The following is a 72089-nucleotide window of genomic DNA, read 5'->3' as shown; positions in this document are numbered from 1 at the left end:
CAGTGAGGATGCATTTTATTGCCTCTTCCCTGTCTGCTTCATTTTATTGCCTCCTCCCTGTCTGCTTCGTTTGATTGCCTCCCCCGTCTGCTTCGTTTTATTGCCTCTTCCCTGTCTGCTTCATTATTTTGCCTCCTCCCTGTCTGCTTCATTACTTTGCCTCCTCCCTGTCTGCTTCATTACTTTGCCTCCTCCCAGTCTGCTTCATTTTATTGCCTCCTCCCTGTCTGCTTCATTTTATTGCCTCCTCCCAGTCTGCTTCATTTTATTGCCTCCTCCTTGTCTGCTTCCTTTTATTGCCTCCTCCCTGTCTGCTTCCTTTTAATACCTCTTCCTGTCTGCTTCCTTTTATTGCCTCCTCCCCGTCTGCTTCCTTTTTATTGCCTCCTTCCTGTCTGCTTCTTTTTATTGCCTCCTCCCTGTCTGCTTCCTTTTTATTGCCTCCTCCCAGTCTGCTTCATTTTATTGCCTCCTCCCTGTCTGCTTCTTTTTATTGCCTCCTCCCTGTCTGCTTCTTTTTATTGCCTCCTCCCTGTCTGCTTCATTTTTTTGCCTCCTCCCTGTCTGCTTCTTTTTATTGCCTCCTCCCTGTCTGCTTCATTTTATTGCCTCCTCCCTGTCTGCTTCATTTTATTGCCTCCTCCCTGTCTGCTTCGTTTTATTGCCTCCTCCCTGTCTGCTTTCTTTTATTGCCTCCTCCCCGTCTGCTTTCTTTTATTGCCTCCTCCCTGTCTGCTTTCTTTTATTGACTCCTCCCTGTCTGCTTAATTTTTTTGCCTCCTCCCCGTCTGCTTCATTTTATTGCCTCCTCCCCGTCTGCTTCGTTTTATTGCCTCCTCCCCGTCTGCTTCGTTTTATTGCCTCCTCCCCGTCTGCTTCGTTTTTTTGCCTCCTCCCTGTCTGCTTTGTTTTATTGCCTCCTCCCTGTCTTCTTTAACCCCTTGTATAGAAGGGGGTTTTGATCTCAGTGAAGCCCTATAGTCGGGTTTTGCCACCGTCCCTATGAAATTTGTATTTAGGTTTTGGTGCCTCAAACCAGGTATTTGGGACTTTATGGGCAAGAGTAAAAGGAGTAGTATTATATAAAACAATTTATTTTAAATGTTACAGTATAATACAAAGTTTGCGGTGAATGGGTGAAGGCCCATTGTGTCAAAATTGCGAAAGTATTGGAAAATAAGTGACAGGTAAAAAATGGGTGACTTTTAACAGGACATTTAACTCTGTTGTTCCATATGTCTTGGAACTTGATTCAGAGGAATGGTCCAATGGGTTATCCTACGCGTTTCGGCCTTATAAGGCCTCTTTCAAGGATATGTCATCATTTCTATAAATGACAAATAATAAAAATAAGATCCCTTGCACAAACTCAAATTAGATTTATGCAATGTGTTCCATATTTGTATGTTACATACATCTTTTTTGTCCGTTCCATGCATAGGTGCCTTCCCCAGACTTCTAGTTTGCATCAGGAACTTGTGCTGCTTCTAGAATAATGTAATATGGTATGAGCAAGGGACTGCATACCAAGGGACTTCATGCTGTCCAGAAAGCACTAGGCCAACAAAGCCAACATGACCAAAAATTTAATGACTTTATTGTGAATATGCTGGACTTCATTTTGAACCATAATGTGTTCACTTTCTGTGGTAACTACTATCTCCAAACCTGCGGCGTAGCCATGGGCACTAGTTGCGCCCCCTCATATGCAAACATATACCTAGGTATGTGGGAGCAAGAGTTTTTATCAAAAGAAGAAAACAGCAAATACTCAAACAACATCATGATATGGCAGAGGTATATAGATGACATACTAATCATCTGGAACGGCCCAGAGTATATGATCTATGACCTGCTGAAAGAGATGAATCAAAACCAATACAATATGTTTTTTACGATGAACTACAGCAAAAGTCACATTTCTTTTCTGGACACCTGGATCCACAAAAATCCCACTGGAAAAATTTCAACCACACTATATAGAAAAGAGACGGCAGGCAACACAATATTACATGCTTCCAGCTTCCATCCCCTACCTCTAAAAAATTCCATACCATACAGCCAATTCTTAAGGCTTAAGAGAAACTGTACAAACCCAAAGGATTTTCAACTGAAAGCGGACGCCCTAACTGACAGACTCTTACAAAGAGGCTACACGAAGACGTCACTGAGGAAAGCCTTTAATAGGGCAAATAAAAAAGAGAAAGAACTCCTCTTTAAAGACAACAAGAAACAAGAGTGCAAGGAACCCACCACCAGGATAATTATGAAATTCACTAAGGAGCCTCAACAAATCAGAAGGATTCTAAATAAACATTGGCCTATCCTGAAAGAGGATCCCAGTATTTCTGGCCTATTACCAGAATACCCTCCAATTACATTCAGGAAAGCTGGATCCCTTAAACAAACTTTGGTCCACAGTGAACATAAAGATGGGTCCAGAAAAGATCCATGTAAAACAAAAGGGACCTTCCCTTGTGGGAGTTGCGCCCAGTGCTCAACTCCTCTACCAAACCACGAATATTACCTTACCTAACGGAGAAAGTTTTAAGCCAAGACACTTTTGTAACTGCAAGACAAAAGGAATAGTTTATATCATGTTATGTGAATGCGGATCATTCATAATACTGTACCTCTTATATTTAAATTCTAAAGATGGCCAACCCCTTTAAAATAAAGCATTCTCACGTAGGGGGTATCTCAGCTGTTAGGTAGGCAGGCTGAATGAGCTCCCTCTAGTGATTCATCTAAAATTCTCTCTTTAACCACTTCTGGACCGGAAGGATTTGCCCCCTTAATGATCAGGCCATATTTTGCGATTTGGCACTGCGTTACTTTAACGGACAATTGCGCGGCCGTGCGACGCTGTACCCAAATAAAATTGATGTCCTTTTTTTCCCACAAATAGAACTTTCCTTTGGTGGTATTTGATCACCTGTGCGGTTTTTATTTTTTTTGCGCTATAAACAAATAAAGAGCGTCAATTTCTGAAAAAAAAAAAAAAAAAACACGATATTTTTCACATTCTGCTATATAACATTCTCAAAACAAAAAAAAAAATGTAACAATCAACATTTTTTAACATTTTAATGGTTAATTCTAGAAAAATATGTAAGGAGCATGTAAGACAGGTGAATGGCATATCACAAATGAGTTACTAAACATTCTAAATATACCCCAAAATATATACATTATACTAATGTGAAGCTGACCTGTCCCCCAAACTGCATAAAATACATTTATTAGTGAAGCGCAGGGAGGAATCCTTGGGACAGGCTGCTTATAGAGCCTCTACCTCTCTCCAAATTGAGATGAACTTCCTTCCAATACTATTAGGACCATCCCCAACTTTCAGCTGTCAAGTGGCAGAATCTCAGAGAAGAGTATCTGCCATTTGACAGGTAAATGACAGGGGGTGGGGCTTAACCTTGACTTGCGAGAGGTCAAAGCTCGGTAAGCAGCCTGGTCTTTGGCTGCAGAGCTTAACCCCTTCCCACCCAGCCCCAGCGCCCCTTTAATAGGGTTTGTACACCCAGGATGCAGGAAGGATCAGCAATCATGTGACCACTGCGATTGGTTGTCAAAGTGGTCACATGATCATGAGCTAGTCCCATCAGCACTGGTAGTTAATGGGGACTGAGAGTTGTCGCTTGGCACCCACTGATGCATATGTGCATCATGTGGGCATTACAGCCCACCCTTTTGCCCCTGCACATATGTGTTACGTAGTCTGCAACAGGTTAATGCAAATATAAGGACAATAGGTACCGGTATTTACACACAAAGGTACCTGCATGTTACCAGTAATATTAGTTGATGTATACTGAACAAAATTATAAACGCAACACTTGTTTTTTCCCCTATTTTTCATTAACTGATCTAAAAGAGCTAAGAAAACCGGGATTCATCCATGAAGAGAACACCTCTCCAAAGTGCCAGACGCCGCATGCAGGGCCTACCTGGATAACAGGAAATTTCCCAGAAGGCCGACAAGTCTCCCTGCCCTGGGGCTGGCTGAACATCAGTGGTACCTTTAAAAAAAAATGGCTGCGGCTGACCCCTTCGCAGCCCTGCATCTCCTCATGAGATGCAGTGCTGAGGGTATGGTTCAGGAGATTCTCCTGTACCATGCCCGCAGCACTGCATCTCCTGTACCATGCCCACAGTCCTGCATCTCATGCCCCATGCCCACTGTCTCTGCATCCCCTGCACCATGCCCGCAGCCCCTGCATCTTTTGCACCATGCCCGCAGCCCCTGCATCTTTTGCACCATGCCCACAGCCCCTGCATCTCCTGCCCCATGCCCGCAGCCTCTGTATCTCCTGCACCATGCCCTCAGCCCTTGCATCTCCTGCACCATGCCCTCAGCCCTTGCATCTCCTGCACCATGCCTGCAGCCTCTGCATCTCCTGCACCATGCCCGCAGCACTGCATCTCCTGCACCATGTCCGCCGCCCCTGCATCTCCTGTGCCATGCCCACAGTCCCTGCATCTACTGCACCATGCCCGCAGCCCCTGCATCTCCTACATTATGTCAGCAGCCTCTGCATCTCTTGTACTGTGCCCGCAGCCTCTCCCTCTCCTGTACCATGCCCACAGCCTCTGCATCTCCTATACCATGCCCTCAGCCTCTGAATCTTCTGCACAATGTCCACAGCCTCTGCATCTCTTGTACCATGCCTGCAGCCCCTGCATCTCCTGCACCATGTCTGCAGCCTCTCCCTCTCCTGTACCATGCCTGCAGCCCCTGCATCTCCTGCACCATGTCTGCAGCCTCTCCCTCTCCTGTACCATGCCCACAGCCTCTGCATCTCCTGTACCATGCCCACAGCCTTTGCATCTCCTGTACCATGCCCTCAGCCTCTGCATCTTCTGCACAATGTCCACAGCCCCTGCATCTCTTGTACCATGCCTGCAGCCTCTCCCTCTCCTGTACCATGCCTGCAGCCCCTGCATCTCCTGCACCATGTTTGCAGCCTCTGCATCTCCTGTACCATGACCGCAGCCTCTGACATCTCCTGTACCATGCCCACACAGAATATGACCACCTCCTGTACCACGTCTGCACTTTTACCACTTTTAACCAGAAATGGGGCTGGTATAAAATTATTTCAAGGACTGAATTTTATTCCCAGCCCGGCCCTGATCAAATGTGAGCATTTGCCCACTCAAAACATTTATGACGATGAACTGCAGTCAGGTGGAGACCCCGTTGAGGACGACGAGCATGCACATGAGCTTTCCTGAGACAGTTTCTGACAATTTGTGCAGAAATTCTTTGGTTATGCAAACTGATTGTTGCAGCAGCTGTCCGGGTGGCTGGTCTCAGACGATCTTGGAGGTGAAGATGCTGGATGTGGAGGTCCTGGGCTGGTGTGGTTACACGTGGTCTGTGGTTGTGAGGCCGGTTGGATGTACTGCCAAATTCTCTGAAAGCCTCACACCCCCGGTACACCAGGCTGACTGCCTGTGACCACCACCAACTGCTGAAGAAAAGGAGGCAGCCACCACCCTTCTTCTGGGACCCGACTACCCGCCCAAAGACCTCTACCTCATGTGCCCATGGCTTTTTATACCCTGTCCCATAATGCACCAAGACCAACTGTCTGTGCCAACCCACTGGGAAAGTACCAAAAGCCTGTGTACCATTGGTCAGGTTTCCTCCAGCATCCAACGTTCCTGCCCATTGGATCAGCTGGGGACACTCCCTGAGACCAAATGAATACACACACTGGGCACACTGAGTAGACCTGACTAGAAATCCTGCTCCCTGATAAGCAGAGTGCACATAGGATTTGCCTGCTGCTTTTCTGATAGACAGAGCCAAAACTACACTCTCTGACTAGCACCTAACTAGGAGGGTGCTACAGGTGTATGATAAAAATTAGTGATCGACCGATATCGTTTTTTTAATGCCGATACCGATATTTTGGTCATCGGTTATCGGTAATTTTAAATTTTTTTCCAGGTTATCCTTGTGGAGGGAACTGGGGGGTCTAAAAGACCCCCAAACCCCTCCTCGGGACTGAAAAGCATTCAAAACGCCAAGTTTGGCTGTTTGAATGCTGTCAGTTTTTTTAATGTGGCGCTAAGTACCCAGAAGTGATGTTATGACATCACTTCTGGGATTTTTACATGGAGACCCGATCAGAGTCAAATGCAGCTTTGATCAGATCTCCTCTTCGGCGGCCATGCAGGCTTGGTTACCTGGGTCTCCTGGTGGGACGGGAGACCTGGGCGAGCCACGGAAGGTGGCGGGAGGGGGACGCCGGTACCGGGTGATACCTCTAGCTGCAGGCATCACTCGGGTACAGCATTTTCCCAAAATATCAGCAATATCGGTAACCTCAGGGGCCGATTCCGATATATCGGGGAAAGTGCATATCAGCCCCCGATATATCGGTGGTACCGATAATCGGTCTATCCCTATTAAAAATACAACCAATCTGCCTGTATTACTGCCCCTTTGCCACTATTTGAAAGGGCCATAAACAATATTATTCTTATATAAATATTATAGGGCCCATTCACATCAGTCTGGTCCATTGCGATGTATTGCAGTTAAAGCGGTAATAAACCCAAAACCAAAAATGTAATTTATTACAGCTTACTAATAATTGGTTGTGGTGGCTGCATTCGTTTACTTTTCTTTTGGCCTCTATTTTAACCACTTTGCCACTGAGTACCGTAGTACTACTGTGGCAAAGTGGCTTGTTATCGTCTGACGACGTAGACCTACGTCGTCATACATTTCCCCTTGTGGGCGGCGCTCGCGCGCCGCCGGAGGCTCGCTCCCGCTGTATTCAGTCACAGCGGGAGTCGGGCCAGGGGAGGAGCAGCGGTGATCGCCTCTGCTCTTCCCCGATCGTCGGTGATCTAGTGTGGAGATCCGCCCGCCTGTGTAAACACAAGCGGGCGGATCTCCCAAGTGACAGGGAGTGACAGATCGGAGTGTTCAGCATTGCTGAACACTGCGATCTGTCCCTGGCTCACACAGTCACCTCCCCCCCCACACGTCAGTAAGCACCAGGCATACATTAACCCCTCCCTCTCCAATAAAATTAACCCCTTCCCTGCCAGTGTCATTTTTACAGTAACAGTGCATATATATAGCACTGATTACTGCAGTAATGTCACTGGTCACCCCAAAAGTGTCAAAAATGTCAGTCAAGGGTCCGATCTGTCCGCCGCAATGTCGCAGTCCCGCAAAAACAAAATGGCAGCTCGCCGCCATTACGCGTTAAAAAAAAACAACAAAAATGACAAAAATCTTTCCCTTCGTTAGTAAACGCAATAACTTTTGCGCAAACCAATCAAAATACGCTTATTGTGAATTTTTTTACCAAACATAGGTAGCAGAAAACAAATTGGCCAAAAATTTAAAAAAATTTAGATTTTTACATTTTTTGGGGGGAATTTCATATAAAAAAATGTGAAAAATATTGTTGTTTTTTCAAAATTTACGCTCTTTTTTTGTTTATAGCGCAAAAAGTCAAAATCGTACAGGTGATCAAATACCACCAAAATAAAGCTCTGTTTGTGGGAAAAAAAGGACGTAAATTTCGTTTGGGTATGGCATCGCACGACCGCGCAATTGTCAGTTAAAGTCGCACAGCGCCGAATCGCAAAAAGTGGCCCAGACGTAAGACAGCAAAATGCTCTAGTGGTAAAGTGGTTAACCTGGTGACCTGGCCAATAACACATCTCCTGTATTAGTGGGACATAACTCTGGATTAAGGAGGATGCGAGGCACAGCAAACAGCAGCATTGTCATTCTAGGGGGGATGTTAAATAAATTAGAAGATTTAAATACACTAACAAAATGAAGCCAAACTCCAGCGCATACTTTATTTTTTTTTATTTTTTTTTCAGCGCATACTTTATAACCAGTTACATACAAAAGGTTTTTTTCCTTTTTGGGATAAAGGTTTTTCATGAATAACTAAAAGCTGATGATTTTAATCACCTCTGCCAGTGTTAAGTGGTTTGTCTCATCCATGTAAACTGATACATTCGGCTGGAGAGCTTGTGCTGTGAAACAACAGACTTGCTGGCTGGATCACCAGATGAAAAAAGAAGAAGAAAAAAAGGAAACAAATGCAGCCATCACACCTTAGAATTGGTAAGCTGCAATATAATAAATGTTTGCTTTTTGGTTTAATACCGCTTTAATCCGGGTTGCGTTAAAATAGTCCAATTATCAACAGACCAAAAATCTCGCCAGCAGCATTTTTAGCAACACGGTGCACCACAGTGCAATGCAATGCAGGTCCATCAGAAGGAGGCCTTTAATGGTGGTAACACACACATTACAGCAGCATATTGGCTGTCATTTGATCTGTATAAAATAACAATAAACAAAAGTTTTTTTTCCAATAAAAATTTGATTTATTTAACTCCTTATTTACTCTTAGTTAACCTGGGTTAATCATTCATCCCAGTAGACTGAGGACATGTAGTGGCACGGAAGAATTACTGCAAGGGACAGCACCAGTGAGGAGGTATCGTAGCCAAAAATGCTGCTTTTTCTTTAAAGAGGATCTTCCCCCTAAAAAGAAAAAATGAAAAGTCAGCAGCTACAAATCTTGTAGCTGCTGACTTTTAATAAAAGGACACTTACCTGTCCAGGGATGCAGCGATGTCCTCATCCAGGCATGTTCTTTGCTGGTCTTCGGGTCATGGCGCCACCATGTGGCTCCTTGTGGCTTTACAACTGGGTTTCCACTGCGTATAAGCGAGTTGTGGTGCGTCCTGTTAATGTCCGCACACTCTCCGACCATCTCCTGTACCATGTCCGCACACTCTCTGACCATCTCCTGTACCATGTCCACACACTCTCTGACCATGTTCTGTAGCATGTCCGCACACTCTCTGACCATCTCCTGTACCATGTCCGCACACTCTCTGACCATGTTCTGTACCATGCCCGCACACTCTCTGACCATCTCCTGTACCATGTCCGCACACTCTCTGACCATCTCCTGTACCATGTCCACACACTCTCTGACCATCTTCTGTACCATGTCTGCACACTCTCTGACCATCTCCTGTGCCATGTTCGCACACTCTCTGACCATCTTACAGTTGTGTTCAAAATGATTCAACCCCCACTGAAATTGATTGTTTTAGCCAGTTTGACATTGATTTTGATCATTCAGTCATCCTGCTTACAATTAAATCAAAGAGGCACGTGTAGGTCAGACAAATATAACATAACATGTATAATGAAATAACCACAATTTTCTGTGCTCACATCATTATCAGTTTTATTCAACCCCCAAGTGACATTCAATCTTAGTACTTAGTACAACATCCTTTTACAGTTATAACAGCTTTTAAACGTGAAGCTTAGCTTGACACAAGTGTCTTGCAGCGATCTACGGGTATCTTCGCCCATTCGTCATGGGCAAAAGCCTCCAGTTCAGTCACATTCTTAGGCTTGTGCACTGCAACTGCTTTCTTTAAGTCCCACCAGAGGTTCTCAATCGGATTTAAGTCTGGTGACTGTGATGGCCACTCCAAAATGTTCCAGCCTTTAATCTGCAACCATGCTCTAGTGGACTTGGAGGTATGCTTGGGATCATTGTCTTGTTGAAAGGTCCAACGTCTCCCAAGCCTCAGGTTTGTGATGGACTGCATCACATTGTCATCCAATATCTCCTGGTACTGAAGAGAATTCATGGTACTTTGCACACGCTGAAGCTTCCCTGTACCTGCAGAAGCAAAACAGCCCCAAAGCATGATTGACCCCCCGCCATGCTTCACAGTAGGCAAGGTGTTCTTTTCTTCATAGGCCTTGTTCTTCCTCCTCCAAACATAGCGTTGATCCATGGGCCCAAACAGTTCTAATTTTGTTTCATCAGTCCACAGAACACTATCCCAAAACTTCTCTGGTTTGTTCACATGACTTTTGGCATACTGCAGTCGACTCTTCTTATTCATTGGAGACAGCAAGGGGGTGCGCCTGGGAGTTCTGGCATGGAGGCCTTCATTACGCAGTGTGCGCCGTATTGTCTGAGCAGAAACTTCAGTACCCACATCTGACAAATCTTTTCTCAGTTCCTCAGCAGTCACACGGGGACTTTTCTCCACTCTATGCTTCAGGTAGCGCACAGCAGTCAAAGTCAGCATCTTCTTTCTGCCACGACCAGGTAGCGTTTCAACAGTGCCCTTTGCCTTGAATTTGTGAATGATGCTTCCTATGGTGTCTCTTGGTATGTTTAACAACTTTGCAATCTTCTTATAGCCATTTCCCTCCCTGTGAAGAGTAACCACCTCTTCTCTTGTCTTCCTGGACCATTCTCTTGACTTCACCATGTTTGTAACCACACCAGTAAATGTCTAGAAGGAGCTGAGTATCACAGTCATTTTAAAGCTGCCTAGTTGGTGCTTATTAGGCTTTATTGCTGCTCCCTGACATCCACAGGTGTTTTCAATACCTGATTGAAAACACTTCAATGAACCTCTGTTCTTCAGAGTGGTAGTCTTTAAGGGGTTGAATAATTTTGTCAATGAAGAATTCACAAAAGAAACATTTACTACTGTATTACAAAACCAATTGATGTCATTTTAGTTGCATATGGTTCTTTAAGAAGTCCTTGTAGGATTTCATTCTGAATACAATTACAAATGTACACTCAATTCCCTAAAACCCTTTACAGCATTGGGGGTTGAATAATTTTAAACACAACTGTATGTACCATGTCCGCACACTCTCTGACCATCTCCTGTGCCATGTCCGCACACTCTCTGACCATCTCCTGTGCCATGTCCACACACTCTCTGACCATCTCCTGTGCCATGTCCGCACACTCTCTGACCATCTCCTGTGCCATGTCCACACACTCTCTGACCATCTCCTGTGCCATGTCCACACACTCTCTGACCATCTTCTGTACCATGTCCGCACACTCTCTGACCATCTCCTGTGCCATGTCCGCACACTCTCTGACCATCTCCTGTGCCATGTCCACACACTCTCTGACCATGTTCTGTACCATGTCCGCACACTCTCTGACCATCTCCTGTGCCATGTCCGCACACTCTCTGACCATCTCCTGTGCCATGTCCACACACTCTCTGACCATCTCCTGTGCCATGTCCGCACACTCTCTGACCATCTCCTGTGCCATGTCCACACACTCTCTGACCATCTCCTGTGCCATGTCCACACACTCTCTGACCATCTTCTGTACCATGTCCGCACACTCTCTGACCATCTCCTGTGCCATGTCCGCACACTCTCTGACCATCTCCTGTGCCATGTCCACACACTCTCTGACCATCTCCTGTGCCATGTCCGCACACTCTCTGACCATCTCCTGTGCCATGTCCACACACTCTCTGACCATCTTCTGTACCATGTCCGCACACTCTCTGACCATCTCCTGTGCCATGTCCGCACACTCTCTGACCATCTCCTGTGCCATGTACACACACTCTCTGACCATCTCCTGTGCCATGTCCGCACACTCTCTGACCATCTCCTGTGCCATGTCCGCACACTCTCTGACCATCTCCTGTACCATGTCCTCTCAGTCTCTGACCATCTCCTGTACCATGTCCTCTCAGTCTCTGACCATCTTCTGTATCGGTTTGATGTGATCTGCCTGCATGGATGGTGTTTGGAATATCTTTATCTGCTGATTGTTAAACTTTCTGGCATACACATACTACTATAGTGGTGTAGGACCAGGGCCTGCTGTCCCTCCCTCCTCCTTTCCTTCCTTCTCCCTCTATCTTTCTCTCTCTCTTCTCTCCCCATCCCTCTTATACCTCAGACTCTATTTAACCACACACCCTTTAAGCCATGCCTACTATTTTAGCATATTTTAAACCACGCCCATTTTCCAATCTCCTCTCCATCTGGACCACACCTACAAATGAATACCCCACCCCTAATTAAAAGAAGACTCCGCCTACATGCAAACAAAAATTTGAGACTGTTGGCAACTATGTACCATCTGAATGTCGCAGCTGAATTTGAGACTCATCAGACCAGGCAATGATATTCCAATCTTCTATTGTCCAGTTTTGGTGATCCTGTGCGAATTTTAGCCTCAGTTTCCTGTTCTAATCTGACAGGAGTGGCACCCGGTGTGGTCTTCTGCTGCTGTAGCCCATCTGCTTCAGTGCTGGTTCACACTATTGCGATGACAAACATCGCATGTGATTTGGAGCGCACTGCTCCTTAAATTACATGCGATGTCTGTGCGGTGGGAATCGCACCTCAATCGCAGTGAACTCGTACAGGACCCTTTTTTTGGTCCGCAGCAGAATCGATCGCATGGTGGTTCACACTAGTGCAATCCGATTCTGTGCGAACTGTCAGATCGCACTGCGATATGCGATCTGATCTGGGGGTGTCGTCAACTTTGAATTGACACCCCCAGCCATTCACATATGGCAGTGTGAACTGCCTGTGCTGCGAATGCGATGCGGGAACACGCAATAGATTCGCAGTGTTCCCGCATCGCAATAGTGTGAACCGGGACTTAAGGTTCGATGTGTGTTCACAGATGGTATTCTGCATACCTTGGTAGTAACGAGTGGTTATTGGAGTTACTGTTGCCTTTCTATCATCTGCCCATTCTCCTCTGACCTCTGACATCAACAACGCATTTTCATCAACACAACTGCCGCTTACTGGATATTTTCTCTTTTTCGGACCATTCTCTGTAAACCTGAAAGATGGTTGTGTGTGAAAATCCCAGTAGATCAGCAGTTTTTGAAATACTCAGACCAGCCCGTCTGGCACCAACAACCATGCCACATTCAAAGTCACTTACTGTAAATCCTCTTTCTTTCCCATTCTGATGCTCGGTTTGAACTTCAGCAAGTCGTCTTCACCACATCTAGATGACTAATGCCTCGTACACACGTACCGATCGTCGGCCGAACGATCGGCCGTCTTTTGTCCAGGGCTGTCGTGTCTGTTGAAAACTGCAAAAGACTGCACACGAATTTTGTCGGCCAACAACAGCCGACTGCAGAAGTGATGTCATGTGATGGTTAACTTTCCTTGTCTTTTTTCTTCTCTGAGCATGCCCAGTCTTGCTAATCTGCTGTCTGCCGGCCAAAATCTGTACTGACTGGCGAACAATCGGCCGTTCTGGTGACGGCCAACAAAAATTTTAATGCCTGCAGGACAGATTCTGTTCGGCCGAAAATGCGCTGTCGGCTGTCGGAAGCATCATACTAACAAGCCTACAATCGGTCGTCGGCCGAATATTTACGGCCGACAATCGGTACGTGTGTACGGGGCTTCAATGCATTGAATTTCTGCCATGTGATTGGCTAATTGGAAATTTGTGTTACCAAGCAATAGAACAGGTGTACCTAATAAAGTGGCCGGTGAGTGTATGGCCCCTTTCACACGGGCGTTCCGTATGTCCGTATATCTTCCCATCCGTTTGCGGGTGATATACGGACATAATGCATGTCAATGGGATTGCAGATGTCAGCGGATGACCATCCGATTTGCATCCTTTCAGTTCTGTTCCGTTTTTTGGAACGGAACAGAACCCTATTTTTTCTTGCGTTTCAAAAAATGGAAAGGACGGCAAATCGGATGTCAGCGGTGTCATCCGCTGACATCCACAATCCCATTGACATGCATTATGTCCGTATGTCATTGAGATTACATAGGCCCCTTTCACACGGGGCGGACCGTATTGCGATCCGCTCCGGCACTTTTTTTTTTTCACAGACACGGATGACACTTGTGTCATCCGCTCCGTATGTCCGCATATCAACCACAAGTGTCATCCGTGTCTGTGAAAAAAAAAAAGTGCCGGAGCGGATCGCAATACGGTCCGCCCCGTGTGAAAGGGGCCTATGTAATCTCAATGACTCGTGTGCTCATAATCAAAGTCCAACATACTGTATACAGAGTTCCATTGGTCCAAGCACGGTCAGTGTAATCATTCAGACAATAAACCAAGCCTGGAATTCTTCTTAAAGCTGCAAAGGCAGCGGACAGAAGAGTACATGTGCCAAAGCTGCCATGCTTTACATTCTCAGCCAATATAACGTCTCCTCACTGTCTGTCAAATGCCTTCTGAAAGATCGCTCTTCAGAGGGTAACACTGTAAACGAGATGAGCTAGGCTTGTAACTGAGCTAGGGTTGTCACCTCATTCCTTTAACCTCTCTATGACCGCCTGCCACAGATGTACTCTTGTGCAAATCACCGTAACTGTATGACGGTCACGAGCAGGAGGCTGGGGACAGAGCGCACGCCGCCGCCGCACTCCCGCAGGTGGCTCCGATTGCCGCCCGACACCCGCGATCGTTCCCCGCTGAGAGAGAAGGACAGGCAGCTGTTGTAAACACAGTCAGTGTGTGAAACGCGTCTACCTTGTCACGATTGTCATATTTGGGTGTCCAGTCAATAAACCTGGATTTTGACTCAACCTGGAGTGCTGCCAATTCTTTTTCTTTTATTATGTTGTAAACACAGCTGACCATTCTTCTCCCTGGAATGATCACAGAGCCCATGTGATCCTTCTATATAGGAACACAGGTCTCTATGATCATTTCACAAGCCACGCCCCCCCCACAGTTAGAATCACTCCCCTAAGCTCACATTAAACTCCTTGATCACCCACAGGGTTAACCCCTTCCCTGTCAGTGTCATTATTACAGTAACAGCGCATATTTTTAGCACTGATTACTGTAGTAATGTCACTGGTCCCCCCAAAATGTCAAAAATGTCAGTTAGGGGTCCAATCTGTCCGCCGCAATGTCGCAGTCCCGCAAAAAATCGGTGATCACCATTAGTAGTAAAAAAAAAAAAAAACAATAAAAATTACATAAATCGTTCACGTAGTTTGTAGACACGATAACTTTTGCGCAAACCAATCAAAATACGCTTATTGCGTTTTTTTTTTTTTTTTTTACCAAAAATATGTAGCAGAAAACAAATTGGCCTAAGATGTTAAAAAAATTAGATTTTTTTTTAAATTTTGGGGAGAAAAAAAAAACAATAAAAAAAAAAAAGACATAAATCTTTCCCGTAGTTAGTAGACGCGATAACTTTTGCGCAAACCAATCAAAATACGCTTATTGCGGTTTTTTTTTTCAAAAATATGTAGCAGAAAACAAATTGGCCTAAGATGTTAAAAAATTTAGATTTTTTTTTAAATTTTGGGGAAAAAAAAAAAAAAAACAATAAAAAAAAAAAAGACATAAATCTTTCCCGTAGTTAGTAGACGCGATAACTTTTGCGCAAACCAATCAAAATACGCTTATTGCAATTTTTTTTTTTTTTTTACCAAAAATATGTAGCAGAAAACAAATTGGCCTAAAATGTTAAAAAATTTAGATTTTTTTTTAAATTTTGGGGAAAAAAAAAAAAACAATAAAAAAAAAAGACATAAATCTTTCCCGTAGTTAGTAGACGCGATAACTTTTGTGCAAACCAATCAAAATGCGCTTATTGCGATTTTTTTTTTTTTTTAACAAAAATATGTCGCAGAAAACAAATTGGCCTAAGATGTTAAAAATATGTAATTTTTTTAATTTTGGGAAAAAAAAAAAACAATAAAAAAAAGACATAAATCTTTCCCGTAGTTAGTAGATGCGATAACTTTTGCGCAAACCAATCAAAATGCGCTTATTGCGATTTTTTTTTTTTTTTAACAAAAATATGTAGCAGAAAACAAATTGGCCTAAGATGTTAAAAATATGTAATTTTTTTAATTTTGGGGGAAAAAAAAAACAATAAAAAAAAGACATAAATCTTTTTTAACAAAAATATGTCGCAGAAAACAAATTGGCCTAAGATGTTAAAAATATGTAATTTTTTTAATTTTGGGGAAAAAAAAAACAATAAAAAAAAGACATAAATCTTTCCCGTAGTTAGTAGACGCGATAACTTTTGCGCAAACCAATCAAAATACGCTTATTGCGATTTTTTTTTTTTTTTTACCAAAAATATGTAGCAGAAAACAAATTGGCCTAAGATGTTAAAAATATGTAATTTTTTTAATTTTGGGGAAAAAAAAAACAATAAAAAAAAGACATAAATCTTTCCCGTAGTTAGTAGACGCGATAACTTTTGCGCAAACCAATCAAAATACGCTTATTGCGATTTTTTTTTTTTTTTACCAAAAATATGTAGCAGAAAACAAATTGGCCTAAAATGTTAAAAAATTTAGATTTTTTTTTTAAATTTTGGGGAAAAAAAAAAAAAAAAACAATAAAAAAAAGACATAAATCTTTCCCGTAGTTAGTAGACGCGATAACTTTTGCGCAAACCAATCAAAATACGCTTATTGCGATTTTTTTTTTTTTTTTACCAAAAATATGTAGCAGAAAACAAATTGGCCTAAAATGTTTAAAAATTTAGATTTTTTTTAAATTTTGGGGAAAAAAAAAAAAAAACAATAAAAAAAAAAGACATAAATCTTTCCCGTAGTTAGTAGACGCAATAACTTTTGTGCAAACCAATCAAAATATGCTTATTGCGTTTTTTTTTTCACCAAAAATATGTAGCAGAAAACAAATTTTAAGATTTTTTTGGGGAATGTTATACTGTATAGCAGAATATGAAAATTATTTCTTTTTTTCCAAATTGTGGCTCTTTTTTTGTTTATAGTGCAAAAAAAAAAACAAAAACAAAAAAAAACGCACAGGTGATCAAATACCACCAAAAGAAAGCTCTTTTTGTGGGGGAAAAAAGATGTAAATGTTCTGTGGGTACAGCGTCGCACGACCGCGCAATTGTCCTTTAAAGTAACGCAGTGCCGAATTGCAAATATGGCCTGCTGATTAAGGGGGGAAATCTTCCAGTCCAGAAGTGGTTAATGAATGAGCCCTAACTCCAAACTTCTAAAAATGTTCACCCATATGACCCTACAAAGGTTTCTGCCAGAAAGGTTATGCTGTGACTTGTAGTTCCACAGTACCAGACACAGACAGTGATAGCACAGTCACACCCTGGTCTCCTCTGTACACTAAGAATCCAATACAGCACTGGTCATGTGACAACCACGTGACAGATTCCTGCTGACACGTCCTCTCAGGAGAAGCCATTTTTAATGCTGGCGAATTGAATGTTATCTCACCAACCAGCTAGTGTCATGTTATAGAAACCACAGTCAGAGGAGCCCTGCTGCTCATATTTAGACAATGAACGATTAATTCAATAGATAACAACCAATTAATACACAACGGAAGGGGACATTGAAACTTTTTTCCCTAAACAAAGATGGCCGCCATTGTGTAAGTGCTATAGGCAGTATTACATATCACAGCTGTTTTGTAACCTGTATGCACGCGTGTTGGAGTACAAGGTTTAGAAGGTGCGGACAGTGTATCACAGGGGATCATGGAGAAAGGACAGATTACTACAGGTGACGTATGGAGCCTCTTTATTGTCCTGGATGATTGTCATTATTCATTCCTATGTAATGAGAGAGATCACAGAACAACCAATCAGAATATGCTTTATTGACTGGGCTGTAGTAAAGTGAGGTCTGGTTGCTAGGGGCAACCGCATGGCCTGCTTTAAAACCCAGTAACACCAGCCGGGTCTGCTGTGGTGCTTATATTGCAGATGGGCTTACATGCATTGTATTCGTATCCATGTCTCAGCAGGGCTTTCTGATTCCTACTGTATTGTATTTGTACTGTCTACCCTCAAGTTGTACAGAGCTGCGTAAACTGTCGGCACTATATAATAATCATAATAATCATAATAATAATGATAATGCGAAGTGAAGCGGCTACTTAACGCACCGATAACACATGCAGCATTTATGTCAGCGCAATGCAATGTCCGGTAGTATATTACAGTTTGTTGCAGTGTGCTGGGAAAGCTCAGGTGTGTCATTCCAAGGCAATGCACCAACGCATTTCACAGTACCGTGCGCAGCTAAACGTGTGTTAGGCCTCTGGCACTTAGAGAAGCTAAACCTAGGAATGCCAGTCATTTGGGAAGCATTAAAGTGGTTGTAACCTAAAAATCCCTTTCACTGGCAGCCCCTCACCTTTATCTGGCAATAACTCACCGTCTGTTTGTTTAACCACTTAAGCCCCGGAGGATTTTCCTGCTAAACGACCAGGGGGTATTTTGCGATTCGGCACTGCGTGACTTTAACAGACAATTGCGCGGTCGTGCGATGCTGTATCTAAACAAATTTGGCGTCCTTTTTTTCCCACAAACAGAGCTTTCTTTTGGTGGTATTTGATCACCCGTGCGATTTTTACTTTTTGCGCTATAAACAAAAAAAGAGCATACATTTTGCAAAAATTACAATATTTTTCACATTTTTTTATATGAAATTCCCCCCCAAAAAAATGTAAAAATCAAAATTTTTAAAAATTTTCGGCCAGTTTGTTTTATGCTACCTATGTTTGGTAAAAAAAATCGCAAAAAGCGTATTTTGATTGGTTTGCGCAAAAGTTATCGCGTTTACTAACAAAGGGAAAGATTTCTTTCTTAACGTGTAATGGCCGCGATCTGCGATTTTTTTTTTTTTTTTTTTTGCGGTACTGCGACATTGGGGCGGACAGATCGGACCCTTGACTGACATTTTTGACACTTTTGGGGTTACCAGTGACATTTCTACAGTAATCAGTGCTATATATATGCACTGTTACTGTAAAAATACACTGGTAGTGAAGGGGTTAACTTTATTTGGGAGGGAGGGGCTGTGTGTATCCCTAGGGGCGTGCTTTCTACTGTGATTGGCTGTGGCTTGAGCTGTAAGGACACTGATCAACGGATCTACATAGTAGAACCGAGTGATCAGTGTCTTTACAGCGAGGAGAATGACAGGTGGCTTGTTTACACAAGCTGCCTGACATTCTCCCTCTCCCCCGCCGATCGCCGAGTGACCGGCGGACATCAGGTCCGCTGGTCACACGCGCGGGGGGAGCGTGACCGCGCCTCCGCGGGCGCGCGCTCGCTCCCCAGAGCCTCACAGGCGAGCGACGTAGACCTACGTCACTCTGCCTGTGAGGGGCCGACTGCCGCAGTAAATATACTGTGAGCAGTCGGCAAGCGGTTAACCACTTTAAAACTGGAAGGATTTGCCCCCTTAATGACCAGGCCATTTTTTGTGTGATTCGGCACTGTGTTACTTAAACGGAAAATTGCTCAATTGTCCAACGCTATACCCAAACAAAATTTGCATCCTTTTTTTTCCCCCCACAAATAGAGCTTTCTTTTGGAGGTATTTGATCACCTCTGTGATTTTTACTTTTTGCGCTATAAACAAAAAAAGCGCAACAATTTTTTTAAAAAACAAACAATATTTTTCACATTCTGCTATATGACCTTCCCAAAAAGAAAAAAAATTAAAAATCTATTTTTTTTTTAACATTTAAAGCCAATTTGTTTACTGCTACATATTTTTGGTAAAAATAAAACACAGTAAGCTTATTTTGAGTTTGTGCTTCAACGCAGTGTTGAAGTGTGAAAACTGCAAAATTAAGGCCCCATTCACACTAGTGCGACTTGTCCCGCGATTTTGGACCGCAAAATCGCATGACAAGTCGTTTTCCATTATTTTCAATGAGCCCCATTCATATCAGTGCGTTTTGAAGTCGCACCGACTTCAAAGTAGTTCCTGCACTACTTTGCCACGATTTTAATGCATTTTGAGGCATATAGCCTTGCCCATGCTTTCAAAATCGCGGCAAAAATCGCGCCGCGAAATCGCGGCAAAATTGCGTTGCAATAGTGTGAAAGGGGCCAAAGGTAGAAAAACTGGGATTTTTTCATTTTGATACATAAGGCTGAACTCCGCTCACATTAGAGCTGCACGATTCTGGCCAAAATGAGAATCACGACTTTTTAGCTTGGAATAAAGATCACGATTCTCTGTAACAAAAAAAAATTGGGATAACTTTACTGTTACGTTTTTTTTTTTTTTTATTATTCATTAAAGTCTATTAATTGCGTTTGAAAGACTGCTGCGCAAATACAGTGTGACATAAAATATTACAACAATCGCCATTTTATTCTGTGGGTCTCTGCTAAAAAAATATATAAAATGTTTGGGGGTTCTAAGTACTTTTCTAGCAAAAAAAAAAAACTAATTTTAACTTGCAAGCAACAAGTGTCAGAAAAAGGTCTAGTCTTTAAGAGGTTAAACTTCCTTTCTCCCTGGCAGAGGGAAGGAAAAGATACAATGTAATCATTTTGTTTATAGTTACTGGGAGACTTAGCGCCGGTTCACATTGCAGCAACGCTACTTCGCACCGCGCCGCGACCTCGGAGCGGCCGCCAAGGACTTCATAACATTGAAGTCTATGGCGGTCGCCTCCGGGTCGCCCCAAAGAAGCTCCGGACCCTTTTTCTAGGTCGGAGCGACTTGTGTCGCTCCTATTAGAACGGGTCCGCAGCTTCCCTATGGGGCAGCGGGTGTCAGTGGAGACACCTCCGCTGCCATCCGCATCCGATCCTGTGCTTGAAATCTGGACGGATGGAAACCCTATTTTTCCATCCGTTCAGTAATCGGATCGGATCTGATGAGAGTGGACAAGCGGTCCGCTCTCATGCGATCCCCCATAGAGGGTAGTGGGGGCCGAGACACCTCCCTCTCCGCTCTGCAAGCGGAGACGGAGCTGTCATCCGCCCCCGGCTCAGCAGCCCCCTAAATGCTGAGCGATTGTTGCCGCGATTTCCGCCTGCCGAATCGCGGTAACATCGCGCAAAAAAAAATCGCGGGACGCATTACGCCCAAAAAAGTACAAGAGCTTCTTTGGAGCTTATTGCGTCCCGCGATTTTTTTTGCGCGATGTTACCGCCATTCGGCAGGCGGAAATCGCGGCAACTTCGCTCAGCGTTTGGGGGGCTATTGCAGATCACGGGCAACGCACAGGCGTCCCGCTATTTGCAATAATCTTCGGATCGCGGGCGGAATCGCGGCGATTCTGCCCGCGATCCAAACGCTGACATGTGAATGCAGCCTTAATGCTGATAGGCGTTTGCTGGAGACTTTTTTTTTTTTTTTTTTTTCCACAGCTGTTCTCTCTGCTTCCTCACAGCTATGCAAAGAATCGAGCATATGTCAGGTTTAGATCGTCAGGGGGGGGTGAATTGAGATATCGATTTTCATACGATTAATCGTGCAGCTCTAGCTCACATTAATGATTGCAGGGGAGAATTTAAGGTATTAGGCTGTACTTCCACTTTAAGGAGTCTGGTTCTCACCTGCTTAAAGCCGCTGGTGTATACATGACCAGAGGTGGTGGGTGCTGGTGACTTCCAATGCCTCCTGGAGAACTCAGACACTGAGCAATTGTTGATATCACTTCTGGGTGCTCCAAAGGATCACTACGCCCGCTCCACTCCCGCTTGGAGTGTTAGCGAGTTCTCCAGGAAGCGCTGGGAGCCACCAGTGTCCCTGGACCTCTGGCCACGTATACACCAGCGGTCTTGCGCTCGCAGACCAGGTTTCTTGCAATCCAAGGTTTTACGGTACCATGTTACTAAAGCACCTCTGCCAGCACCTCAACCAGATCTCTCATTATGACAGCAGACAGGGGGAATCTTATAAATACACCCGCTGTCACAATTCAAATACAGCGTGGCCATGCTAGGCTCCACCCACATAGCCACGTCATTCATTCAGAGATCTGTGAATGAATGAACTACAAGTACCATCAACCATTGTGGCAGACGTCTTGTAGTTTGCTAGTAAGCACTCTCGTACTTCATTGTATCCTGTACTTCAGTAACTGCCTGTCCATACAGGAGGTACGGGCAGACCGTGTACTTAGTCTGCAGGAGCCTGACATTGCGCCCACAATCTGCTGAAAACGGAAGCTCCACTTTTTCTCTTCCACCCCCCTCCTCTTAACACTTTAGGAGTTTTTTCATCCTGCACCTTCGTTTATTGAAAACAAACTAACTTTACCCCACTAACCATAAAAAAAACAAATCCAGCAAATGTTCTGAAAACAACATTTTTGAACAAACATTCTACAGGTGTATGGCCAGCTTAAAGAGGAAGTAAACCCTCCTCTGCAAGTTGTACCTATAGGTAAGCCTTATCATAGGCTTACCTATAGGTACTGTAAATATCTCCTAAACATGTACCATTTAGGAGATATTTACCTTGCATGCAGCCAGTGACGTCACTGGCGCATGCGCTCTGAAGGAACGGCCGCTAGTGCCGTTCCTTTAGAGCTCAGTGCCGTGACCGTTGGCGCCTGCGCGGGAGTGACGTGATCGCGGGTCCGGCCAATCAGATGGCCGGATGCCGCGATCCCGGAAGACGGGCTACTGAACATGTCGCCCGTCATACAGGTAAGCGGGCGGGGGCTCGTTCTAAGGTAAGTATTTCATAATGAGCTAGTATGCTATAGAACTAGCTCATTATGTGTTTCTCTTTCAGGTTGGGGAAAAAAAAAAAAAAAAGTTTAATGAGTTTACAACCTCCTTTAAGGAAGTGTGCCTTGGGGGGCTAGGAATCATGGGATATTTAGTTCCAAAGCAACATGCTATAACAATTACAATTGTGACATTATCTGCAGGCCTCTGCCTCAGCCAATCAGAGGAAGCTTTGTATTGCAAAGCTTCCCGTGAATGACTGATCAGCGCTCAGCCTGAATGTGTATTGTTCTGGGAGCGAAACGGGAAGTTCAAGTCCCACTGCCGGAACACAGCGCTGTATACAGGATGTAGCCACATACAGTTAATATAGAATGCCCAGCAAGCCCACCTGTTTGTGCAGTAAGCAGTTTGTTTGGGCCAGCTTAGACCAAACAAACTATTTAAAGGAACATGAATCATTTCAAAGTGAAGCTAAAGTTCCTATATTTACTTCCCCTCCAGCAATGTGAGCTCCCCCGCTGGCGCTTCCATCTTTGCCCAGATTTGACACCTTCAGTCATGTTGATTGGCCAGCCTGGGAAGAGGTAACTCCTGATGAAATGCAAGGGAGCCGATTCATCCTAGCACCACGGCAATGCCAAGAATATATATTGAGCTATGCATTGGTTCCCTGTAACTCGCACTTATTTGCACTTTTTTTTTTTTTTTTTTTTAACGCTATCACTTATTACTGTACACTTATATGATCTTTTATGTTTCAGTGACCTTGGTAGAAAGCAGATCGAACCCTTCGGGGCTCCAGCTGGTCAGCAGCTATCAAACTAATCGTATAGGAGACCCTTCCAACCTCGTGGAATTGGCCCAGCAGGTGCAAAAGGTCAGAATGCATCTTGGTTTTTTGAGTGACTGTATCAGAATAGATTCCAGGATGTCAATGGGTGTCATCAACTCCTAATCAGCGATTGTAGATGGTAGTGCAACCACTACTAGAGGATAAAATCCGTCATGAACAAAGAATTGAGCTCTGCTAAGAACAAGGGGGTCTATTTATAAAGTTAAAGTGATATTTAGTGCCGGTTCACACTTGTGCGATGCGGGAAGGCTGGAAATTTGCAGCCTGTTCCCGCGTCGCAAACGCACATCTGGCAGTTCACACTGCCATATGCGATACGCAGGGGGTGTCAATGAAATGTTAACGACCCCCCCAGTTTGATCGCATTTAGCAGTGCGATCTTTACAGTTCGCACAGAATCGGATGGCAGAAGTGTGAACCACCATGCGATCCGATCCTGATGCGGCTGAAAAAAAGGGTCATGTGCGACTTTTGTGCGGGTGCGGTGCGAATTTAGCCATACAAAGTGTATGGTTGAATTCGCACTGCACATCCGATCGCATGTAATGAAGGAGCAGTGCGCTCCAATATTACATGAGATCGCCGCACACGCTATAGTGTGAACCGGCACTAAAGGGAGATTTTTTTTTTATTATTAAATAACAAACCTGTTAGACTTACCTGCTCTATGCAGGGATTCTGCACAGAGCAGCCCTGATCCTCCTCTTTTTGGGTCCCCTCCTGGCCCCTTCTTTCTGCCGAGTGCCCCATAACAAGCTCCCAAGCCGCTGCTCTGTGTGTCCATTTATACACAGAGCGCTGCTAGCCTCTCCTCTCTCCTCATTGGCTGTGATTGACAGTAGCGGTAGTCAATGGCTCCCACTGCTGTCTCAGCCAATGAGGGGGAAGAGAACTGTGGGAGCTGCTGCTCTCGTTCAAATCGCTGGATTGAGATCGGGCTCAGGTAAGTATAAGTGGGGGCTGATGTTGTTGCCTTGTTGCATGAACGTAAAAAACCTTGAGCCTTTACAACAACTTTAATCATTTATTTTGCCTCAATCGTCAATATTTTATGGTTCCTCCCTTTATTTTCTGCAGTTTCTAAAAAGCAGATTAAAATGCCTTGTAAAAAAGATGAAGAGGAAGATCTCAAAGCTGAGGTTTTTGTACAATACAACCTGTACATATTAAATTGTAAAACCTATTGGAATGTGTGTTGGTGAATTTCAACTCAAAAAAACTATTTTAAAAAAAGACAAATTCTAGGTGCACAAAAAACATGTGCAAAGGCTTTTTTTTTTTTTTTTTTTTTTAAAGAAAGCAGTCACAGCCTGAGTAAAAAAGCCTGTCCCCTGCCAGCATGCTCTGTGTGAAAGCAGTTTTCTCTCTTCAGAGTTCAGAGTCCAAACTCTCCAATCAGTGGGGAACAGGAGCTTTGCAGATTGCAGAGCTGTATGTGTGGCAGGCCTTTGTGATAAGGCTGTAGCGGTCTTGTAGGGCAGTGGTCCTCAACTCCGGTCCTCAGGGCCCACTAACAGGCCAGATTTTAAGTATTACCTTGGGGAGATGCAGACTAGAGTACTGCAGTCACTGAGCATCAAATTATATCACCTGGTATGTATTTCAGTTATCTTACAAACCTGGCCTGTTAGTGGGCCCTGTAGGCCAGGGTTGAGGACCACTGTTGTAGGGGATACAAACAGTAAGTGCCGATTCGCACTATGCAGTGCAGGAACCGCATGCAATATTGAACAGGAATCGTACTACTGCATTCCTGTTGACATCACATGCAATTCCTCAGCAGTGCGATTTAAGCCATTCTGTATAGCTTAAATCGCACTCAATCCGCACCAAAAATGTGCAGGATTTTTTTTTTGGCCACACTGGAATCGGATTGCATGGGTGTTTAGCACTGCAATTTGCAAACAGATTTCAGGGTGTCATTAACATACACACCCGCAGCGGTTCGCATGAACGGAGTGCGATTAGGATGCGGTGCGGAATCCACTGCAAATTCGCAGCACACAAGTGTGAACAGGCACTAAGACTTTGCACACCTTTTTGTTGCATAGAATGCATTAAGAATAGAATGCATTAAGATAAAAACAAAAAACCTTCTGCCTTTACAATCCCTTTAAGCCTCTACCACTATCCTACCCACCAAGGCCAATATTTGGAAGTAAGCCTAGTAACGTGCCTGTACAACTTTTTATTGTCATAGAAAACCAGATTGAGGTTGGATGCCTCATAAACATGAGCAGCTGGTTAGAAGATGGAACCGTTTATTAGTTGTTAGAATGACAGGAGTATAATTATGTTTGCTATTAGCAGCTGTACATACTGTTTAGAATATAGGCTGGTACTCCGAATCTTAGGGTAAGAGTTTAGATTACATGCAAATGAGCTTCTAATACAGTGCTTTGTACAGGAATTGTTCCACCCATGGCTGAGCCCTTCTGGAGAGGCCATAGCAACAGTAGGCAGCTGTCACCCAAAGACTGGGTGCTTCATCCCCAATGGTGAAATGTGAATTGAACCACACACCTTTAGGCTAAGTTCACATGTGGGCGTAGTGGATCGCGGGCAGAATCACCGCGATTCTGCCTGCGATCCGGAAATCATTGCAAATCGCGGGACGCCTGTGCAATGCCCGTGATTTGTAATGCCACCCCAAACGCTGTGTGATGTTGCCGCGATTTCCACCTGCCAAATCGCGGTAACATTGCGCAAACAGAATTGCGGGACGCATGGCGCACAAAAGAAGCTCCTGTACCTTTTTGGGCGTCGTGTCCCGCGATTCTGTTTTCGCGAAGTTACCGCGATTCGGAAGGCGGAAATTGCGGCAACATCGCACATCGCTTGGGGTGCTATTGCAAATCACGGGCATCGCACAGGCGTCCCGCGATTTGCAATGATTCCGGATCGCGGGAAGAATCGCTGAAATTCTGCCCGCGATCCGCTACGCCCACATGTGAACGTAGCCTTAGACCAGTGAGCACTTGGAAGGAATAACAACTGTCTGCAGATGATCCTGATCCAATGAGAGAAAAGTAGAAACTATCCGACATTTTCTACAAGGTCCTTCAGCAGCTACAGTTATAATCACTGCACATGATGTATTGTGATTGAAGTTTATTGATGCTAAAGTCATTATTTGTCACCTCTAGGCTGATGATTTCATAAGAGCAAATGCCTGCAACAAGCTGACTGTGATAGCGGAGCAGATCCGGGTGTTACAGGAACAAGCAAGGAGGGTAAGTACTGGAAGTGTACTGTAGAAGTTTGTGTTTTCCCTGAACTTAACCACTTTACCACCGGAGGATTTTCCTGCTTTACGTCCAGTCCACTTTTTGCAACTTGGCACTGTGCGACTTTAACTGACAATTGCGCGGTCATGCAACCCTGTACCCAAACAAAATTTATGTCCTTTTTTTTTTCCCCACAAACAGAGCTTTCTTTTGGTGGTATTTGATCACCTCTGCGCCTTTCATTTTTTGCAATATTAATAAAAAAAAGGGCGACAATTTTGAAAAAATAATATTTTTCTACTTTGACAGTTACAAAAAATATCCAATATATTAAATTTTTGTCATATATTTAGGCCAAAATGTATTTAGCTACATGTCTTTGACAAAAAAATTCTCAATGAGCGTATTTTTAACCGCTTTAAGACCGGAAGGTTTTACCCCATTCCTGACCAGGCCATATTTTGTGATTCGGCACTGCGTTACTTTAACGGACAATTGCGCGGTCGTGCAACGCTGTACCCAAATTATGTCCTTCCCCCCCCCCCCCCCCACAAATAGAGCTTTCTTTTGGTGGTATTTGATCATCTGTGCGATTTTTACTTTTTGCGCTATAAACAAGAGCGACAATTTTGAAAAAATAACAATATTTTTTATATGAAATGAAAAAATTTTTTTTTAACATTTTAGGCTAATTTGTTTTCTTCTACATATTTTTGGTAAAAAAAAAAATCGCAATAAGCGTATTTTAATTGGTTTGCGCAAAAGTTATTGCGTTTACTAACAAAGGGAAATTGATGTCATTTTTTTTAATTTATTTTTTAACGCGTAATGGCGGCGATCTGCGTTTTTTTTTTTTTTTTTGACATTGGGTCCGCCGATCACACGCACTGACTTCCCTGTGAACAAGCCGCGGCAGGCGCGCGCCTCCACGGTCCACGGGTGCATGCTCGCCCGCTATTGGCTCACAAGGAAGTGACAGGCAAGTGACGTATATATACGTCACTTTGCCTGGCCGGGGCTGACCGCCGCAGTATATAGTCGTGCGGCGGTTGGCAACCGGTTAAAAAAAAAAAAAAAGCTTTACGGTTTAGTTTTTATTTTTATTTTTTTATTTAATTGAAGTTATTTTTTCCCAAAAAATTGTGTTTGAAAGACCGCTGCGCGAATACAGTGTGACCTAAAATATTGCAATAACTGCCATTTTGTTCTCTAGGGTCTCTGCTAAAAAAATATATATAATGTTTGGGGGTTCGAAGTAATTTTCTAGCAATTTTCTAAAATACGAATTTTAACTTTTAAGCAACAAGTGTCAGAAAAAGCTTCGTCTTTAAAGCGGAGTTCAACCCAAAAGTGTAACTTCCGCTTTAAGAGCGCCCGACCCCTGACATACTGGGGCGGGTACCTAGTTTTGACAGGTACCCATCCCACTTCCACTCGGGCTGCCTAGGGGGCTCGAGCGGAAATTTTCCTCTCCCCCTCCCTCCCTGAAATCTTCTGGGACACGTCGCAGGTCCCAGAAGATTGCCTGGCCACTAAGGAAGTGCAGCGCGTCTCGCACATGCGCAGTGTGCACCCGGCTGTGAAGCCGCAAGCTGTCACAGCTGGGTACTCACACTTGTGAGAAGAGGGAGAGAACAGAGGCTCCCGCCAGTAGAATCCCTGGATCGTGGTACAGGTGAGTGAGTGTTTATTAAAAGTCAGCAGCTACACTTTTGTAGCTACTGACTTTTAATAAACACAAAACGGCTGGAACTCTGCTTTAGTTGGTTAAACTGACCTCATTTGCAGACCGAAGTTCATCCTTTCAATCTAAAAGAACCTAATGATACAATGTTTCTATTTATCTCTGCACTGAGCAATGTTGATAAACACTGGGTGCAATTTTTTTTTTTTTTTTTTATTTATTTATTTTTTTTGAGAGGAGCTCTGAGCAGACAACGGCTCTGCACTGAATCGTGGAAATGCCGATGTTCTATCAGAAAACCCTAACCCATCAGATTTCACTACCTACGTAATTTCCGTTGCAGGTTCGTCATGCACCATCTGTAGCCGTGTCACACGTCCTACTGCGCATGCGCCGAATAGGTAGGGCATTTTGATAACATCGTAAGGGATGAGGCAATGCGCACCAACGGATAGGGCAGCAGCATTTCTTATAACAAAATACATCCGATCTCCATTGCACACACTGCGCCGAGCCGACAATGGGACCATCCTATTCCCTACCCACACGCGCGCGCCCACTGTCTCATTGTCGGGTCGGCGCAGTGTGGGGCATGGAGATCAGATTGTCGGGTCAGTGCAGTGTGGGCCATGGAGATCGGATGGATGTTTGTTATAAGAGATCCCGCTGCCCAACCCGTTGGTGCGCATGCGCACTAGGACTTTTGCCTGACCCCTTACAATGTTCTCAAAATTCCCTACCTATTCTGCGCATGCCCAATAGGACGTGTGACACGGCTACAAGCTGCTGCATGACTAATCCACAGCTGATCTCAACCGGAAATGACGTGGGTAGGGAAATCTGATAGAACACCGGATTAAGATCATAAGGGGGGTTGAATTGAGATGGCAATTTTTTAACGATTAATCGTGCAGCTCTAGGGGCACTTTTGCATGCCACAGGCAGTGCGGTCTGGCCTGCGTCCCACCCCTGCTCCCTTGTCACAGAATCTGATTGACAGATCACCCCTTAAAAATAAAAAATAAATATATCACAATCCTATACCCACAGTTGTTCCAGAGGAAGCCAAAAAACCCAGCAAAGCATTAACTAACTAATTTGCTTCAGCAGGGGCAAAAAATTCCTTCCTGAACCCCTAAGAGGCAATCGGATATTCCCTAGATCATCTATACCTATAAATGTTAGTATCCAGTTATGTTATGTACATGGAAAGAATCAAGGCCTTTTTGGAAGGCCGGAATCACACTAGCCGCGGCTCCATTTAGAGTGAGTCATGCAAATTGGTTGCAGGGAAACCTGCATCCAATTCGCATAAGTGTGAACCCAGCCTAAAGCAAGCTATTGTGCTGGACAGAACCAGCTCTGGAGGGAGTCTATTCCACATTTTCACAGCTCTTAGGCCTCATGTGAACTGGAAATTGTAAACGGATGTTTAGGAGCAGTTGGGCGTTTTTTTCAGAAACCCTCTGTTATCTTATCTGTCCATGTACACCGGGTAGTTTACAGTCATTTAGAGGCAGTTGAGTTCAGTGACGTTTTTTGGAAAGTAATTATTTGTGTTCAGGATGTTCAGAATGTGTGTTTACTGGCGTTTCAAACGGAAAACGCGACCAAACGTGGTCACCTGCGTTTAGCGCTTGCGTTTTTACTGTTTAAACCACTTGCCTACTAGGCCTATTTTTGACATTTGGTGTTTATAAGCTAAAATCAGTTGTTTTTGCTAGAAAACTACTTAGAACTCCCAAACATTATATATTTTTTTTTAGCAGAGACCCTAGAGAATAAAATGGAGATTATTGTAATATTTTTTATCACACCGTATTTGCGCAGCGGTCTTCCAAACGCAATTTTTTTGGAAAAAAAATCACTTTTTTGAATTAAAAAAATAAGAATCCACTAAAGTTAGCCCAATTTTTTTCCATAATGTGAAAGATAATGTTACGCCGAGTAAATAGATACCCAACATGTCATGCTTCAAAATTGCGCACGCTCACGGAATGGCGACAAACTTTGGTACTTAAAAATCCCCATAGGCGACACTTTAAAAATTTCTACAGGTTGCCATCTTAGAGTTACAGAGGAGGTCTAGGGCTCAAATTATTGCTCTCGCTCTAACGATCGCAGCAATACCTCACATGTGTGGTTTGAACACCGTTTACATATGTGGGCGGGGTTTCCGTGTGCGTTCGCTTCTGCGCGCGAGCTAACGGGGACAGGACGCTTTAATTTTTTTAATTTTTTTTACTATTTATTTTATTTATTATTTTTTATTTTTACACCGTTTAAAAAAAAAAAAAAAAAACTGATCATTTTTATTCCTATTACAAGGAATGTAAACATTCCTTGTAATAGAAATAGGCACGACAGGACCTCTTTTTTGTGAGATCTGGGGTCAAAAAGTCCTCAGATCTCACAAGTACACTAATAAAGTTGGAAAGGAAAAAAAAAAAAATGACAAAAAAAAAAAAAGGGACCTTTAAGTCGGTTGCTCGGTAACGACGTTTGCCATCGCTCTGGTCCTCCAAGACAATAGAGTCGAGTGAGGGCAAGCTTGCCCTCACTCGACATCCTGTCTGTGAGGATCCGGGACCCGATCGTTTTCCCCGCTGCCGGCGGGTCCGGTAAGCCAGGAAAAGGACTGGGACGCGGCGGGAGGGGGGGGGGCACCTATTCCGCCATCCCGGAGGGTGATCTCGCGGCGAATCCGCCCCTGGGACCACCCTTATCGAAAAGCCCATCGCCTGCAGTTTAAAAAAATACCAGGGTTATGGCAGCTATCTGCTGCCATAACACCGGTATTTAGATTTAAACTCAGGACGTATATACAGTAAAACCTTGGATTGCGAGCATAATTCGTTCCGGAAGCATGCTTGTAATCCAAAGCACTCTTATATCAAAGCGAATTTCCCCATAAGAAATAATGGAAACTCAGATGATTCGTTCCACAAGTCCTTCAGTTTATAGTCTATATACAAAGATTATAGCAATGTGATAGGTTGTGTAACCATAAAATGTCCATCCACAATATGCAGCCTTCCCAAGGGGATTAGAAGCAAAATCTAGCAGAGCTACAGAATATAAGAGAGAAAAGAGGAGCCTCTAAGTGTAGCAATATGGTTACATTTAATGAAGGTTCAACATTTAGCAACTCACATGGTTGATGATTAAAATAGGCACATCTAAGTATGCAGGCATCCGGGGTAAAGCTGTCCACATAGACCATCTTCTGAACCACCGGCTCTCACCACTGTCAGTCTGCAATCGTGACCGGGAAGAATAGCCTGCAGTGGAGCGATCTGAAAGTGAGGCTTTGAATCACTCGTGGAGTGCGTGGAAGGGTGTGATGAAGATGGCTGTGCAGAGGACGGTCTATGTGGACAGCTTTACCCCAGATGCCTGCATACTTAGATGTGCCTGTTTTAATCATCAACCATGTGAGTTGCTAAATATTGAACCTTCATTAAATGTAACCATATTGCTACATTTTAGAGGCTCCTCTCTTCTTTTTTATACATGACACTACTTGTATATCAAGACATTGCTTGTATATCAAGTCAAAATTTATTTAAAAAATTTGCTTGTCTTGCAAAGCGCTCTCAAACCAAGTTACTCTCAAACCAAGGTTTTACTGTATACTATTGGGAGGTGGTTAAAGGGGAATGATTTTTTGACCTCTAAAAAAGGATCTGACACAACGGACGTTTTAAACGTCATTTAAATTCCAGCGTTCAATGGACTTTTTAAAACGTCCCGTGTACATTAAAAGCTCCTTTCACACGGGCGTTCAGTTTTTTTTGCCCGATCAGTTCCTTTTTTTTTTTTTTGAAACTGACAAGGATGACACTTGTGTCATCCGGTCCGTATGTCCGTTTTTCATCCCATCCGTTTGCGGATGAAAAACGGACATAATGTATGTCTATGTAAATACGGATGTCAGCGGATGACACCACTGACATCCGTTTTTGCGTCCGTTCCGTTTTTTGAACGGAAGAAAAAATAGGGTTCTCTTCCATTCCAAAAAACTGAACTGAACTGACAAAAAACGGATGTCAACTGATGATCATCAGCTGACATCCGTATTTACATAGAGATACATTATGTCCGTTTTTCATCCGCAAACGGATGGGATAAAAAACGGACATACGGAACGCCCGTGTGAAAGGACGGCTGCGGGACTTTTTTTTTTTTTCCACGGAGCGGATGACATTTCTGTCATCCGCTCCGTGTGCCCGCATATCATCCCATCCGCTTGCGGATGATATGCGGACATAATGTAAGTATATGGCACTGCGGATGTCAGCGGATGATACCGCTGACATCCGATTTTCCTTCCTTTCCGTTTTTTACACGGATGAAAAAATAGGGTTCTGTTCCATTCGAAAAAACAGAACAGAACTGAAAGGAGGAAAATCGGGTGTCAGCGGATGGTATTCCGCTGACATCCGCAATGCCATTGACTTACATTATGTCCGCAAATCATCCGCAAACGGATGGGATGATTTGCGGACACACGGAGCGGCCGTGTGAAAGGACCCTTACAGTGAAGAAAGCTTTACGTAATTTGAAGATTACATTTCTTTTCCTCTAGACTTAAAGAGTGCCCCCTGACACTGTGTGTTGGGGCTGTTCTGGAAAAAGCTGCCAGTGCAGACCCAACACATCTAGTGTGAATAAACCCTAAAGTAGAACAAAAGTCCAAAACGTTTTTTTTTTTTTTTTTTTTTTTTTAACATTTTAAATAAAGCAGGGGATGGTTTTACCTCCTGACAGTTTTTTTTGCCATCTGTGTTCCATTGAGGAGATTTCCCTTTACTTCATTTAGCCACACTTGTCTCCAAATTGAGGGAAATCCCTTTAGACAGTTGTCACCAGAATTAGTGTCATAAATCTATATAAATTCCAGGAGATTTTTGCCTTGTATATCCTATGAACTGAACACAGGAAGTATTTTAGAATCAATCTTCTCAATTAAATGTCTCCATTGTACGCAGGTATTGGAAGATGCCAAGAGAGATGCAGATTTACACCACGCAGCGTGCAATGTGGTAAAGAAACCTGGAAATATCTATTACTTGTATAAACGAGAAAGTGGGCAGAGGTACTTTTCTATTCTCTCTCCAAAGGTAAGACCAAGGGGCTTTAACCTTTTACTCATTCAAAATCCACTCCTAGACCATGAAGAATGCTCAGATCACTCTCTGGCATTGAGTGTACAAACACTAGGCTTGGCTGAGTGTCTTGTTTTCTTCTGTTTGAAGGGGGGGGGGGTGAATAAGGCTGACAGGTGTTGTTGTGTGGCTTCTCAGCTTCCCAGTGGAATTAGGGTTTCCTGAAAGAGGCCTAATTTGTCCAGATCAGGAGCTTGTCACCTCATGATTATGGGTGCCCGAAACTACGTTCCCACAGCCGTCCTCTGCTCCAACCCATGTTTGTTCCCTACCTTCACAATGTTTCTTTAAAAAAAAAAAAAAAAATGGAAGAAAGAGCATCCATAGCCAATCACTTAAAGGGTAACTCCACTTTCAAGGGAAAAAAAATCAGAAAATAAAGAAAAAACAATATAGTGTATACAATTGCGAAACAAATCCTATTGTAATTGAATGTTATTAAAAATTCTTTCCTTTTCAATCTGCAGCTGTTGTATTTTCTGAAAATGCAATGCAATATGGCTACCTGGAGTAGTTCTGTACACAGAATGTATACTGACCACACCCCCAGAAATATCATTTCCTGCTTGTGTGATTGGCTCAACAATTTTCCCAGAAGTCTGCATTAAAGAGGTTGTAAACCCTTTCTTAGAACTTGTACCTATAGGTAAGCCTTTAATGAGGCTTCCTGATAGGTACTGTAAATATCTCCTAAACTTGCACCGTTTAGGAGATATTTACTTTTAATGCAGCCAATGAGGTCATCGGCGCATGCGCTCTGAAGGAATGGCCATTCTTGCCTTTTCTTCAGAGCCCTGTGCAGTAAACGGCAGCTCCCGCGTGCTTGCGCGGGAGTGATGTCATCCGCCTTCGGACAATCAGATGGCCGGAGGGCGCGAACCAGGAAGCAGGACGGCCGAACACGTTGGCTGTCCTGTCGCTGAGCAGGCGGCACTGTGGGGGGGCTTCATTCTAAGCCAATTACGTCATCGGCGCATGCGCTCTGAAGGTGTGGCCACCCGTGCCGTTCCTTCAGAGACCTGTGCCATGAACGGTGGCTCCCGCGCGCATGCACGGGAGTGATGTCATCGCGCCTTCGGCCAATCAGATGGCCGGAGGGCGCGAAGCAGGATGGCCGAACATGTTGGCCGTCCTGTCGCTGAGCGGGCGGCACTGTGGGGGGATTCGTTTTAAGGTAAGTATTTCATAATAAGCTAGTATGCAATGCATGCTAGCTCATTATGCCCTGGTCTTACAGGGGTTTTTTTTTTTTTTTTTTTTCATTTTTGGGGGGGGGGGGTTTTAGACAGATTTCTGGCATCCCCCCTGCAACAAAAATGTCATTTTTGGTGAGATACTCTCAATAGGAACACGTCTAAAGGGGTTTCTTCCAGCAGATTTTTCATTAGAGCCCTGCAGCTGCTGCAGCTGATAGATAATTATGAAACCACTCCAATTTGACCCACTCAGCACAGAGGAACAAACAGTGATTTATTCAGAATAATAAAAGGTAGGAATCTGCAACAAAGTTTGTTAAAATCCCTGCAATGTACAGAGATCACCCAGAGGGGAATGTTATTTTCTCTTACGTCCTCCGACAGTCGCCGCCTCTTCATATTCGTCACATATGGGGTATTAGACTTTGCTCCGAAGGAGTAGCTAGGCAACAGAATATGTTAACATTAAAGCTTTTAACATATCCCACCCTCAAGGGGTGGTCCCCTCAGTCAATACCCTCCTACTTCCTGCAACCATATCTCAGTTTCAATGTCTAGCTTGTCAGGAGTGGCTGGCTCTCTCTGTGCTGGGGCTTTGTGCCCCAGACTCTTTCTTCTTTTTTGATTTTTTGTTTGAGTTTTCTCTCTACCTTTACTTAGCTGTTCTTTTTGTCAGCATTAGTTAGTTCTTCGGATGAAGAGGATCATGCGGGCGGGGTCTCGGGCTGATCCCCCTGGTCGCAGGTCGTGGGTCAGTGGCTTCCCAGCCTGCCATCGAGCGTTCAGCCAGGTAACGCTCCTGGCACAGTGAACGACCCATCCCTGTTCGGTGCAGGGATGATTGGTGAGGTGGCTACCTCACTGGACGCTGTGCGGTTTCTTAACCCCCATTCTGTGCGTCTTGTATGCGACTCTCCCTGCCTCATGTGCAGCGGCTTGTTCGCCTGTGCGGGTCCCCCACGCCATTGTGAGGTAAGTGTATCTATGTGGGGACCTGTCTGTCTGGGGGGGTGTCAGTCTGGGACTGTGTAACCTGCCTCTGTTCACACTGTTTGTCTCCCTGTCACTCGGCTGCATGCTGTGGGCTGCAAGGGGGGGGGAGCTGTGTGACACTGTGTGTGTCAGCCTTGTCAGTGTGAGAAGCTGTGTGCTGTGGGGCATGTTTTGTGGCATGTTTGGGCACTATACAGCGATCGCTGCGGCGATCTGACATGTTTTTATATACATGGATGACATGTGTGCATTACTGTACTGTGGAGCGGCGGTTTCGGCGCCAAACGGCACCATTTTGCCTGCACTCGCTCCGGCCGCATGTTCTACATGCATGGCGGCCATTTTCTTGTAGCCTCCCATAGGCTTTCATAGAGCGCCCTGGCAGCATCACTTCCTCTTCTCCAGGAACACCGATCGAGGCAGCAGCAGCAGCGGCGAGGGTCTCCTCAGGTTATATCCTTCTTATCCATTGCCTGTGTCAGTTTTATTGTCCCTGTGGGGGTCTCATTGTGCTTGTGTGTGGTGCGGTGGGCTGCGCTCGCCGCGCTTGTTAAAGGGGCAGTTAACCCTTTATTATCCGGCATTTGTAATAGGGGCAATGGATTCTCAGGAGGGCAAATTTCCTAGGTCCTTCCGCCTTGGTGGAAAGCCAGGGGACCGCTGTTTCCCCCCCGGGGGGGATTTAGCCACTATTGTGGCTGGCCTTGCTGCTCAGGTGCAGATGCTGGTGGCTGATTCTGAGGGTGAAGGTGATGGGGCTGTTATGGCGGGGGCCTCCTTATCGGGGTCCCGCTCCTCCCTGGATCTAGTGGGGTCCGAGGTGGAGGCTGAAGTTGAAGGGGTTGATAATTCTCCCCCTGGCTCGCCTGAAGAGCTTGCAATCATGGATGATTTGATTGCTTCCATAAAACTAACGCTGCGTTTGCAGGATGAAGTGTGTCCCCCCGCTGCCTTGGCGGATTATGGGACGCAGAGAAAACGCAGGACGCCGCAGGTTTTTCCCTGCAATGATGATTTTCAGCGCGCTGTTAAGGAACAATGGCGCAATCTGCGCAAACCTTTTGCTGTACCAAGTAGGTTCAAGCTGCGTTATCCTTTCTCGCCTTCCACTGATGAAAGGTGGGGTGTGCCACCCCCAGTGGATCACGCAATTGCGGTTTTAAACAAATCCACTGCGATTCCTGCAGAGGATTCCCCTGTGTTCCGTGATGCCACGGATAGGAGATTGGAGTCTCTTGCCCGTCATACTTATTCTGTTACGGGTTCTATGCTTAAGGCTCTGTTTGCCTCTCTCATGGCGGCCCAGGCGGTCGCAAGTTGGACGCAGATGCTTAGGCGCGTCCTAGTGGCCGATTCGGCCTCGCCGGCGACCCTGGATATGGTGGATCAAATCCACCAGGGTGTCATGTATCTGTGTGATGCGGACTTGGACCTAGTCCCGTTGGCTGCACGTGTGCACAGCGTGGCGGTGTTGTCTCGCCGCCTGGTTTGGTTGCAATGTTGGTCGGTGGACCAGTCTTCACGTAAGACCTTAGCCAATCTACCTTGTGATGGGTCTCGCCTTTTTGGGGAGTCCTTGGATGTGTTGATTAAGGGGATCACCGGAGGTAAGAGCACTCTCTTGCCCCATTTCCCCAAGGCTAAGGGGACTTCTGGGAAGAAGCATGCTAATTTTCGGCCCCCTCAGGGGTCCTTTCGTGCCTTTCGGTCGCACTACAAGGGCAAACCGTTCAAAGGTCAAGGCTCTCAGAAGAAGCCCTGGTCTGAAAAACAGAAGTCCGGTCAATCCGGATCCGCAACCCATAACAGTGCGGCCTGAAGGGGCGCCCTCACCCAGTTTTGGGGTGGGGGGACGCTTGCTCGGTTTTCTTCAGCCCTGGTTGGCCCGCGTGCGGGACAGATGGGTTCAGGAGATTGTTCGATCTGGTTACAAGATCGAGTTTCTCTCTCGGCCAGAGAGCAGATTTTTTCCCTCAAATCTTCAACTGTCTCCAGAGCGTTTACGGGACCTGCACCTGGCGGTGCGGGACCTGAGGGCTCAGGGAGTGGTAGTTCCGGTGCCTCATCGGGACAGATTTCGGGGGTTTTATTCCAATCTGTTCACCGTGCCCAGAAAGGAGGGCAAGGTTCGTCCAATTCTGGACTTGAAGGCTCTGAACCGCTCTGTGCGGGTTCGCAAGTTCCGCATGGAATCCCTGCGGTCGGTGGTGGCTGCCCTGGTTCCGGGGGAATTCATGGCCTCCATCGATTTGAAGGATGCGTATCTTCACATCCCCATTTTCGAGGGTCACCAGAGGTACCTTCGATTTGCCATTGCGGAGGATCACTACCAGTTCGTGGCGTTGCCTTTTGGTCTCGCCTCGGCTCCGCGGGTCTTCACCAAGGTGCTTGCACCGGTTCTGGCATTATTGAGGGCCCAGGGCATTTCTGTCCTGGGGTATCTGGACGACATTCTGATTCGGTCTGCGACCAGCCAGGGTCTGGAGAAGGACCTGTCTGTCACGATGCAAACTCTGCAGGAGTTTGGTTGGACGATAAATTTTCCAAAGTCGACACTGAGTCCGTCGGTTCGTCTTCCCTACCTGGGAATGATTCTGGACTCGGTGCAGGCGAAGGTCTTCCTGCCGGAAGACAAACTCAGAACTCTTCAGGAGGAAGTCAGGTCCCTCAGGGACGTTCCGCACTCGTCTCTGAGGACGTGCATGAGATGTCTGGGATTGATGGTCTCGGCCTTCGAGGCGATTCCCTTCGCCCAGTTTCACACGCGGGGTCTCCAAGCGGAGATCCTGTCCATGTGGGATGGGCGACCTCAATCTCTGGATCTTCAAATCTCGTTGAGTCATCGCACCAGAAGAGACCTTCTGTGGTGGCTCCAGTCCCCGATGGTGTCCGGGGGCAAGTCGTTTCGTCCTATCTCATGGACGGTAATCACCACGGATGCCAGCCTGTCGGGCTGGGGTGGTGTTCTGGGCGTTCTGTCCGCCCAGGGGACTTGGTCGGAGGGGGAGTCCTCCCTTCTGATCAACATTCTGGAATTGCGTGCGATAAATCTCTGTCTTCATCGCTGGACGGACCGGCTGCAGGGCTGCCCGGTTCGGGTGCAGACGGACAATGCCACGGCGGTGGCCTACATCAACCACCAAGGGGGCACCAGGAGTGCCCGAGCGGCTCGAGAAGTGGCCGACATTCTGTCTTGGGCCGAGACTCATGTCCCGGCGATAACGGCGGTTCACATTCCGGGGGTGGAGAACTGGCAGGCGGACTATCTGAGTCGCCAGACCCTGGATCAGGGGGAATGGTCTCTCCACCCGGCTGTCTTCCAGATGTTGTGTGCGAAGTGGGGTCTTCCAGATGTGGACCTGTTCGCGTCTCGTCTCAACAACAAGGTGAGAAGGTTCGTGGCAAGGACGCGCGACCCTCGGGCAGACGCGTCGGACGCGTTAGTGGCCCCGTGGCATCAGTACAGGCTGATGTACGCTTTTCCACCGATTCAGTTGCTGTCCAGGTTCCTTCGCAGGTTACACTCGGAACGCAGCACGGTGATTCTTGTGGCACCGGACTGGCCTCGCCGGTCCTGGTACGCAGACCTCGTGAATCTGGCGGTCGACGCCCCGTGGCGTCTGCCTCTTCGAGACGATCTCCTGTCTCAAGGACCGATATTCCATCCTGCTTTACAGTCGCTGGCTTTGACGGCCTGGCTGTTGAGACCGAGGTCCTGAAGGAGAAGGGTCTCTCCCCAGAGGTCGTTCATACCTTGATCAACGCGAGGAAGTCTTCCTCGGGGAAGGTTTATTACCGTACTTGGAAGGCCTATTTTGCCTGGTGTGAGTCCAGGGGGTTTTCTCCCCGCACGTACTCGGTTTCCCGAGTGCTGTCCTTCCTTCAAACGGGTGTCGATCAGCGTTTGGCGCTGGCTACGATAAAGGGTCAGGTGTCTGCGCTGGCCCTTCTGTTTCAACGTCCCGTGGCTTCCAACTCCTTGGTTGGCACTTTTGTTCAGGGTGTGCGGCATCTGGTTCCTCCTAGGAGGGATCCTCTGCCCCCTTGGGACTTGAATCTCGTTCTATCGGTGTTACAACGTGCTCCTTTTGAACAGATCAGGGAGATCTCGTTGTCTATGTTGTCCAAAAAGGTCGCCTTTTTGGTTGCGATCACTTCGGCTCGCAGAGTGTCGGAGCTGGCGGCTTTGTCCTGCAAGTCTCCGTATCTGGTTGTTCATTTGGATAAGGTGGTCTTGCGACCTAATCCTTCTTTTCTTCCGAAGCGAGTTTCGGAATTCCATCTTAATGAGGATATTGTCTTGCCTTCGCTGTGCGCGAAGCCTAAACATCCAAAGGAGGTGAGATTACATTCTTTGGATGTTGTTCGGGCGATAAGGGTTTACCTTAAATCAACTGAGTCTTTTCGAAAGACGGACTCCTTGTTTGTTCTTCCAGAGGGTCCTCGGAAGGGCATGGCGGCGTCGGCCTCTACCATCGCCAAATGGATCAGGCAGACCATTGAACAGGCGTATGCCTTGCAGGGGAAGGTTCCCCCTGTGCCTGTGAAGGCGCACTCTACTAGATCTCTGAGTACGTCTTGGGCCTGTCGTCATGGGGCTTCTGTAGCCCAGGTGTGTAAGGCGGCGACCTAGTTGACCGTGCATACTTTCACAAAATTCTACAAAGTAGATGTTCAGGCATCGGCGGATGCTTCCTATGGCCGCAAGGTTCTTAGTGCGGCAATTCCCTAGGGTCCCTTGTTGGGGACCTCTGGCTGTTGGGATAAGTTTTTTTATCCCCTGGTTATTTTGTCTTTTCCTGGGTTGTTGCTCCTGTTGAGCACTTGTTTTTCCTGTAGCCCAGCTGGCTTCCTTCCTTTGGTAAGGTTCCTTTCTTTGATGCGGAGACTGCGTTGCCTTTCGGCGCGGATGCGTTTCCCACCCCTCATGTTTGCACTGCTTTGGGACGTCCCCAAATGTGACGAATATGAAGAGGCGGCGACTGTCGGAGGACGTAAGAGAAAACGGAATTTTTGTAAAATCTTACCTGTAAAATTCCTTTCTCTGAGTCCTCCGACAGTCGCCGCCCCCGCCCCTCTTTTGGGGTTTGGTTGTATACTCTACTGCTATTCCACTGAAACTGAGATATGGTTGCAGGAAGTAGGAGGGTATTGACTGAGGGGACCACCCCTTGAGGGTGGGATATGTTAAAAGCTTTAATGTTAACATATTCTGTTGCCTAGCTACTCCTTTGGAGCAAAGTCTAATACCCCATATGTGACGAATATGAAGAGGCGGCGACTGTCGGAGGACTCAGAGAAAGGAATTTTACAGGTAAGATTTTACAAAAATTCAGTTTTTCTCAACAAAAGTGGAGTTACTCTTTAAAGAAAGCATAGAAGGCAGTTCAGACTTGACCGGCTGAATTGCTTTTCCAAGTCATTCACTCACTAGTTAGTGAAGCCTACATCAGAATAAAAGCCCCATACCTGCAGCTTTTTAAAATAATTTGGCCTAGACACCTCCAATATTTCTACCCTCTCGTGTTATACCATTCCTTTTGCTATCCTGTTTAGAAGTACTGGTTCTTAGAGGCTGTTGTAATTTCTTTATTGCTTCCCCTCTTGTCACAGCTCTATAGCAGTCCCTAGATAGCAGCTGTGAAATCTTAAGACTGGAAGGGTCAACTCAGACTTTTAAAGGTTAAAGTGATTGTAAAGGATCACCTTGTAAAACAACCCATTCAGTTTAAAAGAGAAATTAAATGCAAAAAAATTTTGTATAGATATATAAAAAAAAAAAAAAAATTATAAATACCTTTTTTTTTACCACATTACCTCTGTTCTCAGCTGAGAGCATAAGAACTGGGGGAGGAGAAGCAGCAGCACACTGAGCTTCCCAGTGAGTCAGGACAAGTCTGATCATTGGAGGAAAGTACACTGAATTCCCAGCATAGCTAGAGAACTGACTAAAGTGTGCTCGTTTGCTTAGTGTGGTCCGTTTTTAATAGGAAAGCAAGGGGATTAGCAGAAACACTAAGGATTTCACATAAAGGAAGCAAAACGAAGAGAACAGGATACTTCCTCATACAAGTACATGGTACAGCAGACACATATCAGGAATATGAAATGTTGGGGTAACAAACGCTTTAAGTTGTATTTTACACAATCTGCCTTGATACAATATTTATTACACTACCTTTCTCAGCTGACTGGAACTATACATTTGTTTTTCCATTGGCCGAGGTTTGAGATATATATGTGTGTGTGTGTGTGTGTGTATATATATATATATATATATATATATATATATATATATATATATGTGTGTGTTGTGTGTGTTCAAAAAAGTTTAGGACTTTGAGTTGTACCAGTTTACAAATAATGATAGTGATAATTAATAAGGGCACATAGGTAAACACAGAAAAATAAATATATATAGAAAGAATCGTATGTTTATTAGAACATCCGTTAGTAATAGGGTCAATACATCTGGATAAAAACCAATAAATTGAACTTGCAATTATAAGAATTGCCTCCTATTAGGCTCAACGCGTTTCGTGAAAAGTCACTTCATCAGGAGCAGGCACAATTCAAGTATCTAGAAAGGATACATATACGTAAACAACAATGTATCCAATGAATAAACAAACCTAGATCTCCAATCAGGAGTATATGGTCACATCTCCATATAAAGTCCCAAACTTTTTTGAACACTTTTGTGTTATTTTGCTTTGTCGCATATAGGGATGGAGACTCAATTGTAAGGTTTGTAAAGTCCCAAATACCCCCCCCCCCCCCTGTTTAAAAAAAAAAAAAAAAAAAAATATATATATATATATATATATATATATATATATATATATATATATACTCACAAAAGTGAGTACACCCCTCACATTTCTGTAAAATATTTTATTATATCTTTTTTCATGTGACATCACTGAAGAAATGACACTTTGCTACAATGTAAAGTGAGTGTACAGCTTGTATAACAGTGTAAATTTGTCGCCTCAAAATAACTCAACACACAGCCATTAACTGCTGGCAACAAAATTGAGTATGCCCCTAAGTGACAACGTCCAAATTGGGTCCAAAATGTCAATATTTTGTGTGGCTACCATTATTTTCCAGCACTGCTCTAACCCTCTTGGGCATGGAGTTCACCAGAGCTTCACAGGTTGCCACTGGAGTCTTCTTCCACTCCTCCATGACGACATCACGGAGCTGGTGGATGTTAGAGACCTTGTGCTCCTCCATCTTCCGTTTGAGGATGCCCCACAGATGCTCAATAGGGTTTAGGTCTGGAGACATGCTTGGCCAGTCCATCACCTTTACCCTCAGCTTATTTAGCAAGGCAGTGGTCATCTTGGAGATGTGTTTGGGGTCGTTATCATGTTGGAATACTGCCCTGCGGCCCAGTCTCTGAAGGGAGGGGATCATGCTCTGCTTCAGTATGTGACAGTACAGGTTGGCATTCATGGTTCCCTCAATGAACTGTAGCTCCCCAGAGCTGGCAGCACTCATGCAGCCCCAGACCATGACATCCCCACCACCATGCTTGACTGTAGGCAAGACACACTTGTCTTTGTACTCCTCACCTGGTTGCTGCCACACACGCTTGACACCATCTGAACCAAAAAAGTTTATCTTGGTCTCATCAGACCTCAGGACATGATTCCAGTAAGACATGTCCTTAGTCTGCTTGTCTTCAGCAAACTGTTTTCAGGCTTTCTTGTGCATCATCTTTAGAAGAGGCTTCCTTCTGGGGGACGACAGCCAATGCAGACCAATTTGATGCAGTGTGCGGCTTATGGTCTGAGCACTGAGCAACAATTCTTTTTTTCAGATCCTCAGAGAGTTCTTTGCATTCAGGTGCCATGTTGAACATCCAGTGACCAGTATGAGAGAGTGAGAGCGATAACACCAAATTTAACACACCTGCTCTCTATTGACACCTAAGACCTTGTAACACTAATGAGTCACATGACATCGGGGAGGGCAAATGGCTAATTGGGCCCAATTTGGACATTTTCACTTAGAGGTGTACTCACTTTTGTTGCCAGCGGTTTAGACATTAATGGCTGTGTGTTGAGTAATTTTGACAGGACAGCAAATTTACACTGTTATACAAGCTGTACACTCACTACTTTACATTGTAGTAAAGTGTCATTTCTTCAGTGTTGTCACATGAAAAGATATAATAAAATATTTACAAAAATGTGAGGGGTGTACTCACTTTTGTGAGATACTGTAAATATATTTCTCTTTCGTTTACTAACAAACACAGCTCCATGTCCTCAGACCATTGGGCTTTATGCTGCTCTCTCTTCAGGAGTAGGACCAGGCGGAAACCTTTTTTTGGTTACGCCCCTAAGGCAGTCCCAGAGGGTAAACCATCACTTCCTACTATAGGATTTCAGTTTTTTCTGCCTAATCAGGAGTAAGGACCTGGCTCTCTGCTGGGATCTGCAGTCCTCATGGGAGTCTGCAGGTAGGGGCAAGGGGGGGCAAATTCCCCCTCCCCCCCCCCCCCTGGAATCTCAACTTCCCCTTTCAAGTGGTTGTTAAGCCACTTTATACCATCCTGTCTGGTCTGTTTAATAATCCTGTGTGTCTGTGTTTTAAAAAAATAAGCCGTTCTTTTCAATTTTTCAGAGAGCCGAGCACCGCTCACGTGACCCGTCGGCTCTCTCTTCTCCCCGTCTAACAGCTGCCTGCAGCAGGTGGGGCCGAGGATTCCTCACTGATGTCAGTCGGGAGGGGAGGAGTAGGTGAGGGGGAGAGGAGGGAAGAGGCGGTGTGTCACTTGAGCGACGAGTGGCGCTCTGAAACTTGTAAAGAATGGCTTATTTTTATAAAACACAGACACAGGGGGACACAGGATTATTAAACAGACTGTAGACAGGATATGAAACTTTAAATGATACTACTACAGCAGCAGGAGGGGAGGGGGCGGGCACTGACACAGAAACAGACAGGCAGGGAGAGAGAGGGGTTCGAGAGGACAGAGGAGGACAAGAGGGCTGCGGATGATGGGAGGCACGTAAACTGACCACAGTGTCAGGGTTCAGCAGCTATGGTATACTGTGGTCCGTTTACAGAGGGGAGGACATAGCCAGGCAGGATCAGCCAGGTATTTTAGGTGATAGAAGGGGCCAAGTTACACAGCACAAGCACTGTACTGTATAACATGCTTTAAGGGAACAGGATCATTTTTTTTTTTTTTTAGGTTAAAAAATGCTTTAAAAATAAATGCTGCTGTTTACGCTTTTAAAAATAAATACTTAAAATAAGTGTGATGACTAAGCCCCTCCCCTTCATGACATTGTTGAAAAGAGGTGGAGCATGGGTGACCTTAAAATGATGCCCCCTCTTGAAAAAAGTTCTGCGGACGCCCATGGCAGTCCTGGCATTTTTTATTTTTTAAATGGAATTTTTGCTTTTTCTTATCATTTGAATGAGGATATTGTGTTACCGTCCCTATATCCTAACCCGAAACATCCTAAGGAAATTGCCTTACATTCCTTGGATGTGGTAAGGGTGATTCGGATGTACCTGGCAGTGACTGAACCGATTAGAAAATCTGATTCTTTGTTTGTTCTTACGGATGGACCTCATAAGAGGCAGGCCACATCTGCTGCGATCATTTCCAAGTGGATCAGGCAGACGGTGGTGCAGGTCTATTCCATTAAGGGTCAGGTTCTTCCTTTCCCTGTGCCTTCCGTCTGGCGTCAGTGGTTCGGGTGTGCAAGGCGGCAACGTGGTCGTCTGTACACACATTCACAAAGTTTATAAGGCAGATGTACTTGCATCTTCGGATGCAACGTTTTGGCCGCAAAGTTTTGCAGGCTGCGGATGCTTACGCTTCTTGAGGGTGTCATTTTTTTTCCCTGATGGTGAGCTCCTATTACTAGTTGAGCTCCTGTTTTTACCTGGTTGCTATGTTTAGCCTTGTTGGGAATTCTACGTATTGCTGTGGTTTTTTCCACCCCTCACATTGACACTGCTTTGGGACATCCCAATGGTCTGAAGACATGGAGCTGTGTCCCATCAGTGAACAAAGAGAAAACTGGATTTTTTTCTTACAGTAAATTATTTTTTCTCTGGGGTTCACTGATGGACACAGCACCCGCACCTGTTGGGTTGAGTTTTATGTTCTTGCGACACTGCTTGTTACAAACTGAAATCCTATAGCAGGAAGTGATGGTATACCCTCTGGGACTGCCCCAGGTGCGTAACCAAAAAGGTTTACACCTAGTCCTACAGTCCTGAAGAGAGAGCAGCAGAAACGCCAATGGTCTGAAGATATAGACCTGTGTCCATCAGTGAACCTCAGAGAAAGGGATTTTACAGTAAGACAAAAATCCAATTTTTTTTTTAGCAGAGAACCTAGAGAATAAAATGGTGATTTTTGCAATCTTTTATGTCACACTGTATTTGGGCAGAAGTCTTTCAAATGCAGTTTTTTGGGAAAAAAATACACTTTAATAAATTAAAAAAAAAAAAATGAAACAGTAAAGTTAGCTAAATTTTTTGTATAATGCTAAAAAATGTTACGCCCGATAATTCTGATCTTTATTCTAACCAAAAAAATTGTGATGCTCATTTTATCCAGAATCGTGCAGCTCTAATGCAAAGGTACTCCTTAGATGTAATAAAAATGGTATGTCACTTGTTGACAGAGCCACATAATAATGCTAGTTGTATGCCAGAGGCTCCGAGGAAGAGGCTGGTCCTCAAAACTCGTTAGACTATCGGTTCTTCACCTTCTCCTACCACATGATATGATGCAGTGTAAATTGGATGATGCTGTACTGTGTGATGTGCTTGATACATTTATCATCTTGTTAGTTTAAGGCCCCTTTCACACAGGCGGACCGTTCAGATCTGCCTGTCCGTTTTTTTGGCGGATCTGAACGGTCCCCCCCATGCATCTCTATGGGGCATCGGATGTCAGCGGAGACATGTCCGCTGACACCCGATCCGATCCGTCAAATCTGAACGGATGGAAACCCTATTTCTCTGTCGCTCATTGACAGACGTAGTCCTCGTTGATTCAACACACTCGGGTTATGCTGCCCTCTACAGGAGTAGGACTAGACAGGAAAGAAAACACTCTGGCCACACCTTAGGGGCAGTCCCAGAGGGTACATCCTCTCTCTCTCTGCTACAGCAAATCAGTTTTTCTCTTACGTCCTCCGACAGTCGCCGCCTCTTCATATTCGTCACATATGGGGTATTAGACTTTGCTCCGAAGGAGTAGCTAGGCAACAGAATATGTTAACAATAAAGCTTTTAACATATCCCACCCTCAAGGGGTGGTCCCCTCAGTCAATACCCTCCTACTTCCTGCAACCATATCTCAGTTTTAATGTCTAGCTTGTCAGGAGTGGCTGGCTCTCTCTGTGCTGGGACTTTCTGTCCCAGACTCTTTCTTCTTTTTAAAATTTTGTTTGAGTTTTTCTCTCTACCTTTTACTTAGCTGTTATTTTGTCAGCGTTAGTTAGTTCTTCGGATGAAGAGGATCATGCGGACTGGGTCTCGGGCTGATCCCCCTGGTCGCAGGTCGTGAGTCAGTGGCTTCCCAGTCTGCCATTGAGCGTTCAGCCAGGTAACGCTCCTGGCACAGTGAACGACCCATCCCTGTTCGGTGCAGGGATGATTGGTGAGGTGGCTACCTCACTGGACGCTGTGCGGTTTCTTAACCCCCCTTGTGTGCGTCTTGAATGCGACTCTCCCTGCCTCATGTGCAGCGGCTTGTTCGCCTGTGCGGGTCTCCCACGCCATGTGAGGTAAGTGTATCTATGTGGGGACCTGTCTGTCTGGGGGGGTGTCAGTCTGGGACTGTGTAACCTGCCTCTATTCACACTGCTTGTCTCCCTATCTCTCGGCTGCATGCTGTGGGCTGCAAGGGGGGGGGGGGGAGCTGTATGACACTGTGTGTGTCAGTCTGGTCAGTGTGAGAAGCTGTGTGCTGTGGGGCATGTTTTTTTGGCATGTTTGGGCATATACAGCGATCGCTGCGGCGATCTGACATGTATTCTGATATTGGAATGTAATGTGTGTTTTAATGCACTGTGGAGCGGCGATTTCGGCGCCAAACGACGCCATTTTGCCTACACTCGCTCCGGCCGCATGGTTTACATGCATGGCGGCCATTTTCTTGTAGCCTCCATAGGCTTACATAGAGCGCCCTGGCAGCATCACTTCCTCTTTCCAGGAACACCGATCGAGGCAGCAGCAGCGGCGAGGGTCTCCTCAGGTTTTATCCTTCTGTTCTTGCTATCCATTGCCTGTGTTCAGTTTGCATATTCCCTGTGGGGGTCTCATTGTGCTTGAGTGTGGTGCGGTGGGCTGCGCTTGCCGCGCTTGCTTAAAAGGGGCAGTTAACCCTTGGTTGTCTGGCATTACAGGGGCAATGGATTCTCAGGAGGGCAAATTTCCTACAGTATTGGTGGAAAGCCAGGGGACCACTGTTTCCCCCCCAGGGGGGGATTTAGCCACTATTGTGGCTGGCCTTGCTGCTCAGGTGCAAATGCTGGTGGCTGCTCAATCTACTAAAAGGCCCAGAGTTGCTCTTTCCTCTGATTCTGAGGGTGAAGAATGATGGGGCTGTTATGGCGGGGGCCTCCTTATCGGGGTCCCGCTCCTCTCTTGATCTAGTGGGGTCTGAGGTGGAGGCTGAAGTTGAGGGGGTTGATAATTCTCCCCCTGGCTCGCCTGAAGAGCTTGCAATCATGGATGAGTTGATTGCTTCCATTAAGCAAACGCTGCGTTTGCAGGACGAAGTGTGTCCCCCCGCTGCCTTGGCGGCTTATGGGACGCAGAGGAAACGCAGGACGCCGCAGGTTTTTCCCTGCAATGCTGATTTTCAGCGCGCTGTTAAGGATCAATGGCGCGATCTGCGCAAACCTTTTGCGGTACCAAGTAAATTCAAGCTGCGTTATCCTTTTTCGCCTGCCACTGATGAAAGGTGGTGTGTGCCTCCACCAGTGGATCATGCAATTGCGGTTTTGAACAAAGCCACTGCGATTCCTGCGGAGGGTTCCCCTGTTTTCCGTGATGCCACGGATAGGAGACTGGAGTCTCTTGCCCGTCATACTTATTCTGTTACGGGTTCTATGCTTAAGGCTCTGTTTGCTTCTCTCATGGCGGCCCAGGCGATCGCAAGTTGGACGCAGATGCTTAGGCGCGTCCTAGTGGCCGATTCGGCCTCGCCGGCGACCCTGGATATGGTGGATCAGATCCACCAGGGTGTCATGTATCTGTGTGATGCGGACCTGGACCTGATTCCGTTGGCTGCACGTGTGCACAGCGTGGCGGTGTTGTCTCGTCGCCTGGTTTGGTTAAAATGTTGGTCGGTGGACCAATCTTCACGTAAGACCTTAGCCAATCTGCCTTATGATGGGTCTCGCCTTTTTGGGGAGTCCCTGGATGTGTTGATTAAGGGGATCACTGGGGGTAAGAGCACTCTCTTGCCCCATTTCCCCAAGGCTAAGGGGGCTTCTGGGAAGAAGCATGCTAATTTTCGGCCCCCTCAGGGGTCCTTTCGTGCCTTTCGGCCGCACTACAAGGGCAAACCGTTCAAAGGTCAAGGCTCTCAGAAGAAGCTCTGGTCTGGTAAACAGAAGTCCGGCCAATCCGGACCTGCAGCCCATAACAGTTCGGCCTGAAGGGGCGCCCTCACCCAGTTTTGGGGTGGGGGGACGCTTGCTCGGTTTTCTTCAGCCCTGGTTGGCCCGTGTGCGGGACAGATGGGTTCTGGAAATCGTTCGATCTGGTTACAAGATCGAGTTTCTCTCTCGGCCGGAGAGCAGATTTTTTCCCTCAAATCTTCAGCTGTCTCCAGAGCGCTTGCGGGACCTGCACCTGGCGGTGCGGGACCTGAGGGCTCAGGGAGTGGTGGTTCCGGTGCCTCATCGGGACAGGTTTCGGGGGTTTTATTCCAATCTGTTCACCGTGCCCAGAAAGGAGGGCAAGGTTCGTCCGATTCTGGACTTGAAGGCTCTGAACCGCTCTGTGCGGGTTCGCAAGTTCATGGAATCCCTGCGGTCGGTGGTGGCTGCCCTGGTTCCGGGGGAATTCATGGCCTCCATCGATTTGAAGGATGCGTACCTTCACATCCCCATATTCGAGGGTCATCAGAGGTACCTTCGATTTGCCATTGCGGGGGATCACTACCAGTTCGTGGCGTTGCCTTTTGGTCTCGCCTCGGCTCCGCGGGTCTTCACCAAGGTGCTTGCACCGGTTCTGGCATTATTGAGGGCCCAGGGCGTTTCTGTCCTGGGGTATCTGGACGACATTCTGGTTCGGTCTGCGACCAGCCAGGGTCTGGAGGAGGACCTGTCTGTCACGATGCAAACTCTGCAGGAGTTTGGTTGGACGATAAATTTTCCAAAGTCGACACTGAGTCCGTCGGTTCGTCTCCCCTATCTGGGAATGATACTGGACTCGGTGCAGGCGAAGGTCTTCCTGCCGGAAGACAAACTCAGGACTCTCCGGGAGGAAGTCAGGTCCCTCAGGGACGTTCCGAACTCGTCTCTGCGGACGTGTATGAGATGTCTGGGATTGATGGTCTCGGCCTTCGAGGCGATTCCTTTCGCCCAGTTTCACACGCGGGGTCTCCAAGCGGAGACCCTGTCCAGGTGGGACGGGCGACCTCAATCTCTGGATCTTCAAATCTCGTTGAGTCTTCGCACCAGGGAAAACCTTCTGTGGTGGCTCCAGTCCCCGTTGGTGTCCGGGGGCAAGTCGTTTCGTCCGATCTCGTGGACGGTGATCACCACGGATGCCAGCCTGTCGGGCTGGGGTGGTGTTCTGGGCGTTCTGTCCGCTCAGGGGACTTGGTCGGAGGGGGAGTCTTCCCTTCCGATCAACATTCTGGAATTGCGTGCGATAAGTCTCTGTCTTCATCGCTGGACGGACCGGCTGCAGGGTTGCCCGGTTCGGGTGCAGACGGACAATGCCACGGCGGTGGCCTACATCAACCACCAAGGGGGCACCAGGAGTGCCCGAGCGGCTCGAGAAGTGGCCGACATTCTGTCTTGGGCCGAGACTCATGTCCCGGCGATAACGGCGGTTCACATTCCGGGTGTGGAGAACTGGCAGGCGGACTATCTGAGTCGCCAGACCCTGGATCAGGGGGAATGGTCTCTCCATCCGGCTGTCTTCCAGATGTTGTGCGCGAAGTGGGGTCTTCCAGATGTGGACCTGTTCGCGTCTCGTCTCAACAACAAGGTGATGAGGTTCGTGGCAAGGACGCGCGACCCTCGGGCAGACGCGTCGGACGCGTTAGTGGCCCCGTGGCATCAGTACAGGCTGATGTACGCGTTTCCACCGATTCAGTTGCTGTCCAGGTTCCTTCGCAGGTTACATTCGGAACGCAACACGGTGATTCTTGTGGCACCGGACTGGCCTCGCCGGTCCTGGTACGCAGACCTTGTGAATCTGGCGGTCGACGCCCCGTGGCGTCTGCCTCTTCGAGACGATCTACTGTCTCAAGGACCGATATACCATCCTGCTTTACAGTCGCTGGCTTTGACGGCCTGGCTGTTGAGACCGAGGTCCTGAAGGAGAGGGGTCTCTCTCCGGAGGTCGTTCATACTTTAATCAACGCGAGGAAGTCTTCCTCGGGGAAGGTTTATTACCGTACTTGGAAGGCCTATTTTGCCTGGTGTGAGTCCAGGGGGTTTTCACCCCGCACGTACTCGGTGTCCCGTGTGCTGTCTTTCCTTCAAACGGGTGTTGATCAGCGTTTGGCGCTGGCTACGATAAAGGGTCAAGTGTCTGCTCTGGCCGTTCTGTTTCAACGTCCCGTGGCTTCCAACCCATTGGTTGGCACCTTTGTTCAGGGTGTGCGGCATCTGGTTCCCCCGAGGCGGGATCCTCTGCCCCCTTGGGACTTGAATCTCGTTCTATCTGTGTTGCAACGTGCTCCTTTTGAACAGATCAGGGAGATCTCGTTGTCTATGTTGTCCAAAAAGGTCGCCTTTTTGGTGGCGATCACTTCGGCTCGCAGAGTGTCGGAGCTGGCGGCTTTGTCCTGCAAGTCTCCGTACCTGGTTATTCATTTGGATAAGGTGGTCTTGCGACCTAATCCTTCTTTTCTTCCGAAACGAGTTTCGGAATTCCATCTTAATGAGGATATTGTCTTGCCTTCGTTGTGCACGAAGCCTAAACATCCAAAGGAGGTGAGATTGCACTCTCTGGATGTTGTTCGGGCGATTAGGGTTTACCTTAAATCGACTGAGTCTTTTCGAAAGACGGACTCCTTGTTTGTTCTTCCAGAGGGTCCTCGGAAGGGCATGGCGGCTTCGGCCTCTACCATCGCCAAATGGATCAGGCAGACCATTGAACAGGCCTATGCTTTGCAGGGGAAGGTTCCCCCTGTGCCTGTGAAGGCGCACTCTACTAGATCTCTGAGTACGTCTTGGGCCTGTCGTCATGGGGCTTCTGTAGCCCAGGTGTGTAAGGCGGCGACTTGGTCGACCGTGCACTCTTTCACAAAATTCTACAAAGTAGATGTTCAGGCATCGGCGGATGCTTCCTTTGGCCGCAAGGTTCTTAGTGCGGCTGTTCCCTAGGGTCCCTTGTTGGGGACTCCTGGCTGTTGGGATAAGTTTTGTATCCCCTGGTTTTTTGTCTTTTCCTGGGTTGTTGCTCCTGTTGAGCACTTGTTTTTTGCTGTTGCCCAGCTGGTTTCCTACCTTTGGTAAGGTTCCTTCTTTGATGCGGAGACTGCGTTGCCTTTCGGCGCGGATGCGTTTCCCACCCCTCATGTTTGCACTGCTTTGGGACGTCCCCATATGTGACGAATATGAAGAGGCGGCGACTGTCGGAGGACGTAAGAGAAAACGGAATTTTTGTAAAATCTTACCTGTAAAATTCCTTTCTCTGAGTCCTCCGACAGTCGCCGCCCCCGCCCCTCTTTTGGGGTTTGATTGTATACTCTACTGCTATTCCACTAATACTGAGATATGGTTGCAGGAAGTAGGAGGGTATTGACTGAGGGGACCACCCCTTGAGGGTGGGATATGTTAAAAGCTTTATTGTTAACATATTCTGTTGCCTAGCTACTCCTTTGGAGCAAAGTCTAATACCCCATATGTGACGAATATGAAGAGGCGGCGACTGTCGGAGGACTCAGAGAAAGGAATTTTACAGGTAAGATTTTACAAAAATTCCGTTTTTTCTGTCTAGTTAGGAGTAAGGACCTAGATACCTTGCTGGGATCTTCGGTCCTGGCAGGATTTTTCTCTTAGAAAAGATTTTTTAGACAGCTTTTTTTCTCCAGTGTTCCTGTGAGATCTTCAAGCAAGAAAGCTGAACTGGGCGACGGGCTGGATGTTGAGATCCAGTGGTCACCCCAGTTCAGCCTACGAGCGCGTGCAGGCCATAGCTCCGCGCTGGGTCGGCTGCGACATAGTCCCACTGGACGGGGACTGACCCTGCGAGTTAAACGTCTCGCCGAAATGCCTAAGACCATGAGTCACGGCGTCCGTACTGGTCGACAGCCCTCCCACCTCGGTGGAGAGGGGTACTGTCAGGAGTTGGCGCCCGCCTGGTTCCGGTATGGTGAGTAGTATGTTCCCCCTTTCCTCCTGACGGGTCTTGTGGTGAACGCGGGCCCCTCGCTGTAATGATAAGGATGGGTCTTCCCTCTATCCTATAACATGTCACAGATCCCCCTGTTTGAGTGTGATTTTTGTGAACAAAAAGCAAGGAGGCTTGGTTTGGGAGCTGACAATCTAATTGCAAAGATGTTAAAATGATGAAGTCAGTGGCAGTACTAGAACTTTACTGTGATAGTATAAAGTATCCTACCTGTCAGAAGCCACAGGGCGATGTCTATATATGTATACTGCATTCCAGATCATTCCTCCAGCTAAACAGATGCCTCCCGACGGCCACGGACCGCATACGGCCCGCCAGGGTCCGGTACCGCCGACCACACTGACCACCATGAGGGTGAAGGGTTGTGAGGCCGAGATCCTTCTGCAGACATGTCGCTATTCTGTGCAGGCCGCCGCCATTGTCTGGTAGATCGCACGAGGCCGCCATTTTGGCGTAGCCTCGTGTCTCCAGCATGGGGGCGGCCATGTTTGAGGTGACTCAAACACCTCGTGGAGCTAGGGGAGGCGCCGGAAGGCGTGCAGAGGGGCGGAGCCGCCTCCTTTCTTCCCGGGAAGCCAGCCAAGAGACTTCCTGTCTGCACTAGACAGTGCTGAGACAAGTTGCAGTTGAAACTCTGAGCATCAAGTGGTGAGCCCTGGGGTCTATCTCTCTCGCTCTATAGGGGTCCCTAAGCAGGTACACTGAGGGTCTTTGTGGCGCTGGGGGTCTGAAAAAAAAAAGAAAAAAGTGTTTTTATTTATTTTTTTTTTTTTTGGCAAATTGATTTTTTCCGGGTAGCATCTGGAATTATCATGGACCCTGCCACACAAGTACCCCCACCTGTTTCCCTCGAGGGGGCCGCGGGACCCGCCGGCGCACAGAGTATGGATGCATTTACAGCAGTTTTGGAGTCTTTGGTGGCTCGGGTGCAGACGGCCTGTCAGGAACGGGGGTCAAGAAAGCGACCCCCGCCTACCCCTATATCATCTGATACTTCAGATTCTGAGATGGTCATTGCAGCTGCAGGTCCCTCTGCAGGGGCTGTTGTCTCAGGTAAAGTTCCCTCAGACAGTGAGGAGGACGTTCATGCTTCCGCCATAATTCGGGAAGAAGCATTGGTGGACGCACTAGTTGTGGCGGTTCGGGAAACCTTAAGACTTGAGGTTTTACCGGCAGAGGCAACTGAAACAGAGATTCCCTTTGGTACTAACAAACCCACCAAAACGGTGAAGGTTTTTCCTGTACCCAAGTGTTTTGGTAATAAAATTAAAGAAGAATGGGAGCATTCTAAGCGTACCTTTACTATTTCCAAGCGCATTGCTAGACGCTATCCGTTTGAGGAATCCCTCATTAAGAAATGGACGGTACCACCAATGGTGGATCCACCTATTTCCAGACTGAATAAAGCCACGGTTATTCCGGTGGAGGACGCTTCTTCCTTTAAGGATCCGGTGGATCGGAAAGTAGAAGCGGAGTCCTGCACTATCTTTTCCCTGATAGGGTCACCCTTTAGACCAGTAATTGTCATTGGTTTAGTGTCTCAGACATTAACGGAATGGGCGAGATTGGTGCGCCAGGACCTGAAGGGGAAAGATATCCCCCAGGCAACATCTGATTTGATGGAACAGATTATACAAGGACTACAGTTTATCTGTGACGCAGCCTTGGATGCTACCCCCCTATTAGGGCATGCATCTATGTCAGCGGTAATCCTCAGACGTGTGCTGTGGTTAAAATGCTGGTCAGCGGACCTAGGTTCCAAAAAGACCTTGACGAATCTCCCCTTTCAGGGGAATCGCCTATTTGGGGCCACCCTAGATGAGATCATTAAGGATGCCACTGGGGGCAAAAGCGCTTTTTTGCCACAGGCTGCTAAAGCTAAAGGACCTTGTAACAAGCGGGGACCTTTCTTTACCGCCCATAAAGGGTTCGTTCGCTCAGCTGGAGCAAGCGGGAAGGGCAAGACTCCTCCAGGAGGGTTCAAGAAGGGCTGGTCGGACAGACAAAAGACCGACTCAGCCAAACCTGAAGCAAAGGATTACACAGCCTGAAGGTGCGCCCCCACCCGGCTTGAGGGTGGGGGGACGTCTTCACCGGTATTCAGGGCATTAGATCGAGCATCGACCACTGCTACCGGTGCGATTCTTCCCTTCCAACATCTAAGTACTACAGGGAGCGGTAGTTACCGTTCCCTGAACAGATCATTTTCTTTACCTTTTCCAAAGATTAGCCTCAGTTCCCCACAAGAATCGGATCCGGTTGAACAGACAGACCAAGGAGCCTCTAGCCGGGTGACTTCGGTCCCTGTGGTTCAACCAGGAGAAATCACCACTCCTGATAGGAATCAGGTGTCTGATAAATGTGTGGGAACAGAGAACGATCAGAATTTGTCGGATGGCCGGGGCCAGATAGCTCTAGGGCAGCCTGGTTCGGATCCAGTCAGCGCCAGTTGTCCTGGAAATTCTAGGATGGCCTCTTCAAGCCGGTCTGGCCCACTTGGACATGCTAGTCGCGGACGTTCCTTGGGAACTTCTTCTCAGAGAGTGTCTGCGGTCTCAAGGACCTATCTTCCATCGTGCTTTACAGTCGCTGGTTTTAATGGCCTGGCCATTGAGACCCAGGTACGGAAGGACAGAGGTTTGTCAGCTTCAGTTATTCCTACTCTAATTAAGGCAAGGAAAGCGACTTCCAGCAAGGTCTATTATCGCACATGGAAGACTTATATCGCGTGGTGCGAATCGTTAGGAATTCCTCCACGTACCTATTCGGTGACCCGAATATTGGCCTTTCTGCAAAAGGGGGTTGAGCAGAAACTAGCCTTGAGCACCATCAAGGGTCAGGTTTCAGCATTAGCAATCTTCTTTCAGAAGCCTTTGGCTACAAAATCCTTGGTGCGGAATTTCATCCAGGGGGTGCGGCACCTGGCTCCACCAGTCCGCGCGCCCTTACCGCCTTGGGATCTTAATTTGGTTTTGTCGGTTCTGCAGAAACCTCCCTTTGAAAACATCAGGGAGATTCCCTTGCTGACTTTATCCCAGAAGGTAGCCTTCTTAGTGGCTATCACTTCTGCACGCAGGGTGTCAGAACTGGCTGCATTGTCATGCCAGTCCCCATACTTAGTGATTCATAGGGATACGGTAGTTCTTCATCCTAAGCCATCCTTTCTTCCAAAGGTGGTCTCAGACTTTCATCTGAATGAAGATATTGTACTACCTTCCTTGTGTCCTCAACCCAATCCTCATCGGGAACATGCGTTGCATTCCTTGGATCTGGTTCGGGCAATCAGGGTATACCTGAAAGCTACGGAATCGTTCCGGAAGACGGATTCACTTTTTGTGATCACGGATGGCCCCAGAAAGGGGTTGCCTGCATCTGCCGCGACTATCTCCAAATGGATTAGACAGACGGTGGTACAGGCTTATTCTATTAAGGGTCGGAGTCCTCCGTTCCCTGTTAGGGCGCACTCCACTCGAGCGCTCAGTACTTCCTGGGCCTTCCGCCATCAGGCGTCAGTGGTCCAGGTATGTAAGGCGGCCACCTGGTCGTCGGTACATACCTTTACAAAATTTTATAAGATTGATGTGATGGCATCGGCGGATGCCTCATTTGGCTGCAAGGTTTTGCAGGCCGCAATTTGAGGAGACCGGTGGTCTACCTCGAGGGTTTTTTTCTGTTGGAATTTTCTGTTGAGTCTCATCTTTGATTGATGAGCATTGAAGACTTCTAGTTGGCACCGGTTGGGCCTTCTAGATTGGATTTAATTTCCATTTTCCCACCCCTCATTTGTGGTACTGCTTTGGGACGTCCCGAGTGTGTTGAATCAACGAGGACTACGTCTGTCAATGAGCGACAGAGAAAAATGGATTTTTGTAAGATCTTACCGTAAAATCCTTTTCTCTTAAGCTCATTGACAGACGTAGTACCCGCCCCTCTATTTTGAGTTGGGTTGGGTTAAATTCTCTAAACACTGCTTTCTGACATAACTGATTTGCTGTAGCAGAGAGAGAGAGGATATACCCTCTGGGACTGCCCCTAAGGTGTGGCCAGAGTGTTTTCTTTCCTGTCTAGTCCTACTCCTGTAGAGGGCAGCATAACCCGAGTGTGTTGAATCAACGAGGACTACGTCTGTCAATGAGCTTAAGAGAAAAGGATTTTACGGTAAGATCTTACAAAAATCCATTTTTTCCATCCGTCCAGCGGATGGGATCGGATGAGAACGGACCGACGGTCTGTTCCCATCCGATTCCCCTATAGAGATCTATGGGGCTGTGACAGCTGTGTCTCCGCACACAGTGAGGAGAACAGCTGTCATTTTCCTGCTCAGCGGGGGATTGGTGGATCGATCCCCCGCTGAGAAAAGCGGAGTCCGTTTGACGGACTCATAGTGTGAAAGGAGCCTAATACTTACCACTCTTTACTAATAAAGCAATGGTTTTGGAATAATGCACTAGGTCTGTGTGTACTCTGTCTTTTTATGGTTCCAGCAATAAGAACCTGATGGGGGGGTCTAATCCCTCTCTACTCTATCCAAAAGGAAAAAAAAAGTTGCCTTTAGTTATACTTTAAACACAATAACATTTCTCCTTTTTCCACACAGGACTGGGGAAAGAGCTGTCCACATGAGTTCATTGCTGCATACAAGCTTCAGCACGACATGTCCTGGACGCCCTTCGAGGAAATCCAAAAACGGGATGCAGAAATTAATATCATTGATAAACTATTAAATGATCAGATTGCTCTTCCGTCATCAGCTGAACCCAACTTCAGAGGACTCACTAATTATTAATGTTCGGCAAATGCTTTGTGTCCTGGTGTGCTCAGCGGACAGTCTCTGCCATATGAACAGTTCTAATCAACAAAGGAAATTCTCCTAATTACAATAATTGGCTTTATGTGAATATATTTTGTATCAGTTGCTCACGGACTTATATCTTTTAAACAGTTGTGCCTTTTATTCTTTCAATTATAAGTAATGTTCTGTGTTTTTTACTCTCCACAAAGTTTTTAATTTGTTTTATAATATTATTGAAGTGAAAATATAGTGGGGGAATTTACTAAAACTGGAAACGAGAGAATATAGAGCAGCTGTGCATGGTAACCAATCAGCTTCTGTCTTCAGCTTGTTCATTTAGGCCCCTTTCACACATACGGTTCGTTCAGTTCTTCTGTTCAGTCACGTCAAAATATATCAGTTTTCTATCCATTTTTTATCCTTTTTTCATCCAATCTGTTTTTTTGAAAGATGAAAAATAGGGCATTAATCCGTTCAAAAAAACGGACATTGGCGGAAGCAGGTGAAAATGGATGATCATCCATTGTCATCCGTTTTTACATAAAGATACATTGATGTCCGTTTTTCATCCATCAACGGATGGATGAAAAACGGACCAGTGGACAGCATGTGTGAAAGGGGCCTTAAAGTAGAACTATAGGCAAAACTTTTGGATAGAATAAGGGAGGGTTATAACCCCTGTCTGGGTTTTTTTCCGCTATCTGTGTTCCATTGCAGAGATTTCCCCTCAGTTCCTGTCCCATAGACAAATAGGAAGTGAGAGGAAATCCCAGCAAATAAAGGGAATTCCTTGGGGACCCCCAGATCACTAGAACTAGTGTCCCCATTGAAAGATTTCCCCTCTATTGCTTTTCTGGGGACAATACAAAATGTTGAGTTTTCTTTTACTTTTATTTTCAATGATAACGGTAAATAGAACAAATAGGGAGGGGGAATCTCCATAGCGGGGGCACAGACAGCAATAACTGACATGGGTTTAAATCCACCTCCCCTCTATCCAAATCTAAAATAAAAAAGTTTTGTGTTTAGTTCTACTTTTAAAGCAGAAATTTACCCATAATAACCTGAAAAAAATGTGGAACACACATTCCACATTAATAATTGTTCTACCAAAATTAGTGTGTGCTGTAATATGCCTCCAGCATTACTCCTGTTTCTTCTTGCTGCAGGCTGCCATTTTACTGAAGCCCAGAGCCCCTGAACAAAAGAAAAATCAAAGGCTGTCATCAGATCTGCCACTAGAGGCTCAGATTTTTTAGCACAGTGGCAAAAACTGAGCATGTGCAGAGCAGGGTGAGATTTTAAACAGTATAGACCAGGGATTCCCAAACTACGGCCCTGCAGTTGTTCAGGAACTACAATTCCCATGATGCCTAGTCATGTATGTGAATGTCAGAGTTTTACAATGCCTGATGGAATGTGTAGCTCTGCAACAGCTGCAGGGCCGTAGTTTGGGAATCCCTGATATAGACCAGTGCTGGCGAACCTTGGCACCCCAGACGTTTTTGAACTACATTTCCCATGCACTCTGCAGTGTAAGTGAGCATAATGGGAAATGTAGTTCCAAAACATCTGGGGTGCCAATGTTCATCATCACTGGTATAGACACTTCTTTTTAATGTGTTGCAAAAGTGGCCAGCCTGCAGTGATCTAACAGTACTTGATTTTCTGACTAAAGGTTTTACCCCCTTCATGACCAAGGCATTTTTTTAACTGGCAATTGTGCAATCATGCAATGAAATTGATCTCATTTTATTTCACACAAATAGAGCTTTCTTTTGGTGGTATTCACCACTGGGTTTTTTTTTGCTATATGAAAACGGAAAAATACAGAAGATTAAAAAAAAAAAAAAAAAAACAAAAACAATTTTTCTTAGTTTCTGTTAAAAAAATGCACTAATTAGTTTATAGAGTCCACAAACTATGGTATACATATGAAAATCGATCAATCCTGATGTACTGACAGTCTATCATTTTGTGAGGCCCAAAAATGTTAGAACAGTACAAATATCTCCCCCAAATGACCCATTTTTGGAGAGTACACAGTCCAAGGTCTTTAGTAGGCACTTTTGGGTCTGTATGGGCACCCTGACCTGTCTGAGGCTACGCAGCCCCATACACAAGAAACTGCGATGACCGTTTTTTCTGTTTTCAACACATCAACTTCATGTGCAACAAGTTTACTTGCTGCCTAATATATCCCACCTTCTTTTAGATGCCATTGAAAAGAGATAATCAGTTTTATTCACCTAACCTGCCTAGTGGTTAAAGTTATGGCTGATCGGAGTATTAACCATTGCCCACTGCCTAACTGTAAATATATTTCATTTCATATATTTCATGTTTTTTAGGTTAAATACCAGGGTTATGGAAACAGCTTGCTACCACAACCACGGTATCTCCATTTACAGCATGCGGCCGGCTTCCTGAAAAAAGCGGTTCCAGTAGCGGAGTCGCCAGGGGATCACTTTTATAGGCGGCGGGCGAGGTGCACCCCTCCCGTCATTTTCCAGTTGTTTTTCGGAGCCAATGGTAAACCCAGAAGCGATCCGGCCAACTGATGGCTGGACAGGAAGTCAAGTGAGGGCAAGATGGCCCTCACTTTGCTCTATGCCCTTGGAGGGTCAGAGCGACAATGACGTAAACTTTTTTTTTTTTTTTTTTCCTAAAGTCAAAATAACCCTTTTTTTTTTTTTTTTTTGCTTTTAAAAGGTAAATGTGAGATCTGGGGTCTTTTTTACCCCAGATCTCTCATAAAAGAGGACCTGTCATGCTTATTTCTAAAAGGCCCCTTTCTCAAAGGGTGGATGCGCTCGGCGGACTCCGCTAGCTCAGCTGGGATCGCTCTGTTGATTCCTCTCTGAGCAGGCAGATGACAGGTCTGTCTCTGCTCACAGTGCAGAGAAGGACCTGTCAGAGCCCCACTCTCCTGTATGGGGGGGGGAATCAAGTGAAAACGGACGGCATGTCCATTCCGACCAGCTGGTTTTTAGTGGATCTTGTCGGAGCGGATGGCAGTGAACATATCTCCGCTGACATCTGCCTCCGCATAGAAGAGAATGGGTGGCTCGATCATGTCCACCTGAACAACGGACAGGCGGACCTGATCGGTCCGATAGTGTAAAAGGGGCCTTACAAGGGGTGTTTACATTCCTTGTAATAGGAATAAAAGTGACTAAATAAAGGGAGAGTAAAAATAAAAAGTAAAATAAGAGAAAAAAAAAATTAAAGCTCCCCACCCCTCTTTGCGCGCACTCAGAAGCAAATGCATATTTAAGTGTAAACGGTTTTCAAATCACACATGTGAAGTATCGCCGTGATCGTTATAGCAGGAACAATAATTCTAGTGCAAGACCTCCTCTGTAACTCTAAACAGGTAACCTGTAAAAATGTTTAAAGCATCACCTATTGAGATTTTTAAGTACCGTAATTTATTGCCATTCCACAAGTGTGCCCAATTTTCAAGCATGACATGTTAGGAATCTATTTACTCGGTATAACAATCTTTCGCATTATAAAAAAAAAGTTGGACTAACTTTACTGTTTTGGGTTTTTTCCACTTTTATTAAAGTGTATTGGGGGCCAGGAGAGCTCGGGTGGGGTGATATTCCCTCCCACTGCTTGTTATAACACATAGCTGCATTGGTTGCTATTACAAGAGAGCCAACTGTCAGCTCCGGTACAACCACTTATGTACAGGTATGTGATTTTGCCCAAAGTGGTTAAATAAAGCACTACTAAATCCCCAAACATAACATCCAAATCAACATTCATGTAGTACCTCTTTTTTAGTTCTCAAAACTAGACCGCTACCTTCTTCTGAATAGGAGGCTTACGATCTTTAACAATTGTTACATAATCATTTCCACTTTTGCAAGAACGTATTAAAATAGTTTCCAGGAAGTTTCAATTTTCATCTATTTTGCTGAACACAACACAATCCTCAGCTCTGGCCTCCACCATCAATAGATTCTCTCACTCCAATTATCCCCATGGGGGAGGACTAGTAATTTAGAAATAGGTGGACTACAATGCTAAACAAGTCTTCCCATATGTAATAAGAACCGTAATGTTAGGGGTCCAAGTGTACTCATAATCTTAGTTCCAGCTTATAGCCATGGCCAGGGTAATGCATGGTCTGTAATACACTGCACGAATGTCCGGGACTGTTACACTCTCTGCAGTTTTGGCGTTCTCCAGCTCCTCCGCCTTCTAATGCCTCGTACACACGCAACGATTGTTGGCTGTGAATTTTCAGCCAACGTCCGATCGGCCGATTTTCGGCTTGTTAGTATGATGCTTCCGACAACCGACTCTGACTTTTCGGCCGAACAAAATCTGGTGTGCATGCTATAAAATTTTTGTTGGCCGTCAACAGAACGGCCGATTGTTCGTCAGTCAGTACAGATTTCGGCAGACAAAAATCTGATGAGCAAGACTGGGCATGCTCAGAGAAGAAAAAACACACGGAAAGTAAACCAGAACATGACATCACTTCTGAAGTTGGTTTTTGTTGGGCGAGAAAATTTGTGTGCAGTCTAGAGCACATTTCAACCAACACAACAACACTGGACAAAAGACAGCCGATCAGTCGGCCGATAATTGTTACGTGTGTACGAGGCTTTAGCCTCAGAATTGTAACTCTCCCTGCCTGGCCTGCACACTCCGTATTGTGGTGGACTCTCCACTCCTCAGGTTAAAGCCAATCACACAGTTACAGTTCTTTAACTCTAATTACAACTCACCAGGCCTTAGATGTCCTGGCAGCATTAATTTTCTTTTATCAGGCTTTTCCCCCTTTATTTCCACCTTGTATTTCTGGAAGTAACACTTCCTGTCTCTGGATGGCTACACTCACTTTTTTACTGCAACTACAGAGGAAATCAGGATTTCCAACCCAGATGGGCTAAATAGGTCTGCTATTGTTTATCTCCCCAATTATATTGGAGTGATGGGCTTAGAAGTCTACATAAGAAAGAAAACTTTCAAATTAAAGAGGGGTCTTCTCCAGTGGTGGAGAGATCATTTTTAAGGGATCTAAGCGCATCGAACACAGCTGACAGATTAAGGTCACCACCAACATAGGATATAGGTCAGGACCAGCTAGTTCAAACTGGGACTTACAGTGGCACTAAACAATATCCTTAGTTAAAAAAAACTAACGTCATTACTAGGACATTAACAGCTTGTCGACCGCCCACAGTAATATTACTGCAGCAGTGTGGCTCCCCTGGGTCCAGTCACATAGTACTACGTGACTGGAGGGGAAGCCGTATTGGCGGCGGAGGCTCGCTCCCGCTGTGTTTAGACACAGCAGGAGTCGGGCCGGAAGAGGAGAGGCGGCGATTGCCACCTCCCTTCCCCGATCATCTGGGAAGCGCAGAGAAGACTCGCCTGCTTATGTAAACAAAGCAGGCGGATCTTCTCACGGACAGATCACTGCGATCTCTGTGTCTGTCACAGAACTCCCCCACACACACACGTCAGTAAGCATTCGGCATACATTTAACCCCTTGATCACCCCCAGTATTAACCCCTTCCCTGCCAGTGTCATTATTACAGTAACAATGCATGTTTTTAGTATGTCACTGGTCCCCCCCAAAAGTGTCAATCCCGCAAAAAAAAAAATCGCAGCTCGCCGCCATTACTAGTAGAAATAAAAAATAAAAATGACATAAATCTTTCCCGTAGTTAGTAGATGCAAAAACTTTTGCGCAAACCAATCAAAATACGCTTATTGCGATTTTTTTTTTCCAAAAATATGTAGCAGAAAAGAAATTGGCCTAAAATGTTAGTTCTGATTTAAATTTTTTTTTTTTTTTTGAGAATGTCATATAGCAGAATGAAAAATGTTTTTTTTTTTTTTTTCAAAATCGTTGCTATTTTTTGGTTCATAGCGCAAAAAATAAAAATCGCAGAGGTGATCAAATACCACAAAAAGAAAGCTCTATTTGTGGGGAAAAAAGGACGTAAATTTCATTAAGGTACAGCGTCGCACGACCGCGCAATTGTCCGTTAAAGTAACGCAGTGCCGAATCACAAAATAGGGCCTGGTCAGAAAGGGGTCAAATCCTTCCGAGGCTAAAGTGGATAAATGCCAGTCTTATGGCAGCAGCTAACTGCCATAGCCCCAGTATCGTTTTTTACTATGGGCAATTCTGCGTCGGATAAAATTTCCCACTCACCTCTATTTGTTTGTTTGAAACTTGCAGTGCACATTAGTTGCAGTCACCTGCATTGTTTTACAGTGCCTTGAAATAGTATTCACACCCCTTGAAATGTTCCACATTTTTGTCATGTTACAACCAAAAATGTAACTGTATTTTATTGGGATTTTATGTGATAGAACACAGAGTGGCACATAATTTTGAAGTGGAAGGAAAATGATACATTTTTTTTACAAATAAATACCGTATGTGAAAAGTGTGGCGTGCATTTGTATTCAGCCCCCCTGTGTAAATACTTTGTAGAACCACCTTTCACTGCAATCACAGCTACAAGTCTTTTTGGGGATGTCTCTAGTCTACCGGCTTTGCACATCTAGAGGGTGACATTTTTGTCCATTTATCTTTCCAAAATATCTCAAGCTCTGTCAGATTGGATGGAGAGCGATTGTGAACAGCAATTTTCAAGTCTCTCCCCAGATTCTCAATTGGATTTAGGTCTGGACCAGTGGCGGCCTGTCTATAGGGGGCGCCCCCCCCAAAAAAAAAAAGATGAAAAAAAAAAAATTAAAATTTTTAGCCCACTAGGGGCGCCGGACTTGGTGGTGGCTATGGGGGGGGGGGGGGTTTCCACCCCATGTGCGGCGGGTAGAGGCGCCAATTGTGATGTCCTGGCTGTGATTGGTCCAGACTCCAGCCTGGACCAATCATCATTCAGGACATCCTGACCCTGCTGACGTCGTTGGGGGCGGTGCCGGTGCGTGCGTCAGTCACTCACCGTCACCGCCGGACTCCGTTACCTTCCCGCCACAGAGAGGACTCGAAAAGAGGAGCAGCGCGCCGTGGACGAGACCCCGCCGGTTCCTGCCGCTGTCAGGAGGAGAGGAGCAGCGCGCCGTGGACGAGACCCCGCCGGTTCCCGCCGCCGTCAGAGAGGACTAGAGGAGAGGAGCAGTGCGCCGTGGACGAGACCAGGCAGTGTGAGTGTGGAGTGTCACGGTCGAGTCAGCGAGCCAGCCCAGGAGAGCAGGTAATTGAACAATGATTGACGCTGCAGCGCGATGCCATGACCTGACCTGTGACAACATGCCTGTGACATGACCATTGACATGCCTGCGACATGACCTGTGCCATGACCTGTGGCAACATGCCTGCGACATGACCTGTGGCAACATGCCTGTGACATGACCTGTGACATGACCTTGTAACATGACCTGTGACATGACCTGTGCCATGCCTGTACCATCATCTGTGCTGTGCCATGCCTGCACCATCACCTGTGCCATGCCCTTACCATGACCTGTAACATGCCTGTACCTTGACCTGTGACATGACCTGTGACATGCCTGTACCATCACCTGTGCCATGCCTGTACCATCACCTGTGCCATGACCTGTGCCATGCCTATACCATCACCTGTCCCATGCCTGTACCATGACCTCAAAGTCACGCAAATTTTTTACCGTGTTTTTTGCCGCGAAGCAATACCTATTACATTTTTCTTTTTTGTGCCCCCCCAAAAATTTTGAGCACCAGCCGCCACTGGTCTGGACTCTGACTGGGCCATTCGAACACATGAATATGCTTTCATCGAACCAATTCCACTGTAGCTCTGGCTGTATGTTAAGGGTTGTTGTCCTGCTGGAAGGCGAACCTCCGCCCCAGTCTTTTGCAGACTCTAACAGGTTTTCTTCTAACATTACCCTGTATTTGGCTCCATCCATCTTCCCATCAACTCTGACCAGCTTCCCCGTTCCTGCTGAAGAAAAGCATCCCCACAACATGATGCTGCCACCACCATGTTTCACAGTGGGTGGATGGTGTGTTACACTTTTCCGCCACACATAGCGTTTTGCTTTCAGGCCAAAAATTTCAATTTTGGTCTCATCTGACCAGAGCACCTTCTTCCACGTTTCCCCCACATGGCTTCTCGCAAACTGCAAACAGGACTTCTTATGGCTTTCTTACAACAATGGCTTTCTTCTTGCCACTCTTCCATAAAGGCCAGATTTGTGGAGTGCACGACTAATAGTTGTCCTGTGGACAGATTCTCCCACCTGAACTGTTGATCTCTGCAGCTCCTCCAGAGTTACCATGGGCCTCTTGGCTGCTTCTCTGTATAATGTTCTCCTTGTCCGGCCTGTAAGTTTAGGTGGACAGCCATCTCTTGGTAGGTTTGCAGTTGTGCCATACTCTTTCCATTTTCGGATGATGGATTGAAAAGGTGCTCCATGAGATTTTCAAAGCTTGGGATATTTTTTTTATAACATAACCCTGCTTTACACTTCTCCACAACTTTATCCCTGACCTGTTTGGGTGTGTTGCTTGGTCTTCATGATGCCGTTTGCTCACTAAAGTTCTCTAACAAACCGCTGAGGGCTTCACAGGACAGCTGTATTTACACTGAGATTAAATTACACACAGGTGGACTCTTGCTAATTAGGTGACTTCCGAAGGCAAATGGTTCCACTAGATTTTAGTTAGGGGTATTAGAGTAAAAGGGGCTGAATAAAAATGCACGCCACACTTTTCAGCTATTTATTTGTATAAACTTTTATAATTTTCCTTACTCTTCCAAATTATGGGCTACTTTGTGTTGGTCTATCACATAAAATACATTTTTGGTTGTAACAAAAAATGAGGGATATGAATACTTTTTCAAAGGCACTATATGCACACTACACATCCCATAGGCTCTAGTCCATCTCAGGCGTGAGAATGAGTCCCTCTATCAGGAAGTAAAGAAAATAAAACATTTTGGAGGAGGCTGAGAGCAATAGAAGGGACTTTTTTGAGTTAATACATACTTGAATAGAATATATTTTTGAAACCGAGTTTAATGTTACTTTAAGGAGGGATTCTAGTTGTCACTGATACTTCAAATGCAGGGTAGTATGCAGTGCATCAACAAGGTCTGAAACAACAATTTATAATTCAAAGGTAATGGAAAGAAACTGCAATGCCTCAAGGACAGTATCTTCAGACTCTGAATCGGGAATCCGATATGGTCACAGTGACAGACGACCTGGCCCATTCTAAGGACTCAGGATGGTCATAGATGGACTTGGCAGGGATGATGCTGAAGCTTGCTTTGGGCCCCTGCGGCTAGTGTACAAGAAATTGGTTGAGTGTGGCCACAAAATCTTGAGATGAAATGAAGGTCCCTGACAACAGAGCAGGGACTCAGCCCCACCTAATTGAGTCAAACTGGACTTCAATAATGTAGACTAACCCTGGGGTTATCAGATTCTGGATTGAAGGCATCAGTTCTCTCGGAGGATACTGAATAGACACCCCCAAAACCATTAGGGGTGTATGGACTGGGGTCACCCATAGTAGCGGGAGTGTCTCCTCCATGTCAATCTGCAGACATGTTGCATGCCATAGCAGTACCCCTACTAGGCCCAAAGTACAAAGCAAGGCCATAGGTGACCAGTCACTGTAGGTGGGCAGTAGGAACAAACTGGAGAGCGGCGTTTCGAATGTCCTTTGTAATGCAGGAGCAGCAGCAGGATGGGGCTTCTTCTACACTGGCAGGAAAGAAAGAGCAGAGCCACTGCAGCACTCCACCCAGCAGATAATATTAGCACCCAGTCCATTAACATTTACCCTTTCTGCTGTAAAAAAAAAACAAATGGTAGTGGTGTTCAGCTGTACAACAGCGAGGTAGCTCTCAGTGCTTAAGCCCAAATGGCCTTACAAAGTGAGTCTTCAGAGACAGGGTCAAGTGCTGAAGAAATGCCATGGCTCTAGACCTGGAAGCACTTTTACCAGTACATGAAGGTTTGGAAAGTGCCACAATGCAGAGTACAGTGCCGAAGGTCACATTGCAGGCTAACCCCAACTATCCAGTCCACTGGGGTCCGGATACAGCGCTCTAAAGTTTCAAAAGGGAGTGGGAAAGCTAATCAGAGTAACTCCTATGTAGAGACCAGTTCAAGCAGCAATGCAGTTAGGAACATTTCTGAACCTTGCATAAAGGAAAAAGGAAAAAAAAAGCTAGCAAAATGTGTTTACACTTTTTTTTTTTTTCCATCTTTATAGGATACTAGCAAAAAACTGACATGCTGGGCAGCATAGAGATTATACTTGGGTTGGCTTACAATATTTCCATTTGCCAGTGTCAAATTCCCATGTAGACCCGACTGTATCTGAATTCCTGTGTCTCTCAATGGAGAAGAAGAGAAAAAAAAAGGATGAAGGAAGCTAAAGTGAGAATATATAAGGTGGATTTTACACTACATTTCCATAGCAGTTATTTAGGTATTATTAGGGAGCATAAAAAAACAGATAAAAATGTCCCAGTTCAATTTGCTAACCAGTTTGGTTACCAACCAAATTAACCTAACAGTTTGCATCAAAACAGGGGTTTAATTAGCACACATTTGCAAACGCATGTGTAAGCTGCAGGGCCACTACACGGCACCCTGTATTACCTGCAGTCATAACTCTTGTAAATTTATGAGAGTCTCCACAGTGGAAGCACATGCAAGCTAATGGATAGATAGAGGGCAGGTGAGCCTGGAGGTAGCCCAACCCTCCTAAAGGTACTTGGGGGCACAATAGACGCCCAGCCAATAGCACCACAGCAAAGGCATCTAGTGTGTCCACTCACCAGTATACATGAACAAAGAAAATAGCCTCTGCCCCCACCTATAACTGGCCTTCATAGCAAAGAACACATGGTAGGGCAACGCACATGAGACAAATACAGATAAAAATTTCCCAGTTCAATTTGCTAACCAGTTTGCTTACCAACCAAATAAACCTAACAGTTTGCATCAAAACAGGGGTTTAGTTAGCACACATTTGCAAACGCATGTGTAAGCTGCAGGGCCACTCCACGGCACCCTGTATTACCTGCAGTCATAACTCTTGTAAATTTATGAGAGTCTCCACAGTGGAAGCACATGCAAGCTAATGGATAGATAGGGGGCAGGTGAGCCCCCCACGTGTTCTTTGCTGTGAAGGCCAGTTATAGGTGGGGGCAGAGGCCATTTTCTTTGTTAAGCATAAAAAAAAAGATCATACATTGGCCTCTATACACATCTACTCTACGATAGCATAGTAAAAGGATTTTGTTTTTTAAGTCTGTAATAAAAGCTGCATCATCATGTTGGAGACCTCTAGGAGTACAGATTTCTCAAAAGTATTAATTGTGCTGCAGTGCGCCATGTGCATTACAAATCTTCCGTTTTCAGGTGAAAGGCTAATCAGCTTGGAGTGGAGCCAAACAGTCAAGACCGCTGGATTGGGGCTGAAGGTATATACAGTATATGTCCTAGTGGGGATGCACTTGGAGGGGTGGGGGACACCTATTAAGGGAAATTGTACAAAATTACAATTGTCTTAAAAAAACAATCTGCTTTAAGAGGAAAATTTCTGTCAAGGTAACGTAACCACTTGAGCCCCAACCCATATATACCCCTTTCATTAGCAGACCATTTTTCAGTGCAGTGATAATTTGACAATTAGGACCCTTTCACATGGGCAGACCAATCAAGTCAGCCTGTCAGTTTTTCAGACAAACCCAATTGGACCTTCCAGTCTCTTCCATGGAGCGACAGGTGTCAACGGACAAGTGTTCGTTGACACCTGCCGACCGCCGATCTGATAAAAACAGACGGATGGGGATCCATTACCCATTTGTGTGGCAGATCAGATGGCAGTCATGTGTAAACGGCCAGCAGTGTGTTTACATCGGACCACCCATTGAAGAGAGTGGGCTGTGTCGGTGTCCGCTCTGCATAAGCAGAATGGACACAGACCAGCCATTGGCCTGCTCAGCAGATTCCCTGCTGAGCAGACAGCCACCGCCCGCCTCATGTGTACATCATCTTGTGGGCCTCGATGTGGGCCTTACATCGTCATGCTGCACTGTACCCAAATTAGTTTTATGTACACTGCTCAAAAAAATGGAAGGAACACTTTTTAATCAGAGTATAGCATCAAGTCAATTAAACTCCTGGGATAGTGATCTGGTCAGTTAAGTAGCAGAGGGGTTGTTAATCAGTTTTAGCTGGTTCGTGGTAATGAAATTAGAAACAGGTGCAGTAGATGGGCAACAATGAGAACCTCGTAAACAGGAATGGTTTTACAGCTTTAGGACACTGACATTTTGTTCCCTACTCATCTTTTCTGTTTTCCACTAGTTTTGCATTTGGCTAGGGTCAGTGTCACTACTGGTAGCATGAGGCGATACCTGGACCATATAGAAGTTGCACAGGCAGTCCAACTCCTCCAGGATGGCAAATAAATACGTGCCACTGCCCGAAGTTTTGCTTTGTCTCCCAGCACAGTCTCAAGAGCATAAAGCCGATTTCAGGAAACAGGCAGTTACTCTAGGATAGCTGGACAGTGCAGTAGGTGGTCCTTAACCCATCAGGACGTGCATCTGTCCCTTTGTGAAAGGAGGAACAGGATGAGCATTGCCAGAGCCCTAAAAAATGACCTCCAGCAGGCCATTTGTGTGAATGTCTCTGACCAATAATCAGAAACAGACTTCACGAGGGTAGCCTGAGAGCCCGACGTCCTCTAGTGGGCCCTGTGCTCACTGCCCGACACCGTGGAGCTCGATTGGCCTTCGCCATTGAACACCAGAATTGATAGGTCCACCACTGGCGCCATGTGCTTTTCAGGGATGACAGTAGATTCACCCTGAGCACATGTGACAGACGTGAAAGGGTCTGGAGAAGCCATGGAGAACATTTCGCTGTCTGTAACGTTGTTCAGCATGACCGGTTTGGTGGTGGGTCAGTGTTGGTCTGGGGAGGCATATCCATGGAGGGACTCACGGACCTCTACAGGCTAGACAATAGCACCCTGACTGCCATTAGGTATCGGGATGAAATCCTTGGACCCATTGTCAGACCCTACGCTGGTGCAGTGGGTCCTGGGTTCCTCCTGGTTTACGACAATGCCCGGCCACATGTGGCGAGAGTATGCAGCCTGTTCCTCGAGGATGAAGGAATTGATAGCATTGAATGGCCCTCCACACTCGCCTGACCTAAATCCAATAGAACACCTCTGGGGCATTATGTTTCAGTTCATCTGATGCCGCCAGGTTGCACCTCTCAGGAGCTCATTGATGCCCTGGTCCAGATCTGGAAAGAAATACATCAGGACACCATCCGTCGCCTCATTAGGAGCATGCCTCGACGTTGTCAGGCATGCATACAAGCACCTGGGGTCCATACAAACTACTGAGTACCATTTTGAGTAGCTGCAGTGAAATTTTAGCAAAATGGACTAGCCTGCTGCATCATTTTTTCACTTTGATTTTCGGGATGTCTTTGAATTCAGCCCTCTGTAGGGTGATAATTTTCATTTCCATCAAACGATGTGGCACCCTTTCGTTCCTAACACATTACCCAGTCCATATCAGTATAGATATCCAGCAAGATATTTTTTCCCCATTGAAATCTCGTGTGTTTCCAAAACATTCCTTTCATTTTTTTTAAGCAGTGTATATATACATTTTCTAAAACAGACAGGGTTTGGTGGCATTAAAAAAACATTTTTTTTGCTTGAGGCACTAAAATGTCTCAAAAATAATTTAGTTTAGGACAGTGCTTCTCAACCTTTGTTAAGTCAAGGCACCTTTTAAAATTCTGCACAATTTCGAGGCACCCCATTCTAAAATGTAAAAAACGTAATAGTTTAACATAATGCAGCAACATACACACACACACACACAGAGGCACTCAATGTTGGGGGTGATTTACTCCTCTTAAAGAAAATACGCCTTTGCACACTGGTACTGACTAGTTAACCAATGTTTCTCTTCTCCCTCAGTTTCTCTCCCTCACTCAGCCAATATGACCCCAATGCTATTGGAAAGGGGCGGAGGAGGGACAAACAAGGATGCTGTGCAGAAACCCAACTCTTATTAAAGAGGAAGTAAACCCGCTTAAAAAAAAATTTGAAAAAAAACAAACAAACCTGTAAAGACAAAGGCATACTAGCTCATTATGAAGTACTTACCGTATATACTCGAGTATAAGCCGACCCGAGTATAAGCCGAGACCCCTACTTTTACCACAAAAAGATGGGAAAAATCATTGACTCGAGTATAAGCCTAGGGTGAGAATGCAGGGCGGCGGGCATGGTGCAGGAGAATGCAGGGTG

At 45.9% G+C, this 72089-nt stretch overlaps 1 protein-coding gene across 1 annotated transcript; it reads left to right on the top strand.

Annotated features, from left to right (window-relative positions):
* Window positions 1-17295: 17295 nt before the first annotated feature.
* LOC309568470 (uncharacterized protein C1orf50 homolog) lies at window positions 17296-57982 on the top strand. The gene is made up of 5 exons (XM_082274144.1): window positions 17296-17356; window positions 23052-23167; window positions 26290-26376; window positions 33046-33177; window positions 57604-57982. The coding sequence occupies exons 1-5, from the start codon at window positions 17332-17334 to the stop codon at window positions 57790-57792; spliced, it is 549 nt and encodes a 182-aa protein (XP_082130270.1). The 5' UTR covers window positions 17296-17331; the 3' UTR covers window positions 57793-57982.
* Window positions 57983-72089: the final 14107 nt, after the last annotated feature.

The sequence above is a fragment of the Pelophylax lessonae genome (assembly GCF_965119305.1).
Source record: "Pelophylax lessonae genome assembly, chromosome: 12".
Lineage (NCBI taxonomy): Eukaryota > Metazoa > Chordata > Amphibia > Anura > Ranidae > Pelophylax > Pelophylax lessonae.
The sequence above is the reverse complement of the archived record's forward strand: the minus strand, read 5'-3'. Positions and strand labels throughout refer to the sequence as shown.

Bases quoted from the DNA above. Each gene is read 5' to 3' on its own strand.
- LOC309568470 (XM_082274144.1), top strand. From the start codon at position 17,332: ATGGAGAAAGGACAGATTACTACAG. The intron at 17,357-23,051 runs GTGACGTATGGA...TTTATGTTTCAG, and splicing joins GAAAGGACAGATTACTACAG to TGACCTTGGTAGAAAGCAGA. The intron at 23,168-26,289 runs GTCAGAATGCAT...TGTCACCTCTAG, and splicing joins TGGCCCAGCAGGTGCAAAAG to GCTGATGATTTCATAAGAGC.